The sequence below is a fragment of the Nicotiana tabacum genome, chromosome 6, assembly GCF_000715075.1.
Source record: "Nicotiana tabacum cultivar K326 chromosome 6, ASM71507v2, whole genome shotgun sequence".
NCBI lineage: Eukaryota > Viridiplantae > Streptophyta > Magnoliopsida > Solanales > Solanaceae > Nicotiana > Nicotiana tabacum.
Window position 1 is genome coordinate 179,934,237 of NC_134085.1, and position 72,089 is coordinate 180,006,325.

The window sequence follows — 72,089 nt, forward strand, 5'->3', positions numbered from 1 at the left end:
TTATACCAATCTCCGGAACACTCAAAACAATGCCAAAACACCAAATTACCCTTGGATTCAAGCCTAAGGTTTCCAAAACTTCCGAATTCTATAAACGATCAAAAGGTCTATCAAACCACCTCCGAATAAACTAAAATTTTGCACGCTCGTCACAAATGACACAACAAACCTACTACAACTTTCAGAAGTCCATTCCGACCCCGATATCAAAATTTCCACTACCAACCAGAAAGCGCCAAAATTCAAATTTTGCCAATTCAAGCCTAAATCTACTCCGGACCTCCAAAACACATTCCGATCACTCTCCTAAGTCCCAAATCACCTCCTGAAGCTATCCAGATCATAAAAACCAAATTCTGAGATCGTTTACTCACAAGTCAACTTTCGGTTGACTTTTCCAACTAAGAGACTAAGTCTCTCATTTCTCTACAAAACCACTCTGAACCCAAACTAACCAACACAACACGATGAAATATAGCTAGACAACATATAAAGAAGCAAAAATGGGAGAAACAAAGTGGTAACTCATGAAATGACCGGTCAGGTCGTTACATCCTCCCCCTCTTAAACAAATATTCGTCCTCGAACGAGTCAAGAAACATACCTAAAATCTCAAATAGGTGATGATATTTGCTCCGCATATCCCGCTCGGTCTCCCAGGTAGCCTCCTCCACGGGCCGACCTCTCCACTGCACTTTCACTGAAGCTATATCCTTTGACCTTAACTTTCGAACTTGACGCTCCAAAATAGCTACTGGCTCCATATTATAAGTCAAATAATCATCTAACTAAACCGTGGTGAAATCCAAAAACATGAGATGAATCGTCAATATACTTCTGGAGCATAGAAACATGAAATACCGGATGCACACTCAACAAGCTAGGTGGCAAAGCAAGCTCATAAGCCACCTCCCTAATCCTCCAAAGCAGGCCCAACGAACCGAGGACTCAATTTACCCTTCTTCCCAAATCTCATAACACCCTTCATGGGTGAAACCTTCAGTAGAACCTTCTCTCCAACCATGTAGGACACATCACGGACCTTCCTACTGGCATAACTCTTTTGTCTCGACGGCGCTGTATGAAGCCGCTCCTGAATCACCTTCACCTTGTCTAACTATTGTTATAAGCAAACTCCGCGAGCGATAGAAACTGATCCCATGACCCTCCAAAATTAATGACACAAGCGCGCAACATGTCCTCCAATGTCTGAATAGTGCGCTTGGACTGTCCATCCGTCTGAGGGTGAAAGGATGTGCTCAACTCAACCTGAGTACCCAACTCTCGCTGCACGGCCCTCCAAAACTGCAAAGTAAACTAAGTACCTCTATCTGAAATGATGGAAACTGGGACACCATGCAAGCGGACAATCTCTCGGATATAGATCTCTACCAATCGCTCTGAAGAATAGGTAGTACACACAGGAATGAAGTACGCGAACTTGGTTAGCCGATCCACAATCACCCAAATAGTATCGAACTTCTTCAAAGTCCATGGGAGTCCGACTACAAAGTCCATGGTGATCCACTCCCACTTCCATTCTGGAATATCTATCTGCTGAAGCAAGCCACCCGGTCTCTGATGCTCGTATTTCACCTGCTGACAATTGAGACACTGAGCTAAAAATCCCACAATATCCCTCTTCATTCTTCTACACCAGTAATGATGTCTCAAATCTTGGTACATCTTTGCGGCACCAGGATGGATGGAATACCGCGAGCTATGGGCCTCCTTTAGAATCAACTCTTGAAGCCCATCTACATTGGGCTCACATATTCGGCCCTGCATCCTCAAAACCCCATCATCACCAATAGTCACATCCCTGGCATCGTCGTGCTGAACCCTGTCCTTAAGGACAAGCAAATGAGGATCATCGTATTGATGTTCTCTGATGCGTTCAAATAAGGAAGACTGAGAAGCTAATGCCCGACTGGGCTTCGAAATATCCAAACTCGTGAACCGATTGGCCAAGGCCTGAACATCAACTGTGAGAGGTCTCTCCCCAACAGGAATATATGCAAAACTCCCCATATTCACTGCCTTCCTACTCACGGCATTGGCCACCACATTGGCCTTTCCCGGATAGTACAAGATAGTGATATCATAATCCTTTAGCAGTTCCAACCATCTCCGCTGCCTCAAATGAGATCCATCTGCTTGAATAAGTGTCGGAGGCTATGATGATCAGTAAACACCTCACAAGACACACCATACAGATAATGTCTCCAAACCTTCAACGCATAAACAATGGCAGCCAACTCCAAATCATGAATGGGATAGTTTTTCTCATGGGGCTTCAACTGACGAGAAGCATACGCAATCACTCTACCCTCCTACATCAAAACACACCCAATACCAACTCTCGAAGCATCACAATACACGGTATAAGAACCTGAAGCTGATGGCAAAACAAACACTGGAGTTGTGGTCAAGCCAGTCTTGAGCTTTTGAAGCTTGCCTCACACTCATTTGACCACATGAATGGAGCAGCCTTCTAAGTCAATTTGGTTAAGGATGATGCTATAGATGAAAATCCCTGAACAAACCGGCGGTAATAACCCGCCAAACCAAGGAAGATGCAAATCTCTGTGGATGAGGATGGTCTGGGCCAACTCTAAACCGCCTCTATCTTCTTCGGATCAACCTGAATACCCTCACTGGACACCACGTGCCCTAAGAAAGCCATTGACCTGAGCCAGAACTCACACTTGGAGAACTTTGCATAAAGCTTCTCCTCCCTCAATCTCTGTAAAACAACTCTCAAATGCTCCATGTGCTCCTCCTGACTACACGAGTACACCAGAATATCATCAATAAAAACAATCACTAACGAGTCAAGATAAGGTCGAAACACGTTGTTCATCAGATGCATGAACGATGTTGGGGCATTGGTCAGCCCAAAAGACATTACAAGGAACTCATAATGACCATATCGGGCCCTCAAAGCTATCTTAAGAATATCCGAGTCCCTGATCTTCAACTCGTGATAACCCTAATGGAGATCAATCTTGGAGAACACCCTCGCTCCCTGAAGCTGGTCAAATAAATCATCAATACGAGGCAAAGGATACTTGTTCTTGATTGTAACTTTGTTCAACTGCCTGTAATCAATGCATATCCTCATCGTTCCCTCCTTCTTCTTCACAAATAGAACAAGCACACCCCAAGGTGACACACTAGGCCAAATAAACCCCTTATCAAGGAGTTCCTGAAGCTACTCCTTCAACTCTTTCAACTCCGTTGGTGCCATACGATACGGTGGAATAGAAATGGGCTGATTGCCCAGCACCAGATCAATACCAAAATCAATATCCCTATCCGGCAACATGCCCAGCAGGTTTGCAGGAAACACATCTGGAAAGTCCCTCACCATGGGAACATAATTAATACTAGAAGTCTCTGCACTGACATCCCTCACAAAAGATAAGTATGAAAGACAACCCTTTCCAACCATCCGTTGGGCCTTCAGAAACGAAATCACCCTACTAGGAATATAATCAGTCGAACCTCGCCACTCAATCCGTGGCAACCCCAGCATAACCAAAGTCACTGTCTTAGCATGACAATCCAGAATAGCATGACACAGAGATAACCAATCCATGCCTAATATCACATCAAAATCGACCATACTAAGCAACAAGAGATCCACTCGGGTATCCAAACCCCCAATAGTCACTGCACACGACCGATATACACGGTCCACAATGATAGTATCGCCCACAAGAGTAGATACATGAACAGATAAAACAAGAGACTCACGGGGAATATCCAAATAATGGGCAAAATATGATGACACATATGAAAAGGTGGAACCAGGATCAAATAATACAAAGGCATCTCTGTGGCAGACTGAGATAATACCTGTAATCACAGCATTTGAAGCAATAGCATCTGGTTTGGCTGGGAGGGCATAGAAACGGGCCTGACTACCACCTGATCGACATCCCCCTCTAGGGCGTCCCCTAGCTGACTGACCTCCACCCCGAGCTGACTAAGCAGGTGGAGAAGCAACTAGTACTGAGGCCGTAGGCTGACTCCTCTACTGGGATGAACCTCCCGAAAGATAGGGACAGAACCTCTTGATATGATCGAAATCTCCATACTCTAAGCAACCCCTCGTAGCAAGTGGCGGTGGGGACTGAAGGGAGCCCCGAGCACTGGGATGCCCACTAGAAGGACCAGGCATAGATGAGCCCTGAACTGATGGTGCCTGAGTCTAACTCTGAGCTGGAAGGGCACTGAGAGATGAGTGACCCTGATGTGAACTGTGAGAACCATGGCCAGATGACCCACCATGGTGACCTAAATGGGTTGGCTGAGCATGTCTGAATGGACGCCCTCTACCGTGCTGAGACTGACCTCCTGAAGGAAACCACTGAAGCTACCAGATCCCCCAAACCTCTTGGCTTCCCTCTCATCCTGCTCCTAGTGGACAACTAACTATATCTCTATAGCAATGTCGACCACCTCCTCAAAAGGAGCACCAGATACTCTCTCTATGGTTAGAAAAATCTGTAGCTGATAGTTGATGCCATCAACAAGCCTCTTGATCCTCTCTCTATCCGTGGGAACTAGCCAGATAGCATGACGAGCCAACTCGAAGAACCTCATCTCATATTACGATACGGTGATATCCCTTTGACGTAGCTGCTCGAACTGCCTGTGCAGCTCCACTCTGCGGGAATGCGGCACATACTTCTCTAGGAAGAGAATGGAGAATTGATGCCAAGTAAGGGGCGGTGCACCAATAGGCCTACGTCTCTCATAAGCTTCCCACCAAGTGAAGGCAGCTCCAGAAAAGTAGTAAATAAGACTCCACTAGTCTCCACAATACCCGTTGTACGCAACATCCTCTGACACATATCCAAGAAACCCTAGGCATCCTCGGCCTCTACACCATTGAAAGTCAGAGGCTGAAGTCTACCAAACCTCTCCAATTGACGCTGCTCGTCATCAGGCACAACTGGAACCACAAAATCCTGAGCAAGTGCAACCGGCTGGGCTGGTGGTGCCTCCGGTGTTAGGAGTCCCTGAACAACCCGCTCGGGTGTATGGGCGACGGGAGTCTGAGCGCCTCCCCTGGCCTAAGAAGTAGCGGTTGTAGTAGAAATTGCGACTGCATGAGCAAGACTAGTGCACACAGTCAGAATCTAAGCCAAAGTCTCCTAGAGACCCACAATAACAATAGGCACAGTCGGTGCCTGAGCTGGTATTGCTGGAGTATCCCCCGCTGGAGCCTGATCATGAATTGGGGCGGTAGGCAGATCTGCAGGTGCTGCCCTAGATATTGTATGGGCTACACCCCTTCCCCTACCACAGCCTCGACCGCATCCTCAGCCTCTAGTGGTCCCAACTGGTGGTACGGGTGGTCATCCATCCTGACCGGTAGCACATGTCCTCACCATCTGTAAGAGAATAGAATAACAGAAGTTTAGTTACCATAGTCAACATATTCGCTCGACAAGAATTCAAAAATGGGAACTTTTTTCCTAAAGGTTCTGCAGCCTCCCGAGGATAAGTACAGACATCTCCATACCGATCCGCGAGACTTCACTAAACTCGCACATGACTCATGAGACCTATGTAACCTAGGCTTTGATACCAACATGTCATGACCCAAAAACTGACCAAGTCGTGATGGCGCCTATCGTGATACTAGGCCAGCCAACTATTACCCATTTACTCCGTTTTCCAATTAAAGACATAAGAAAAATCATATTTTAAACAGAAATCCAATAAGATAAAAGTAGAAATCAAATCCAGTAGAAAGAAATACATGCCGACCTCGGGTGTCACTAAGTCATGAGCAAAATACTACAACCGTTTGAAATAACCAAGACTACATAGTCTGAGACAATCCAATAAAAGTACTACAAGGAAGATAAGGAAGGAGAAGGTGGAACTTTGGTCGCCAGGTAGCTACCTCGCAATCTCCAGAGAAAACCTCCAACCGATAAGATCAGCAACTGCTATCGTGCCCCGAGATACCTGGATCTGCACAGAGGGGTGCAGGAGGTAACATGAGTACACCAACTTAGTAACAAGTCCAAACTATGGACTGACGATAGTGATGAACCAAACCTCAACAGATATCAATATTTAATTGTATAGAAAAGTAGACATGCTTACAGTTCAAGTAAATTCTCAGCAGTGATTAAACATAATATGAACAATACAGAGTATAAAGCTCAGGAACCTCTACGCACCAATGCACAGATAGCATGATCAATGTTACGTATAACACTTTCACTCACAGTGCTCAACCACTCGGTGTTGTATATGGCCTATTCGGCCTAGGGAAGATCCATCCCGGAACATATACATCACTGACTATAAGTCACCCAGTACCGAGGAAATAGGCCAATCCAGCCCCATAGAGAAGATCCATCTCCATACCAATACTTTGGACAAGATCCATGTCCAGGAAAGATCCATCCCTCAATATCATGAACTGCGCTCACTAGGGGTGTAAAGACTCTTGAGGGCTTCTCTGAGCCCAAGATCTATATCAATGCCAGTGAAGTCATGATCAATATCTCGCTGCGGCATGCAGCCTGATCCTGTACTATTAATAAATATCAGGCTCTTGGCCTCACTCAGTCAATACTCTCCAGTCACACACACGCGGGCTAAAAATGTCATGATACATGCACGAACGATGATATGATATGCCAAATAGCAATAATCGAAATTGAAGCATAATATAATATGCATGAACAGGACTGAGTATAGATAATAAATGAAGCTAATGACATGACAACAAGAAACGACCTCTCGGGTCTCAACAGTGTTGGCGTGGAGCCTTAACATGATAATTAGCATGATTTGCCACTCATTATCTTAATCACATAATTACAACACAGATATCAACATGAAAGAGTCACTAAGTGTTGCCATGGAATGATCCAGGCCGCATTTCTCACTGTGCATGCCCACACGCCCGTCACTTGGCATTGCGTCACCTCAATAGTAATTACAGAACACACATTTTGGGGTTTCGAACCCTCAGAACCAAGTTTGGAAGTGTTACTTACCTCAAGCCAAGCCAAACTCTAGCCCGTGATGCATTTTCCCCTCGATTCGGCCTCCAAATGCCCTGAAACTAACCAAAACTAGAACCATAACATCGATATATGCTAAGGGAACAAATCCCACGCAAAATAATCAAATTACATCACAAATCCCAAAATTGGTCAAAACCCAACCCCTGGGCCCACGTCTTGGATTCCGATTAAATTCACAAAACTAGAATTCTTACACTCTCAGGAGTTCATACAATCACAAATGACCCCTCAAATCCTTGAATCAAAGTATCCAATTCCACGCCATAATCTCTCCTTAATTTTCCACTAATACCATGATTAAACAATGGGAAATGGCCATAAGCACAAATAATAAGGCTTAAGAAGCTTACCCAACTGAAACCCTACGATTTCCTTGAAATATCACAGCCCTAGATCTCTTCCTGTCTTCAAATGGTGAAACTTAGCAAAAATTCGTGAAGGCATCTATTTATATGTTCTGCCGAGCGATACTGCACATGCGATCCATTTCCGCATCTGCGGTCACCGCTCCTGCGACTTTTCAACCGCATCTGCGATTTTCATTTAATTTCCCTTACCACACCTGCAATCCGATCTCTGCATCTGCGGGCTCGCAGGTGCGACATGCCTTCCGCATCTGCGGTGCTCTCCCAAATAGTTGACCTTTGCTTCTACGGTCAATACACCGCTTCTGTGGCTCGCACCTGCGGTCCCCAATGCGCAGGTGCAGTTATGACAGAAACTCAGCAGTTGAAGCTGCTCCAGCAAATTTCTAAACTTCCCGACCATAATCTGAAATCATCCCGAGGCCCCCTGGACCTTAACACAAAATATGAACAAGTCATATACCACTATTCAAACTTATAAAATCTCCAGAACACTCAAAACAATGTCGAAACACCAAATCACCCTCGGATTCAAGCCTAAGGATTCCAAAACTTCCGAATTGCGCAAATGATCAAAAAATCTATCAAAACCACCTCCGAATAACCTGAAATTTTGCACACACGTCATAAATGAAACAAAGGACCTATTCCAATTTTCAGAATTCCATTCCAACTCAGATATCAAAATTTCTACTACCAACCAAAAAGCGTTAAAATTCCAATTTTGCCAATTCAAGCCTAAATCAACTCTGCACCTCCAAAACACATTCCAATCACACTCATAAGTCCCAAATTACCTCCAGAAGCTATTCGAATCATAAAAACAAAATTCCAAGATAGTTTACTTACAAGTCAACTTCCAGTTGACATTTCCAATTAAGAGGCCAACTTAAGAGACTGAGTGTTTCTCTACAAAACCACTCCGAACCCAAACTAACCAACACAACGCAATGAAATATAGATAGAAAACATATAAAGAAGCAGAAGTGGGGGAAACGGAGCGGTAACTCATAAAACGACCGGCCTGGTCGTTACACCTGCTCAACATGGTCACTTACATGTTACAAAATCAGTATGCTTCTTGTTCTCAACATGCCTAATTTCATGTCATTGAATCAGTATGTTACCCTAATGTTAGCATGCTTGTTCTTAACTAAGACCTATGTGGTTTTTCCCTGCCTTCAATATGTCCACATTGTCTATTTCCAAGACTTGTGTGTTTTCCTGTTTCTAGCATGTCTACTTTCATGTTGTTTGTATCAGTATGTTTCCTTGGTATTAGTATGACTATTTCGAAGACTTATGTGCTATATGCTAATGCCTTAATCAGCATGCTTACTCACATATGTTTAAACCTAGAGGGTCCTATTTTCAGCAAGTCAACCTGCCTGTTTCTATTCACTAGGCTTATGTGCTATCCTGCTTGCAACATATCTATGCGTCTTCCCCTATGTCATTAGACCTATGATTGTTGTCCTATTATAGATGTTCATCCCTAATAAACCCCTGATTAAATCATGTTATCTATGCCCTCAACTTGCTTTTCTTTATTTGTGACTATTTGATCCAACATACTACCCTATGATTGGTACGAGGCTGTATGTTCACCTAGTATTAGTTAATGGACCAACACCATAAGAAACCTTTGTTTAACCAATGTATCTTATTGATTGTTGATTGAGTTCAAGTCTGAAACTCCTTCCGCTGACCCTAGGCAATGTGAATTTTTGCTTTGTGACTTTGTTACTGTTCTCAGAATGCTTTTGATTATTGTTTTCAGTCCTGAACTGTTTTACTCCTTAAATGTTTCCACTTCTGAGTTGTTTTCCCTTTGGAACCTCTGAACTATTTTACTCTTAAATTATTTTCCTTAAATTGTCACTACTCTTTTAAAGCACCTTCACTCCTATTCTTAGAATACCTAGGGTCCTGCCCCTCCAGTGTGAGCACTGCTTAGGAGTCCATGAGACTCCTCTGAACTCTGATACATTGCACAAATCTATTGCTCTTTAAGGAGGATTTTGGTGTGAGCATTGCTCGGGGTCCTTGAGGCCCTTGGGAACTTTGACGCATTAGGATTCCCTCTCTTGGACACTATGGGATATGGTATTTTGGACTGTTTGAAGGCCTGGTTTTTCCAGGTTTACTTTGGGCCTATCCAGGCTCCCTATAGTATAGTATCATTTATTTATGTAATTCATTTATGATTGGTTTGTAATAGTAATTTCCTTGTAAATAGATATTGGGATATTAGTAAAGCTGGGAGGGATTCTTATATATATTTTGTTGCGAACGGGTAGATACCATGCCTATAGAGTTTAATCAATTCCTACACTTAGAAACCATGCATATAAGTTATTGTGATGTTTGTCTGATTATGTGCATTTAGATACCATGCTTATAGGTGCTAAAATCAATCCTGCATTTTTAGATACCATGCCTATAAGTTTTACATTAATTTCTGCACTTAGAATTCATGCTAATAGGATTTCAGCATATTTCGGCACTTAGAAATCATGCCTACAGGGTTTAAGATAAAATCAGCCTTTAAAATTAGCAGTCACTTCACAGTTTAGACATCTAGTCTATAAAATCTCGTCTGTTCATCATTTAGGTAAATCCGGTAGGTTCAAAATGGTTATTTCTTGCTGCCTGAAACTGCCCAGATTCAAGAAGTAATAAAATCAGTAGGCAAACTGATTAGGTACTTGCTGCCCCGCTTTAATAAACATTGCATATGTTCTGCTTTGTGCTTACCTAGATATCCTGCTTTATGAACCTTTGAAATATCTTAAATCTTGCTATTTGAGACGTGCTATTGTCTGCTTGTGTGAGGAGGTAAAAGTGAGCCTTCAATTTCCCCTTTATGTGAATGTCCTATTTGTTTTCGCTTGTCATTTAGATTTTGTCACTTTAAATACCTTAGGAGAGTCTAGAACTGCCTTAATTAGAGGTCCTAAACACCTCCAGTTCCATAAGAAAGGGATAGGTAATGCACGCATAGAGTATGTTTAATTAGAATCGCTTATATAACTACAAAGGGGAGGGTAATTGGGTAGTAAAGGATATGATGACATGTGCGCTAATGTTGTGTAGCACCCCAACTTGGGGACGATTACCGAGCAATGTACATAAGTGATCCCGTAGGCTAAAAAAAACCTAGGACCCCTCTTTACTCCTTGTTTAAATATAATGTCCATTTGTCTAATTTTCTTATCTGTTTATAAGACTAATTCACATGATTTGAGTTCGGACGAGACCCACCGTTGTGGACCTCGAGGGGTGCCTAACACCTTCCCCTTAAGGTTATTTCAAGCCCGTGCCTAATCTCTCGTAATGCAAACCGATTTTTATGAGTTACTTGCTTTAGGTGCCCTAACGCACCTTAAATCCATTAGGTGAAGATTCTTCAAATCTCATACCCAGTTCCCAAAAGAAAATGAGTTGTTCCCAATGAATGTCGAAATCCAGACTCCACGAGGAAAAAGGGGGTGCGACAGCATGGCGACTCTGCTGGTGATGTATTCTAGGCTTTATCATAACAAACTTGTTTTTTGAATTAGTCATAAGCATGCTCCATTCTGTTAATACATGTGCACCCTTTCCCTTTCCCCTTTACTTGGATTTAATTGCTTATTTCTCAAGCATTTACGATTTCCTTTATTTTCTGAAACTGACTTGTCTCCTTATTTTCTTTTTTGTAACTGTCTTTCAATTATTTAAATACCACATTTATCATTTTTGAACGTGCAAATACTTGACAACATGCTATTTATTGTTGCATAAATCATGCTCAATATCATATTACACTCGTGCGTAATCAATCCTATAGCAACGCTTGATGAGTATTTGCGCTCTTCCTATATATATCACCCACTAAATGTGGAAAGGCGTATTTGCGGTAAAACAAGTCGATCAATGGTGCAGTCGACGGTTCCGTGTCTTTCCCCCTCAAGTTGTCCGCTTGAGGGTCCTAGTCTAGACCTCTATAGCAACCTTACTCTGATTAATTGTACATGCATCATGGTCAAACCTAGTCGGGTTAATATGTTGTCTGCATAATAACCCTTTAAGACAAGCCTCACCCAAAAGTCCATCGGGTTTTCCATAATCCCAACGGATGCAACCACAATTGTGTGCATTAATTTTGTAGAAATAAGTGTCAATGTGCTAATCATTGTTGTATAAACAGACAAACTTGGATGGGGAAAGGGCCTAACCATATTTTGTTTTGCAGAAAAAATGAGGCACGAAATCCTCAAGTTCGGCATGGTTGGTAACATACCCTCACTATTGCTAGATTGGTGGAGAGATCTTCCCTCAAGTGACCAAAATCATGTGAAACGGGTCTTAGGAAATTTGCCTTCTTTGTTAGATCTTCAGCCAGACAAAATGTTGATCAAGGTTGCCACCATGTTCGGGGACGAAGAAAGGGTTGTGTTCCACTTATGTTTTGGGACAAAGACGCTTTGGAGACATAGAAATGACCCCCCTCTTGGAAGAAATAGGGGGATTTGCTGGGCTACCTTGGGATATCCCTAGTTTATTAGCACCAGAAAATCGAACCACTAGGGGATTTCTAAAGATGATGGGGTTAAAGAAGAATGATGACTTGGAGTTGTAGACATGTGATTTTTGACCCTCCCCAAGATCTTTCATATTTTAGTACGTAAATATTTAATTTAGGCCTAATATGGCTATTTCAACTCATTTTTACTCTTCTACTTTATTTTATTACAAGAAAACAAAAATTGCAAAAAATAGTTTCATTAATGTTTTGTAGTCAGTTTTAATCTTGAAAAACACAAAAAAAAATGTAGTTTCGTTTTAACAGTCAGTCTTATTTTAACAGTTATTTTACTTAAGTAGGATTAATTAATAAATGAGATCGTATTTTAGTCTCGTTCGCGGGGAAAGAATGAAACTTGGGCTCGAGCAACCTATTTATAGGCCTAATTTTTGGACCTAGCCCATAATCCCAAGGCCCATTCCCCCTAACCTAAAAAAATTCTATAAAGCAAACAAGACTCTAGACCTAGATGGACACACTAGTCAGCCGTTTTCCATTAGATTTTCCATACAAGAAATCCAAAAATCCCTTACCCCATAGAAACGGCGCCTTGGACCTTCTCCCTCGTCCCTCACTTTTCAGCAGCGAGAACCAACGGACCTCTTCCCCCTTCCCCTCGATTTCTTTCATCAAAACAAAAGAACCTCACTCACTTTCAGTGATTAGAAAATTTGAAGCTAAGAAAAACCGGGACCTGAGGTTGAGATTTTGGGAACTCTTGACCAGATTTTAAAGCTGTGGAAGGCTGAGTTGTTTGTCGTGATTCATTGTGTGTTATTTCTGCCTCGTTGAGCTCCATCAGCCCTTATTTGGCATATTTTTTTCAGGTTGATTTAGTTGTTGAGCCTCAGTTGATTTTGCCTTTGCATTTTAGATACAAATCCTTTGAGTTGTGGGTGAGGTATCTTTTTTAACTATCACCTTGTACGTATTCTTGTTCTATTGGTATTGGATATGTATTCTCTATATAAGGTGCATTGACTTAACTGATTTAATACATTTAATGTAGTCTTTGGCGATTTGGCATGAGATATTTAACCAAAAAATGAAAACAACAAAAGAATTTCAGATTTAAAAGAATGTTTGTTTGTCCATATGCATTTAGAATTTGGATATTTGGGGAATTTATGTTTGGCTATGGTTACTACATAAAAGAGGAAGAGAAGATTAGTTATAAGTCTTAACTGTATACTTATCTTTTGATTCTTATTTTTTCTTTCATTTTGATAATATTTCTTGTTCATTTGAATAAATTTTCTGAACCTCATTTGGTTCAACGATTTCTCAAGTTAAGAACGAATTACTTCTAATTTGAAAATATTTAGCCTTTTTTTATCACTTGATTTGCAAATCTTTAACGTACTAAGTTTGTGCATACTTGAACATCATTTTTATTATGGAAATCTGGTTTTTAAATTTCACTACTATTTGCAGCCAAGTGTTCCTTTATTGCTTCCATTAAATTCTTTTTATTTACTTTGGTAATACTTAGCTCAAAATTGCTTCTTTCTAGATTTTCCTTACTGCCATTGCTTTAGTTTTGGATTATCACTTGGCACTCTGATACACATTAGATCATCTCAAACCATAGAAAAAATAATTATGAACATCCGTAGTTTGTTTTAGTTGAGTAAAGCCCATTTGGAATAATTTGAGGCGTACCATGCCAAATAAGATCCCAAAACTCATGGCTCTCATTTAATTAATTTTAATCCGTAGAAATCGAGGCGTGCCATTTAGTTGAATTTCCATGGCCCTCGCAAACTTGAAAGTGCATAGTTGCTTTAGGCGCGTTATTTTAAAAAGTTACCTTCCTAAACTCGGGTGTGCATTTATGTGACCCAAATCCAAATCTCAACAATGTTAGATAAAATATGTCGGGGACCGCGGGTGCATTTATGTGACGTGGTTCAAGACGTGTTTTAAATAACGTTGAAATCTTTCTAAAAAAATATTAAATTAAAGCGGTTATAAAGTTAAAATGCACACAGTTTTAAAAGTGTTTTAAAATCAGATAATTAGGCCAATAATAACAGTTGAGCGACCGTGCTAGAACCATGGAACTCAGGAATGCCTAACACCTTCTCTCGGGTTAACAGAATTCCTTACCCGGATATCTGTGCTCGCGGACTGTAAAACAGAGTCAATCTTTTCCTTGATTTGGGATTTGAACCGGTGACTTGGGACACAATAAATTATCCCAAGCGGCGACTCTGAATCTTTAAATAAATAAATCTCATTTCGATTGTCACTTTAATTGGAAAATATTCCCTTATACCCTTCCGGGGTGTAGGAAAAAGAAGGTGTGACAGCTCTAGCAACTCTGCTGGGGACCCAAACCCAGAACTTCGGTTCAGGGTTTAAGAATTCGAGCTTAGAATAGCTGTTATGATTGACTTTTTTTATTATCTGATTTTTATACATGTTTGAGTCTAATATGCTAAATGTTGTTTTTACCGCTTTGATATTATCTGAACTGTATATAAACTGCTACGAAACCCCTCTCTTCTCTCTTCTGGGGAGTGCACACTGGTTCGGACAAGTTGCAAAGCCGGATGATCTTTTGGTTACCGGTAAGCTCCTTACTGGTACGCAGCCCCCCCTCGGCTCGAGTTGTCCGCTCAGGTAAGCCAGGTCTAGAACAATACACCCAGGTTTTAAACCTAGAATAACTCAGCCTCATGCCGGATCCCTAGTAGGAACGCTTGTTTGCATCATGTGCATTTGACTTTGGGGACTCAACACAAGGTTGGGTCCATCTAGGACAAGTGTAAAAATCAAAAAACCATCTTGATGCATCTTACGTGCTACTTGCTTATCTGTCTGTGTCGGCTTGCATGTTGACTGGCTTCTAGAATAGGGAAAGAAAATGAAAAAAAAAAGAGAAAAAAGAAAATAAAAAAAAAGAGAAAGAAGAACAAAGAAACAAAAAGTGAGAGGTAGATATTTAGAAAATTCTAAAAAAAAAGTCATTTCAAAATGAGCCAATATTTTCAAGTGTCATGTTTTCCTGTTCCGTCAAAACTGGGCGAACTACGCGGGTCTGATTCTCACCGGATGTGAGATACATAGGCAAACCTCATCGGTTCTGGCCCACAATTCTCAAAAAATCCAAAAATATTTTCTTTTAATCTCTTCTAAAAAATAAAATAAAAATTAATATCTTCATCCTTCTTTAGATGTTTTTCTTTCGAAAATTGAAAAAAAATTCAAGATTCAAAAATATTTTTTTTAGAAGTCTTTCTTTCATAATTTTAACATAAAATTCCAAAAATATTTTCCTTCTTCTTTAGAAGTTTTCTTTCAAAATTCCAAAAAAAAACAACGAAATCAAAAAATATTTTCTTTCTTCTTTATAAGTCTTTCTTTCGAAAATTAAAGAAAAATGAGAAAAAAAGGAAAATTCAAAATGCAAAAAAAAGAGTTAGTTTATTTACTTTATTCCTGATCTTCCCGAACTACACAAGATCTGATTCATGTTCCTACATGATACGTAGGCAACCCACATCAGGTTCGATAAAATGACTTTGGAAAAAAAAGAAAGAAAAGAAGAAAAAAAGTGAGTGGAAGAATGATAATAATAAGGACCGACTGAGTCCGTTCTAACATGTTTCTATTTTGAATTGTGAAGAAAATTGAGGTGGTCGGTTTGTGGTAAGCTGACAACACAAGATCCAAGGAAAAATGATAACTGACATCGAAGCTGTTACAAGTGCTCAAGAGACTCAGGGTCAGAGGGTTCAACAAGAGTCTACTGTGTTTGAGAAAAATAGAATACTGAAACAGCAAATGACCGAAATGTGTCAAGCATGGTCCAGTGGTCAAGGACAGCCTCGTCATGAGTCACAATTTGCTACACAACAAGAGTAGTACCACTCGTACTCGTTCGATCTTCCTGCAAACATTGAGAAGCCTGCCCGAAAGATGGTACAGGAAGAAATGACCCAAAGAGTGAAAATCTTAGAACAACGGTTGAAAAACATGCAAGGGTTGGCAGGTCAAAAGAGTGTTGCCTTCAAAGATCTATGTATGTTACCCGATGTCCACTTGCCGCCTGGTTTCAAGACTCCCAAATTTGAAAAGTATGATGGGCATGGAGATCCTATAGCCCACCTGAAAAGGTACTGCAATCAACTGAGAGGTGCGGGAAGAAATGAAGAATTGTTGATGGCTTATTTTGGGGAAAGCCTTACGGGAGTAGCCTCCGAATGGTTTATGGATCAAGACACGTCTCGCTTGTATGTCTGGGATGACATGGCACAGGCCTTTGTCAAACAGTTCTAATACAACATTGACATTGCCCCAGACCGCAATTCCCTTTCAAACTTGAAGAAGATACCAACTGAAAGTTTCAGGGAATATGCCATTAAATGGAGAGAGCAAGCGACCAGAGTTAAGCCACCCATGGATGAGCACGAGTTAATCACTGTCTTCCTTCAGGATCAAGAGCCAGATTATTTTCAAAACATGATGTCCGAAGTGGGTAAATCCTTCTCGGAAGCAATCAAAATGGGGGAAATGATTGAGAATGGTCTTAAGACAGGCAAAATTATAAGTCAAGCAATTCTCAAAGCTGCAACTCAGGCTATCCCGATTGAATCCGATAATTTTAGTGACACGAATGAGAAGCACGAAGAAATCATGATGACATCAGGGTCGAGAAGAGGTCCTAGGAGAGCATCTCGAAGGTATGAGCAACCTCATCAGGTTTCCCATGATTCCCCTGAATACTATTATCCACTTCATAACCCTCAATACTCTGTTGTTGCACCTCAATATGTTGCCCGGCTACCAAGACACCCCAGAAGGCAAGCACCAGCACCGCAAAATCTCCACCAGCCTCCACAAAATTTTCAAATGCCCTATAACCCACATCCAAGCCAGGGGTATAGAAAGGAACAAAGGCTGAAAGATAATTTTACACCAATAGGAGAGTCCTATGCAAGCTTGTTTGAGAAATTAAAGTAGTATGACATGATTGCACTTATTCCTCCAAATCATGTGGACCCCCGTGCAAGAAGCTTTAACCCTTCTAAAAGGTATGAATACCATTCCAATGCCCAGGGGCACAATGTTGAAAGCTGTCGGGATTTGAAAAGAGAAATAGAAAGGATGATCCAGGAAAACCTGATTGTGATCCAAGACAGTGACACCCAGAATATCGCGCAGAATTCTTTACCTGCATATCATGATGCATACTTTGTGGGGATGATCTCTGGTGACATGGAATATGAGAATCCTCTTGGGAACTTGCTAACTGAAGTTAATGATGTTGAAATTGGAGAAGGCTCTGATGATTCTGATGAGCAAATTTGTGTCTAAATGTCAAGCCTAGCGATTGAAAAGTCATTCCCTCCTCATTAGGAAGGAATCTTGGTAGCTTGTTTTGATGTTTTTTTCTATTATCTGGGTTATTTCAGGGTTGTGATCCAGATTTTATTTGTTTTATTGATTCAAACCCTTCTATCCCTCTATTTTGTTTGTGTGAGTCTTGTCTGTCTATTCTGTTGCTATTTTCATTATTCGGGTTATTTTAGGGTTGTAACTCATATTTTGGGTTGCTTGTTTAGTTGTAAAACCTTTTCATCCTTTACTCAATAAAATACAGTTTGTCCTTTTGTGTCATTTTGTTCCTAGTTCTTTTGTCGCTAGTTCTAATGACACGACATGCATGCGAAAATTTTGGCCAGATCTTAGGAACCGATTTAATCTAGAATTGGATAACTGAAAAAAAAGCACTTTTTAGGATGAATAAAGAGTTGAAATACTTTGTCATTAAGGTCGAGTAAAATTCACCTTCAAATCATTGTGAAGATTAGGCTTGAGGATGTTTAATCAATTGAAGTTTGTTGGAAAGTTTGACATTAACAGACGGAAAGTGTCTTGTGACCACGAAACACCAAGAAGATGGGCACGTTCATCAATGATGTGATCGCGACAGGATACTATAATTGGCGTTCTCGAGTTTGGGAGGCCTTTCTTCTGCTACACAAAATACTTTATACCCTTTGTCACCCCTTTGAGCCTGTGTTATTTTCTTTGACCACCCTCTTTTGGAAAGTTTAGAGTCAAGAGTCAAAAATGAAAAAAAAGAGGAAAAATAAAAAGGAAAAAAAGTCCACGTCCCAAGAGTACAAACCGGGGCAATTCTTAGAAAGTTCAAGTGAAAAAAATGAAGAAGAAATGAATTGTCAAAGGTCCATGCCCTCAAAAAATAGAAGCCGGGGCAACTTGTTTTTGAAAACAAAAAGAAAAAAAAGATAGAAAAGAAGGAAAAAGACAGAGGAAAGAAAGTTGAAAAATAGTTATGTCAAATGTTTGAACTACTTTAGACCTGATTCCTTTAAAATAAGGATACGTAAGCAGCCTCACGGTTCGGTCCAACCAAATAAGAATTTAGAAGAAAAAGAAAAAAATAGAAAAAATAGAAAAATCCAAAAATCCTTAGCATCTGAAACTGGGGCAAAGATTTTATTTCATTTTTGAAAGAGTCAATTCCAAGAGTTATAAGTCTACAACCCCTCATTTTGAGTTTATTTTGAGCCTTCATGCCAACCTTTCTTTCCAACCCTATCCAAAAACCTTCCAAATAAAGACCTCTCAATATGCCTTCAAGAATGCCAAGAGACGCATGCAATGAGCAACAGTTGTCACACGATGTAGAACATCGTCGAGTTGCTCATAAAAAGAGGGAAAGAAAAAGAAAAAGAAAATGAGAGAGTCTTATTAGTGAAAACCCTCACGAGCACAGTAAGGCGACGGTAAGTAGAGATGAATAAATGAGAGAGGCTTGTTGGTGAAAATTCCTCGGGGCACCACTAGTTGAAAGTGAGTCGTGAAGTTAATGCAAAGAATTGGCACAAACAAGCCCGACTTTAAAGGTCAAGAATGGTAAAAAGGAAGATTAGATCAGTTTGATAGATCAGGCCGTTGAGCCCAATATGCATGTCATGATCATTAAGGCTAGTTAGCGCAAAATAAAAAAAATGAAAAAAACTCTTCCCTTATCCTTCCCGACCGGGGCATTTCTTGTTAATATTTGTTTCTTTGCATCATTGTGTCCTTCACCCTGAGTCAGTCCTTCTCAAAACAAGCAAGAAAAGATTTCAAAATCTGCTACCAGTTTTCAGTTGTACAAAGTAAATTTGGCCAGCAAACTCATTTGTTAATGTCAACATTCCTTGAGGATTCATACAAAGGCTCTCCCAAAAGACTCTTGTCAGCCTGTTTGGCGCAAACAAAGATAACTTGTGATTCTCTCTGACAGACAAATTGCTCAAAGCAGGAAGTCATTCAAGATATCAGAAAAGGTCATCTAAGAAAAGACCTCCAGTTGGGATAATGCTGATTGAGCCAGAAATATAAATGGTACCAGGTGGAAAATAGTCAGAGTTGGTGTAGAAAAAAAGTTTCTTGAGGCCGACTCAAGATGATCGAGCAAAAGCCAAGTTGCTCAAGACTCAAGGCCACAAACCGACCACCATTTTCAAAATTGACAAATTTTTCTTTGTATGAAACAGGAACAAAGTAGTGCAAGGAATGTGGTTCAAAAAAAAGAAGAAAAAAAGAAGGGAAAAGAAAAGAGAAAAAGAAAGAAAAATAGAATAAAAAGAGAAGAAAAAAAAATGAAAATGAAAAGAAGAGAAGAGCCGACAAAGGGAAGTTTCTCAAATTTTTGCCTTTTTCTATCTTGCTCATGTGCATAAAATTTTGTCATTTGGTCGTCACATTTTGCCTCCTAGGATAAAAAGTCCTAGTTTGATGGATTTTCCTCCCAATAGAATCTTAGTCTGATGAATTTTTCTCCTAAGATAGAAGCCCTAGTCTGATGAACTTTCTCCTAGGATAAAAATCTTAGTCTGATGAACTTTTCTCCCAAGATAAGAAAACCTAGTCTGATGAATCTTTCTCCTAGGATCAAATCTTAGTCGGATGAATCTTTCTCCTAAGATAATAAATAGAAATCTTAGTCTGATGAATCTTTCTCCTAAGATAACAAAAAGGGACCTAGTTTGATGAATTTTCTCCTTGGATCAAAATCTTAGTCTGATGAATCTTTCTCCTAAGATAGGAAACCTAGTCTGATGAATTTTTTCCTAGGATCAAAATCTTAGTCTGATGAATCTTTCTCCTAAGATAGAAGACCTAGTCTGATGAACTTTCTCCTATGATAGAAATCTTAGTTTGATGAATCTTTATCCTAAGATAGAAAACCTAGTCTGATGAACTTTCTCCTAGGATAAACATCTTAGTCTGATGAATCTTTCTCCTAAGATACAAAAAAAAATCTTAGTATGATGAATCTTTCTCCTAAGATATCAAAAAAAGAGAAAAAAGACCCAGTCTGATGAATTTTATCCTAGGATAAACATCTTAGTATGATGAATCTTTCTCCTAAGATAGAAATCTTAGTCTAATGAACATTTCTCCTAAGATACCAAAAAAGAAGTAGAAAAGAGACCTAGTCTGATGAACTTTCTCCTAGGATCAAAATCTTAGTTTGATGAATCTTTCTCCTAAGATAGAAAACCTAGTCCAATGAATTTTTTCCTAGGATAATAATTTAAAAAAAAAAAGAAGTCTGAATTTGAAAAAAAGGGGGGTCATTTTTTAGTTTTCTTAAGATTATCAATGTTTAGTTTTCCTGAAATCAGGGGGGGCTGCCTGGAGAATAGGGTCAGTTTTTACTTTAGTCAAGCTTAGTTTATAGTTTTCCGCAAGCTCAATCATGTTTAGGAGACGCACATCCTAGTCGATTCATTAATTTTACTCTCATCATTGCATCCTTCATCAGCAGTGCAGGTGATTTATAGTTTTGTTAACACTCACAGATGTTCCCAATATCAAACTGGGGAAGGAAAATTTCTTTTGTTTGTCTGTTTTGTTGTAATCCGGCGCCCACCTGGAGAACAAGGGAAGACAGTTCAAGTTTCAAGGAAAAGCAGTTTCGAAGGAAGACAGTTCAAGATTCAAGGGAAAACAGTTCGAATTTCAAGGGAAAATAGCTCAAGTTTCAAGGGAAAGCAGTTTCGAAGGAAGACACTTCAAGTTTCAAGGGAAAATGGTTCAAGGTGCAAAGGAAAACAATTTCAAGTAACAAGAGAAGACGATTCAAGTTCAGCAATTAGGCGTCCACCTGGAAAGCAAGGGAATTCACTTCAGAATGCAGTTCAAGTCAGCAACAAAAGAAGCTTGCGTCAAGAATGCGAGTCAGTAGTCTGATATGATCAACAGAAGTTAGTCACAATCTAGAATAAAAAAACAAAAAGAAAGGCAAGAAGTGAATCCAAATGCAGAAGTTGATGAAAGATGTGATCGGCTCAAGACATGGTTGAGGTCACAAGCTCTGCATGTCCCGCTTTGATCCGAAAAGCTGAGGAAAAATGAACCAGCAGTTGCAGCTAACGAGCTTCAAGATTCAGATCAGGGTCCGCATGAAGAACCAACCAAGACTCAAGATCAAGCTTCAGAAGACTCATAGATTGGAATCTTGTAACTCGTAGCTTATAGGCTGAGTTAGTTTTTTTTTTATTTTTGATTTTGATGTAATAACGCAACCGCGGACCGGAACCTCAGCAGAACGACACCTCGACCTGCTCTCCACCTCGGCATACTCCATCATCTCACTCACTTCTGAACTACACGTGACTTGATTCCTTTATAGCCAAGGATATGTAGGCAGCTCATATACCAGGGCTCGGTACATTCCCCTTTTCTCTTAGTTTATGTCTTCTTAAATATGGGTCGGGTCAAAAAACCTGTCTAGTCGTTCTTTGTCCGAAAACTCTTCGCGTTTCCAGTCAAAGAGGGGTCTAATATAGTGATTTTTTACCTTCCCTAAGATCTTTCATATTTTAGCACGTAAATATTTAATTTAGGCCTAATATAGCTATTTCAACTCATTTTTACTCTTCTACTTTATTTTATTACAAGAAAACGAAAAGTACAAAAAATAGTTTCATTAATGTTTTGTAGTCAGTTTTAATCTTGAAAAACACAAAAAAATGTAGTTTCGTTTTAACAGTCAGTCTTATTTTAATAGTTATTTTACTTAAATAGGATTAATTAATAAATGAGATCGTATTTTAGTCTCGTTCGCGAGGAAAGAATGAAACTTGGGCTCGGGCAACCCATTTTTAGGCCTAATTTTTGGACCTAGCCCATAATTCTCAAGCCCATAATCCCAAGGCCCATACCCCCTAACCTTAAAAAAATCCTATAAAGCAAGCAAGACTCTAGACTTAGATGGACACACTAGTCAGCCGTTTTCCATCATATTTTCCATAAAAGAAATCCAAAAATCCCTTACCCCATAGAAACGGCGCCTTGGACCTTCTCCCTTGTCCCTCACTTTTCAGCAGCGAGAACCAATGGACCTTCTCCCCCTTCCTCTCGATTTCTTTCATCAAAACAAAAGAACCTCACTCACACACTTTCAGCGATTAGAAAATTTGAAGCTAAGAAAAATCGGGACCTGAGGTTGAGATTTTGGGAACTCTTGACCAGATTTTAAAGTTGTGGAAGGCTGAGTTATTTGTCGTGATTCGCTGTGTGTTATTTCTACCTCGTTGAGCTCCATCAGCCCTTATTTGGCATATTTTTTTCGGGTTGATTTAGTTGCTGAGCCTCAGTTGATTTTGCCTTTGCATTTTAGATACAAATCCTTTGAGTTATGGGTGAGGTATCTTCTTTAACTATCACCTTGTACGTATTCTTGTTCTATTGGTATTGGATATGTATTCTCTATATAAGGTGCATTGACTTAACTGATTTAAAACATTTAATGTAGTCTTTGCCGATTTGGCATGAGATATTTAACCAAAAGATAAAAACGGCAAAAAGAATTTCAGTTTACAAAGAATGTTTGTTTGTCCATATGCATTTAGAATTTGGACATTTGGGAAATTTATGTTTGGCTATGGTTACTACATAAAAGAGGAAGAGAAGATTAGTTGTTTGGCTATGGGAAATTTATTTAATCAGAATGTTTTTTGATTCTTATTTTTTCTTTTCATTTTGATAATATTTCTTGTTCATTTGAATAAATTTTCTGAATCTCATTTGGTTCAACGATTTCTCAAGTTAAGAACGAATTACTTATAATTTGCAAATATTTAGCCTTTTTTATCACTTGATTTGTAAATCTTTAACGTACTAAGTTTGTGCATACTTGAACATCATTTTTATTATGGAAATCTGGTTTTTAAATTTCACTACTATTTGCAGCCAAGTGTTCCTTTATTGCTTCCATTAAATTCTTATTATTTACTTTGGTAATACTTAGCTCAAAATTGCTTCTTTCTAAATTTTCCTTACTGCCATTGCTTTAGTTTTGGATTATCACTTGGCACTCTGGTACACATTAGATCAACTCAAACCATAGAAAAAATAATCATGAACATCCGTAGTTTGTTTTAGTTGAGTAAAGCCCATTTGGAATAATTTGAGGCGTACCATGCCAAATAAGATCCCAAAACCCATGGCCCTCATTTAATTAATTTTAATCCTTAGAAATCGAGGCGTGCCATTTAGTTGAATTTCCATGGCCCTCGCAAACTTGAAAGTGCATAGTTGCTTTAGGTGCGTTATTTTAAAAAGTTACCTTCCTAAACTCGGGTGTGCATTTATGTGACCCAAATCCAAATCTCAACAATGTTAGATAAAACATGTCGGGGACCGCGGGTGCATTTATGTGACGTGGTTCAAGACGTGTTTTAAATAACGTTGAAATCTTTCTAAAAAAATATTAAATTAAAGCGGTTATAAAGTTAAATGCACACAGGTTTAAAAGTGTTTTAAAATCAAATAATTAGGCCAATAATAACAGTTGAGCGACCGTGCTATAACCACGGAACTCGGGAATGCCTAACACCTTCTCCCAGGTTAACAGAATTCCTTACCAGGATTTCTCTGTTCGCGGACTGTAAAACGGAGTCAATTTTTTCCTCGATTCGGGATTTGAACCGGTTACTTGGGACACCATAAATTATCCCAAGTGGCGACTCTGAATCTTTAAATAAATAAATCTCATTTCGATTGTCACTTTAATTGGAAAAAACTCCCTTATACCCTTCCGGGGTGTAGGAAAAAGGAGGTGTGACAGGAGTGTCTGAAAAGCTCTTACATACCTTTTGACTTCGTCTATGAACGATACGGACACATCAGGTCTTACCTTATTTTCAATGATGAATTCTCCATCACCTCCTTGGGTTGGATTCACCGCAGGGTTTTTGTGTTTATCGTGTGTTTCTTGGGCATGCTAGTGTTTCCGATCAAAGGGGACAGAATTCACACCAGGCTGGCCATGGTGGCCAAAACTTTGATGGACGAGATCGAGGGGCAAACATATACCATTGTCTATATGATCATCGTAGACATGTACCGGGCATTGATGTGTTGTCAGAAAGGGAACAGATACTTCGAGGGTTGCAAGTTGTTGCTGCAGGTTTGGTTGTTAGAGCATCTCCAAAAAGGTCAATACCGTCAGGAGTTTCCATGAAGGCCGTGGAATGATCACATAGCCTTCCATCATCCCAAGAAAATAACCTATATCCTAGACATGTTTGCTCAACCAAAGGATGTTGTAAGATAGGTGCAGTTTTTCAACAATTTAACCGAGGACCAGGTTCAATGGATGTTCGAGTGGTTCCCTACCGATGAGTTCATCATCAGATCCAAGGATGTTCCCCACTTGGTACTAATTGGGTTAAGGGGCATATACCCTTATGCTCCTCTCAGGGTTATGAGACAGGCAAGTAGGAGATAGGTCATACCGCGAGTTGCTAAAATGAGTCACTTCATAGCTAATTTCCAAGGTGACGCCATTCCAAACAAAAATGAAGCACAATACATGTGGCACTTAAAGATTATTGTGGAAAAGGATACCATCAAGCCGGATCGATATCATGCTGGTCTTGCGTACTTCTACCCCTTATGGTTGGATGATAACATATCAGGAATACTCGAGCTAAGGATTGGTCAAGGAAATAGGGTCATAGATGAAGTTGCCGAAGCACATATGAAGTATAACAAATTGCGCAAAAGAGTTCGCGAGTCTGAAGCCGAGCATGTGGAGAAACATAAAGCCGACATGGAAATGATCAATGAATGGAAACAGAGGGCTGTTAAATCCAATGAAAGGCTAGAATATCTGGAGTATAGTCTGATGGAATTGGAAGGAAGAATGAGGAAGAGAGTCACTGATTGCCAGAACGTTGAGGGAAACGAAGGAGGACATTTGGCAAGGGAATTCTTACTACTGAACCTGCGCGAACTGGGGGATCTAATTGACAAGAGCATCCAACCTGAAGAAGGTCCTTCTGGGACCAAGTAGATTAGGTTTACTTGCTTTTCAAATGTAATAAGGTCAAGTTCCATTAGTGACTTATCTTATTTAGTTTCGTTTTGGGTCATCTATTTCTACATTAATGAAATAAGGCAATTATTGGCACTAAATTTCTCCAAATATATTTTTCGTTGGGCCTACCTCGGGCACAACGGGGCTCCTAAATTAGGACACGAATTTACATTCCCGCAATATGTGTTTAAATACTACAAATTTTTTCGAACACTTACTGACTTGTTTACCTTTTGTTTTTCTTTGTTCTTTATTATTCTCATTCCATAAGGTTCATTCGCACATACTGGCATCATCAGCATACCACACCAGATCTAGAGGCCCTCCACCTCCTCCTCCTCTAAGTAATACGAGAAGCAAAGGGAAAGCTACGATGGATGACTTAAGTGGTATTCGAAAGGAAAATGCTGAGAATGCTGAAACTACAGACGGTCGGAGTACTCTAGCACCAAATGACTTGATTTTGCGGTTGGAACAAAAGATACTGGAGTTACAGGGAGAACTTGAGTAGGTCCTCAAATTAGCAAACCTCTCCCTCACCCCGAACGTCACCGACATCAACCAACAAAATACCAAAAACCCAGCACTTCTCTAAAATACACCAAACTAACATCCACAAAATCCTCCTATACCATATTGATATGAAACTCCACCTCGAAATCCTAATCCTTTACCAATCCCAACCCCACCACAACACCATTATCAACCAATCCAGTACCCACAAGCCACTACCTATCACACTCCTCAAAACACACCACAACCCATTCCCGGCCCTCAAAACTCAACCAACGACCACCACTACACCCAAGTCCCTAGCACTCACCAAAACAACCCTATATATGTGGAAACCATACCTCACTCTACTCAACTAATCTCCTATACACCAGAATCCACTGAGAAGGTCCTGCTCATCAAGAACATGGCCGGGGAACTCAAGAATGACAAGTCGAGTTCAGGGTGTCGAAGAAGGCAAAGGGTTAGAAGGTCTGAATTATGAGGATCTGTGCATACAACCAGACGTAGAACTACCAGAGGGTTACAAACCTCCCAAGTTCAAAATGTTTGACGGAACAGGTGATCCCAAGGTTCATTTGAGAACTTACTGTGACAAGCTCGTGGGGGACAAAAAAGATGAAAGGATCCGAACTAAGCTTTTCATGAGAAGTCTTACCGAAGATGCCCTGTCCTGGTACATAAGCCAGAACCCAGAAAAGTGGGACAATTGGGTGAGAATGGCATCTGAATTCATGGACCGGTTCAGGTTAAATACGGAGAATGCACCGGATGTCTTCTATATCCCGAATTTAAAGAAGAAGCCAATTGAGACCTTCCGTGAGTATGCTACTCGGTGGAGGTCAGAAGCAGCCAAGGTCAGACCATCACTATAAGAAGAACAAATGAACAATTTCTTTGTCAGGGCATAGGACCCACAGTATTATGAAAGGCTAATGGTCATTGAAAATCACAAGTTCTTTGATATTATCAAATTCGGAGAAATAATTGAAGAGTGTATCAAAAGCGGGATGGTGACAAACTTTGAGTTACTATAGGCCACGAACAAAGCATTACAATTAGGCGGCATATCAAAGAAAAGAGATGTGGGGGCAGTAATGGTGGCTCAATGCCCAAAATCTTCGCTCACATACCAAACACCTCCACCCACATACCAACCCTCATCTCCCAGATTTTCTTAACTCTACACCGTTTATCATACTTATAACACCCAGCCAACCTATTATCATTCACCTCCAACTCATCCAAATTATCAGAAACCCTAACCTAACTTTGATCGTAAACCATCCAGACAATACACCGCTATTGCAGAAGCCATCGACCAGTTGTACGAAAGGCTGCTGCTTAGGTCACTTATATTCCTGTTGTGGCAGTGGAGAACTCATCTCAATGGTCAACCCAAAAAAAACATGTGCATATCATTCCGGTATGAAGGGGCACACCATTGATGAGTGCCGAAAATTGAAAGATAAGATCTATTCATTGATTGATAGCAAGATCATACAGGCAAACGAAGTTGCGCCCAACATCCGCAACAACCCTCTCCCAGATCATCGGGGTGAAGGGGTCCATGTTATAGAGACGGATGAAGAATGGGATCCAAGGGGTCAATCGGGCTTATTCGGGAAAGCGATGACTTTAAACCTGCAGTCACACTCACTCCTATTGTGGTGCAGATGCAGCCATTAGTCGAGGTTGAGGTAAACGACTCGGTTCTATTTGAGGTAGAGGTAGCTCCGCCTACATCCACACCTATTCCATGTAAGGTAGAAGTGGCCACACCTTTCACAGTGATAGTATCAACCATACCTCCTTTCAATTATAAGACCATACCTTGGGATTACGTTGTCGAAGCTAGGCGAAAGGGAAAAGTAAAAATAGAAGAATCTGATGTTGCACAAGGAATGACCAGAACGGGAAGGATCTATACACTCGAACACTTGGGAGGATCAGGAAAGGAGGCTGCTACTAAGCAAACTGTCATTGAAACTGGACCGAATGATCTTTGGAGGAAAGTACAGGCGAGGGAATACTCTGTTGTCGATCATTTGAACAAAACCCCCGCCCAGATATCCATCTTATCACTATTGCAAAATTCAGAGGCACACAAGAATGCTTTGATGAAGGAGTTAAATGAAGCTTATGTGCCCAACAATATCACATGCGGTGAAATGGCCAATATGGTAGGGCAAGTGTTGAAGAGTCATAAGATCACTTTCCACTAGGATGAATTACCACCCGAAGGGTTAAGTCACAACCAGGCACTGCATATCACGGTACAATTTGAAGACAAATTCATTGACAGGGTCCTGATAGATGGAGGTTCAAGGCTCAATATTTGCCCATTAACTACTCTGAAAAGATTGGGCAAAGGTTTTCATGAGATACGGGCAGGAAGTATGAACGTGAAAGCCCTTGATAAGTCTCAAAGGGCCACAAGTGGGGAGATTAAACTTTGCCTGCAGATGGGGCCAACTTGGTTCGATGTTGAATTCCAAGTGCTTGACATATTAGCTACATACAATCTTCTATTGGGTCGACCTTGGATACATGTTGTTGGGGCTTCCACACTACACCTGGCCATGAAGTTTGAATGGAACCATCAGGAGGTGATCATTCACGGAGATGGAAGTAATCCTATTTACACTAGTCAAACCATCCCGGTTATCGAGAATAGAAGAAGGTTAGGAGGGAAAACTTATCACCACATTGAACGTGTCAATGTAGTTGAGAAGGATAAATGGTAGAGTAACAAGATAGAAAGCATACTAGCATGGTCTAGGTACGAACCCGGCAAAGGACTTGGAAAGGATCTCCAGGGCATTACTAAATCGATCCAGCTGAAACATCATGGCACAACTTTTCGGGCTCGAATATCAATATACATGGCAAGAATATGATGATTAATTGTCTCCATAGCGTGGTCCTTATTACCCTCTTGAGCGACTAGTGCCACATCTGGGTTAGACTTTTCACCAGGCTGATACAATATGGGGAACTGCAGAGGAAGAAGCTTTAGCTGGGCTGAGAATTTATTCTTAGAGGATGAGGATATGGATTGCAGTGCGATAATTGAAGAGGAGGAGGAAAAAGGCCTCACCATTCAGATTGTGGAGAAAGGAGTTGTTCTCAAGAATCGGACTGCTACACCATCCCAGGCCCGCCGAGTCCCTCGATAGCTGGGCATTTAGCCTAATCTATTTCTATAGCCATGCTAGGCATTTCAGATATTTTCAGTAATTTTGTTTTAAAGATGCATTTTGTTTCAAAATAATTGCTCGATTCATCGAGCCGTATTTATTTTGGATACTTTCAAAATCTAATCAATGCACTGCTATTTATTATTCATTATTATCTTTTACATTTTCTTTCTATAACATTATTATTACCTTTCCTGATGAAACGATGAATGTGATATGTAATGAGACAATGCAGTATAAGGATAGTGACCTAAAAGAAGAGGATGAAATACCTGAGGAAATTGTCAGGGAGGTTGAAAGCTTTGAGAACAAACCTATGTCCAACCTGGATGAGACCGAAGTAATAAATTTGGGAGACGCCAAAACCGTCAGGGAGACTCACATAAGCATTCACTTATCACCGCCAGAGAAGGAAGAGTACATTCGTTTCCTGGAGGAATATGAGGATATCTTTGCATAGTCATATGATGACATGATCGGTCTGAGTACATCCATAGTGGCTCATAAATTGCCTACTAATCAAATATGTCTGCCAGTGAAGCGAAAACTTAGAAAATTCAAACCAGACATGAGCTTGAAAATCAAGGAGGAGGTCACTAAGCATATCAAAGCCAAAGTCAACGGGGTAGTTGAGTACCCAACCTGGTTAGCCAACATTGTACTAGTTTCGAAGAAAGATAGGGGAGTAAGGGTGTGTGTTGACTATCGAGATTTAAACAGAGCAAGTCCCAAGGATGATTTTCCACTGCTAAATATACATATCCTGATCAACAATTGTGCCAAGAATGAACTCCAATCATGTGTAGATTGCTTCACGAGTTATCACCAGATCTAGATGGATGAAGAAGACGCAGAGAAAACAGCTTTCATTACACCATGGGGAGTATACTGCTACAAGATGATGCCATTCGGTCTGAAGAATGCCGACGCTACTTATATGAGGGCCATGATGACAATTTTCCATGATATGATACACAATGAAATAGGGGTGTATGTCGACAACGTCATCATCAAGTCCAAGAGGGCCACATATCATATATCGGATTTGAGAAATTTCTTTGACATGCTAAGGAGTTACAATCTAAAATTGAACCCTGCAAAATGTGCATTCGAGGTTTCTGCAGGAAAGCTGTTGGGATTCATTGTTAGCTGCCAAGGAATCTAGTTGGACCCGTCCAAAGTTAAGGCTATCCAGGAGTTACCACCACCAAAGAGCCAAAAGGACGTGATGAGCTTCCTAGGACGTCTCAACTATATCAGTTGCTTCATATCACAGTCCACAGTTATATGTGGACCCATCTTCAAAATGTTGAGGAAAGATGCTGGAACAAGTTGGACCGAAGATTGTCAGAAGGCTTTCGACAAAATCAAGGAATACCTGTCTACATCGCTAGTCCTAGTCCCTCCAGAACCTGGGAGACCTTTGCTACTCTATCTATTTGTATTAGATGGGGCTTTTGGATATGTTTTGGGATAACATGACAAGACAGGAAGAAAAGAGCAAGCTATATACTACTTGAGTAAGAAGTTCACACCTTACGAAGCACGATACTCTCTGCTGGAACGCACTTGCTGTGATTTGACCTGAATAGCTCAAAAATTGAGGCACTACTTCTGTGCCTAAACCTCATATCACGGATGGACCCTCTGAAATACATCGTTTAGAAGCCCATGCCAACAGAAAATTTAGCCAAGTGGTAGATATTGTTAAGTGAGTTCGATATCGTCTATGTAAATCAGAATGCAGTCAAAGGACAAGCATTGGCAGACCACCTTGCAGAAAATCCCGTGGGAGGAGAATAAGAACCCTTAAAAATGTATTTTCCTGATGAAGAAGTATCGTTCGTAGGAGAAGACATTACTGAAGCCTACGACGGTTGGAGAATGCTCTTTGATAGAGCTGCAAACTTCAAAGGAGGGGGCATTGGAGCAGTTTTGGTATCAGAAACAGGCCAACATTAACCAGTATCCACAAAGCTTAGGTTTCCATACACCAACAACATGGCAGAATACAAGGCTTGCATCATGGGCTTAATTTGGCCATCGATATGAATATATAAAAGCTGCTCGTAATTGGCGATTCAGATCTTTTGGTACATTAGGTTCAAGGTGAATGGGCTATGAAGAACACCAAAATACTACCATACTTGCATCATGTGCAAGAATTGATAAAAAGATTCACAAAGGTAGAATTCAAACATGTACCTAGAATTTAAAATGAGTTTACAGACGCACTGGCCACTTTGTCATTAATGATACAACATCCAGACAAGAATTTTGATTGATCCCATCTCAGTGAAGATCCACAATCAACCGGCTTACTATGCTCATGTTGAAGAGGAAACAGATGGAAAACCTTGGTTCCACGATATCAAAGAATATTTGGCAAGAGGAGAATATCCAGAGCAGGAAAACCACACTCAGAAACGCACGCTGCAGAGGCTATCCAAACACTTTTTCCAGAGTGTAGGGATCCTGTATAGAAGAACTCCTGATCTAGGGTTGTTATGGTGTGTTAACGCAAAGGAGGCTTCCAGATTGCTCAAAGAAATACATGTCGGAACTTGTGGACCATATATGAATAGTTTTGTTCTAGCCAGGAAAATACTCAGAGCTGGATATTTTTGGATGACCATGGAGACGGATTGCATCTGGTACATACAAAAATTCCACCAATGTCAGGTATATGCAGACATGATAAGGGTACCACCCAATGAGCTCAACACAACAAGTACACCTTAGCCTTTTGTTGCCTTGGGAATGGAAGTTTCGATCGACCCTACTGCTTCAAACGTGCATAGGTTCATTTTAGTGGCTATTGACTACCTCACAAAATGGGTAGAGGCTGCATCCTACAAAGTTGTAACAAAGAAAGTCATCGCAGACTTTGTCAAGGATTTTATTGTTTGCCGATTCGGAGTTCATGAGTCCATTATCACTGATAATGCCGCCAATCTCAATAGTAACCTGAAGAAAGCCATGTGTGAAACCTTCATAATCAAGCATAAGAATTATACAACATACATGCCTCAGATGAATGGAGTTGTGGAAGCTGCTAACAAGAGCATCAAGAAGATACTAAGGAAAATGGTAGAAAATCACAAACAATGGCACGAGAAGCTACCATTTGCCCTATTGGGATACCGCACTATGGTCTGCACATCAACTGGGGCAACTCCCTATGTGTTGGTTTATGGTACCGAAGTTTTCATCCCATCCGAGGTAGAAATCCTTTCTTTAAAAATCATACAGGAAGCCAAACACACCGATGCAGAATGGATAAGGAGCCATTATGAGCAACTGGCCCTTATAGATGGAAAAAGAATAAACGTAGTATGTCATGGTCAGCTTTATCAGAACAGAATGTCCAAAGCTTTCAACAAAAGTGTCAAACCAAGGCAGTTTGCACAAAGACAGTTGGTGCTGAAGAAGATCTTCACGCATCAAGATGAAGCCAAAGGGAAATTCTCTCCCAACTGGCCAGGTCCTTACATGGTTCACCGGGTGCTAACAAGAGGAGCACTCATACTTGCAAAAATGGACGGAGAAGTTTGGCCGAAACTAATCAATTCAGACGCAGTCAAGAGATACTATGTTTTGATTTTTTTCTTTCCTTCATACAATGTAATTGAACTATGCTTGACCTGATTCCTGTTTAAGAGGGGATACGTAGGCAGCCCTGTGGATTCGATCATATCTTAATAAACTTTCATGTCCCCCAACACCAGAAACTGGGGCAGAATTTTGAGAAGGACCCTCAAAATTCTGGAGCAAGTCCAGCCTACGCCAGATAGTCAAAAATTGGTTAAGAAACTAAGACAGAAATTTGAGAAGGATTCTCAAAATTTCGGAGAAGGTTTAGCAAGTTTCATCACGCGCAAAACGGCTGAATGATCATTTACCAAACTGGGGCAGAATTTTGAAGAGGACCCTCAAAATTCTAATACAAGAAAGTTGCAATGTCCCTAAAATATGTTACAGTCATTAGTTCATCTAAAATTACTTAATAGTTCACTATGTTTTCTTAAATAACTTTATTTTCACCAATAACTACGTATTTTCGAAAACCCTATTTCCATGACAGCCAGGTGTTACCCAGGACAACTCAAATAAGGCCTCCAGCAAAGCCAGCAAACGAAGGCACGAACCAACCTACCCTTACAAAACTTATAATTTTTCTTTGGATGCAGGCATGGTGAACATAACAAAAGTATTCGCAAACATACACATATCAAAGTCCTAACAATCAGGCTACCAAACGCAAATATATCTCCAGCTAAGAAATATTCTACTCTTATTTGTTACTTGTTCACTGCATAAGGCTAAGCATTGCCTTATTCTTGCATGAGTCTAAGCCCTGCCACCATATTTGCATAAGGTTAAGCACTGCCTTTTTCTTACATGAGACGAAGCTCTGTCTCAAGTCTTGCATGAGGCTAAGCCCTTCATCTATATTTGCATAAGGCTAAGCATTACCTTCTCTTTGCATGAGTCTAAGCCCTGTCTCAAATCTTGCATGAGGCTAAGCCCTGCCTCTATATCTGCATAAGTCTAAGCATTGCCTTTTCTTTGCAAGAGACTAAGCTCTGTCTCAAATTTTGCATGAGGCTAAACCCTGCCTCGATATTTGCATAAGGCTAAGCATTTCCTTCTCTTTGCATGATACTAAGATCTATCTCAAATCTTGCATGAGGCTAAGCCCTGCCTCCACATTTGCATAAGGCTAAGCATTGCCTTCTCTTTGCATGAGACTAAGCTCTGTCTCAAATCTTGCATGAGGCTAAGCCCTGCCTCCATATTTGCATAAGGCTAAGCATTGTCTTCTCCTTGCATGAGGTTAAGCCCTGCCTCCATATTTACATAAGATTGAGCCCTGCCTCCATATTTGCATAAGGCTAAGCATTACCTTTCCTAATGAATCGATGACTACGACATGTAATGATACAACACAACATAAGGATAGTGACTCAGAAGAAGAGGATGAAATACCTGAGGAAATTGTCAGGGAGGTTGAAAGCTTTGAGAACAAACCTAAGTCCAACCTAGACGAGACAGAAGCAATAAATTTAGGAGACGCCGAAATCGTCAGGGAGACTCGCATAAGCATTCACTTATCACTGCCAGAGAAGGAAGAGTACATTTATTTCATAGAAGAATATGAGTATATCTTTACATAGTCATATGATGACATGACCGGTCTGAGCACATCCATAGTGGCTCACAAATTGCCTATCAATCCAATGTGTCCGCCAGTGAAGCAAAAACTTAGAAAATTCAAACCAGACATGAGCTTGAAAATCAAGGAGGAGGTCACTAAGCAGATCAAAGACAAAGTCCTCAGGGTAGTTGAGTACCCAACCTGGTTAGCCAATATTGTACCAGTTTCGAAGAAAGATGGGAAAGCCAGGGTGTGTGTTGACTATCGAGATTTAAATAGAGCAAGTCCCAAGGATGATTTTCCACTACCAAATATGCACATCCTAATCAACAATTGCGCTAAGCATGAACTCCAATCCTTTGTAGATTGCTTCATGGGTTACCACCAGATCTGGATGGACGAAGAAGACGTAGAGAAAACAGCTTTCATTATACCGTGGGGAGTATACTGCTACAAGATGATGCCATTTGGTCTGAAGAATGCTGCGGCTACTTATATGAGGGCCATGAAAGTAATTTTCCATGATATGATACACAAAGAAATAGAGGTGTATGTCGACAATGTCATCATCAAGTCCAAGAGGGTCGTAGATCACATATTAGATTTGAGAAAGTTCTTTGACAGGCTAAAGAGGTACAATCTAAAATTGAACCCCGCAAAATGTGCATTCGGGGTTCCCACAGGAAAGCTGCTGGGATTCATTATCAGCCGCCAAAGAATCGAGTTGGTTCCGTCCAAAGTTAAGGTTATCCAAGAGTTACCACTACCAAAGAGCCAAAAGGATGTGATGAGCTTCTTAGGACGTCTCAACTATATCAGTTGCTTCATAGCACAATCCACAATTATATATGGACCCATCTTCAAAATGTTGAGGAAAGATGTTGGAACAAATTGGACCGAAGATTGTCAGAAGGATTTCGACAAAATCAAGGAATACCTATCTACGCCGCTAGTCCTAGTCCCTCTAGAACTTGAGAGACCTATACTACTCTATCTATCTGTATTAGATAGGACTTTCAGATGTGTTTTGGGACAACATGATGAGACAGGAAGAAAGGAGCAAGCCATATACTACTTGAGTAAGAAGTTCATACCTTACGAAGCACGATACTCTTTTCTGGAACGCACTTGCTGTGCTTTGACCTGGACGACCCAAAAGTTGAGGCATTACTTCTGTGCCCATACCACATAACTCGTATCCAGGATAGATCCTTTGAAGTACATATTTCAGAAGCCCATGCCAACTAGAAAGTTAGACAAGTGGAAGATATTGTTAAGTTAGTTCGATATCATCTATGTAACTCAGAAGGCGATCAAAGGACAAGCATTGGCAGACCACCTTGCTGAAAATCCCGTGGGAGGAGAATATAAACCCTTAAAAATGTATTTTCCTAATGAGAAGTATCGTTCGTAGGAGAAGACATTGCTGAAGCCTACGACGGTTGGAGAATGCTCTTCGATGGAGCTGCAAACTTCAAAGGAGTGGGCATTGGAGCAGTTTTGGTATCAGAAACAGGCCAACATTACCTGGTATCCGCAAAGCTTAGGTTTCCATGGACCAAGAACATGGCAGAATACGAGGCGTGCATCATGGGGCTTAATTTGGTCATCGATATGAATATAAAAAAGCTACTCATAATTGGCGATTCGGATCTTTTGGTACATCAGGTTCAAGGAGAATGGGCTACGAAGAACACCAAAATATTACCATACTTGCATCATGTGCAGGAATTGATGAAAAGATTCACAAAGGTAGAATTCAAACATGTACCCCGAATTTAAAATGAGTTTGTAGATGCACTGGCCACTTTGTCATCAATGATACAACATCCAGATAAGAATTTCATTGATCTCGTCCTGGTGAGGATCCACAATCAACCGTCTTACTGTGCTCATGTTGAAGAGGAAACAGATGGAAAACTTTGGTTCCATGACATCAAAGAATATTTGGCAAGAAAAGAATATCCAGAGCAGGCAAACCACACTCAAAAATGCCTGTTGTGGAGGCTATCCAATCACTTTTTCCAGAGCGGAGGGACCCTGTATAGAAGAACTCCTGATCTAGGGTTGTTGTGACAACCCGACCAGTCGTCTCATGAGTTACTGCTCTGTTTTTCCCATTTCTACTTCTTATTGCTTTGTCTATCGGTTCTATATGTGATCGGGTTAGATGGCTCGGGTTCATAAAGGATTTGGTAAGGTTTGAGACACTTAGTCTCTTTTAAGGAAGCTTAAGTTGGAAAAGTCGACCAGATATTGACTTATGTGTTAGAGGGCTTGGATGTGAGTTATGATGGTTCGGATAGCTTCGAGAGGTGATTTGGGACTTAGGAGCATGATCAGAATGTGTTTTGGAGGTTCGGAGTAGATTTAGGCTTGAATTGGCGAAATTGGATTTTTTGTGTTTTCCGGTTGATAGGTGAGATTTTGATATAGGGGTCGGAATGATTTCTGGGAGTTGTATTAGTTCTGTTGTGTCATTTGGGATATGTGTGCAAAATTTTAGGTTATTCGGACGTAGTTTGGTTTGGTTTCTGATCAAAAGCGTAATTCAGAAGATTTTGGAAACTTAGGCTTGAATCCAATGTGTTTTAGTTGATTCGATATTGTTTGAGGTGTTTTGAAGATTGGTATGAGTTTAAATAAGGTTATGGGATATGTTTGTACTTTTTGTTGGGGTCCCGGGGGCCTCGGGGTGATTTCGGGTGGTTGACGGAGAGCTTGGGAGTTTGGAGAAGCTGCAGATTTTTCTGTTATGTTGTTTCCACACCTGCGGATTAGGGGCCGTAGGTGCAATGCCGCAGATGCGGAATGCTAGTCACAGAAGCAGAAATAGGCTAGGAAGGCTGTGACCGTATAAGTAGTTGAGGAGTCGCACCTGCAATAGCACAAGTGCGGCCAATGCATCGCAAATGCGATTTTGGCCACTTAAGTGAAAACCGCAGAAGCGGTTCAAGGACCGCAAAAGCAGTACCGTAGGAGCGGGATTTTAGCCGCAAATGCGAAATCCCTGGGCCAGAAGGTATAAATTATTTCCTTCCCGATTTTTGAGCTATTCCACCATTTCTAAGTCGATTTTTAGAGCTTTTTGGGCGATTTGAAGAAGGATTTCAAGGGGATTTCATTGAGATAAGGATTTTGGACCTAAACCTCGTTCCTATGGTATTATTTCATGGATTAGAGCTGTAATTAATGGAATTTAAGGGTTAAAATTGCAGAAACTAGGGCTTGGTATTGGAGACCTAGACTTGAGGATTTGTGGGACCATTTGCGGTCAGATTTTGGTACTTTTGATATGTATAAACTCGTGGGGAGATAAGGAACCTATTGATGTGAATTTTATCAAATTCCGAGACGTGGGCCTGGGGGTTGGGTTTTGGTAATTTCAGGATTTATGTTGTAAATTGATTATTTTTGCTTGGACTTCATTCCCTTAGCATATTTTGACGTCGTGATTCTGATTTTGGATAGATTCGACGCGAGTTGAGGCTGATTCGAGGGGCAAAGGCGTCGTGGTCTAGATCTTGGACCGGATTGAGGTGAGTAATGATTTTAAATGTTGTCCTGAGGGTATGAAACCCCAGATTGCACATCGTGGTGCTATATTGAGGTGACGCACACAGTAGATGACGAGCGTGGGGTCGTGCACTATTGGGGATTATGACTTAGTCCATCCCGAATGATTGTTTTACCGCATATTTTGACTGAAAACTATTTGCTATCATCATGTTTTGGGTTGAATATCATACTTGGGCTTCGTGCCAACTATTTGAACCCTTAGGGGATTTTTACTGATATTTTCTCACTGTTTTCACTTATTACTTGAACTCAGTCATGTTATATTCTACTGTTTTCATAACTCAACCATGTTTACTCTGCTTTAACACTTAAAATGATATTTTGGGTTGAACATCATATTTTACTGTTGCCCTAGTGGCTTTTGAGATTCTGACTGAGTAAGGCCGAGGGCCTATGTTGTGAGGAAACACCTGATTATGATTATGAGGCCGAGGGCCTGAGATTTGTACGTCATGATATGGCTTGTTGATATGAGGCCGAGAGCCTAGTGATGATGCCACGAGATGGCTTGATATTACGCTTGGGTCGTAAGGGGCCCCTCCAAGAGTCTGCACACCCCCAGTGAGCGCGGGCACCCATTGTGATGTGAGATATAGCCTGAGGGGCTGAGGGGCTGGTTATTGTTCCATGTGTTGCCTGAGGGGCTTATTTTGTTGGTATTGTGCCCGAGGGACATTTCTTTATGTGTTTACCTTTTGTAGTTACCTGTATTTTACTTGCTTAACTATTTGAAAATAAAATTTTAAGAAGCATAAATTGAACTAAAGTGACTTTGCATATTTTCACTATTTCAATACTTTTACTGCTTTTACTGCTTCCTTATAGCCTGTAATGTGCCTTACGTGATTTCCTATTTCTCAGCCTTTATTTATGACTATTACTCACTGAGTTGGAGTACTCACTTTACTCCTTGCACCCTGTTTGCAGATTCAGGCGCATCAGGTCCCGCTAGCGAGTGTTGATCCTCCCAGCTCAGGTGGATTCGAAGATTCTCTAGGTAGCTGCCGACGTTCGCAGCCCAGAGCTTCTTCCCTTATCTTATTATTCTCTACTTTAGATCTGTATTAGACTATGTAGACTTTTCTTGTCTTTATTCGGATTGTAGATGCTCATGACTGGTGACACCTCGATGTTGGGTTATGTCTATTCCGCAACTGTCTTGTTTACCTTATTTTGGGATTTTCATTATTATGTTATGACTTAGTTCTATTACTTAGTTTCTTAAAAATGAATTGGAAATATGTCGGTTGGCCTTGTCTTCACGAGAGGCGCCATCACGATCAGGTCCGGGTTTAGGGTCATGACAGTTGTTAAGGTGTGTTAACGCAAAGGAGGCTTCCGGATTGCTCGAAGAAATACATGACGGAACTTGTGGACCACATATGAATGGTTTTGTTCTAGCCAAGAAAATACTTAGAGCTGGATATTTTTGAATGACCATGGAGACAGATTGCATCCGGTACGTACAGAAATTACACCAAAATCAGGTACATGCAGACATGATAAGGGTACCACCCAATGATCTCAACACAACAAGTGCACCTTGGCCTTTTGCTGCCTGGGGAATGGATGTCATCGGTCTGATCGACCCCACTGCTTCAAACGGGCACAGGTTCATTTTAGTGGCCATTGACTAATTCACAAAATGGGTAGAGGTTGCATCCTACAAAGCTGTAACCAAGAAAGTCATCGCAGACTTTGTCAAGGATCGTATTATTTTCCGATTCAGAGTTCCTGCGTCCATTATCACTGATAATGCCACCAATCTCAACAGTGACCTGATGAAAGACATGTGTGAATCCTTCAAAATCAAGCATAAGAATTCTACAGCATACATGCCTCAGATGAATGGAGTTGTGGAAGCTGCTAATAAGAACATCAAGAAGATACTAAGGAATATGGTAGAAAATCACAAACAATGGCACGAGAAGCTACCCTTTTCCCTATTGGGATACCGCACTACGGTCCGCACATCAACTGGGGCAACTCCCTATTTGCTGGTTTATGGTACCGAAGTTGTCATCCTAGCTGAGGTAGAAATCCCTTCTTTAAGAATCATACAAGAAGCTGAACTCAGCAATGAAGAATAGATAAGGAGTCGTTATGAGCAATTGGCCCTTATAGACGGAAAGAGAATGAACGCAGTATGTCACAGTCAGCTTTACCAGAACAGAATGTCCAGAGGTTTCAACAAAAGGGTCAAACCAAGGCAATTCGCACCAGGACAATTGGTGTTGAAGATGATCTTCCCACATCAAGATGAAGCCAAAAGGAAATTTTGTCCCAACTGGCAAGGTCCTTACATGGTTCACCGGGTGCTAACAGAAGGAGCACTCATACTTGCAGTAACGAACGGAGAAGTTTGGCCGAAACTAATCAATTCAGACGTAGTCAAGAGATACTATATTTGGATTGTTTGCATTCCTTCATACAATGTAATTGAACTACGCTTGACCTGATTCCCATTTAAGAGGAGATACGTAGGCAGCCTTGTGGGTTCGGTCATATCTTAATAAAATTTTGATGTCCCCCAGCACCAGAAACTGGGGCAGATTGAGGAGGACCTTCAAAATTCCAAAGCTAGTCCAGCCCATGCCAGACGGTCATAAATTGGTTAAGAAACTAGGGCAGAATTTTTAAATGGATTCTCAAAATTCCGGAGAAGGTTCAGCAAGTTTCATCGCGCGCAAAATGGCCGAATGATCATTTACCAAACTGGGGCAGAATTTTGAGGAGGACCCTCAAAGTTCTAATACAAGAAAGCTGCAATGTCCCTAAAATGTGTTACAGTCATTTGCTCATCTAAAATTACTTAATAGTTCACTATATTTTCTTAATTAACTCTATTTTCACCAATAAGTACGGATTTTCAAAAACCATATTTCCGTGACAACCAGGTGTTACCCATGGCAACTCAAACAAGGCCTCCAGCAAAGCCAGCAAACGAAAGCCCAAACCAACCTCCCCTTACAAAACTTACAATTTTTCTTTGGATGCAGGCATGGTGAACATAACAGAAGTATTCGCAAACATACACATATCAAAGTCCTAACATTCAGGCCACCAGATGCAAATATATCTCCAGCAAAGAAATATTCTACTCTTATTTGTTACTTGTTCACTTCATAAGGCTAAGCATTGTCTTCTTCTTGTATGAGGCTAAGCCCTGCCTCCATATTTGCATAAGTCTAAGCACTGCCTTCTCCTTGCATGAGACGAAGCCCTGTCTCAAATCTTGCATGAGGCTAAGCCCTGCCTCCACATTTGCATAAGGCTAAGCATTGCCTTCTCTTTGCATGAGACTAAGCTCTGTCTCAAATCTTGCATGAGGCTAAGCCCTGCCTCCATATCTACATAAGGCTAAGCATTGCCTTCTCTTTGCATGAGACTAAGCTCTGTCTCAAATCTTGCATGAGGCTAAACCTTGCCTCCATATCTGCATGAGGCTAAGCATTGCCTTCTTCTTGCATGAGACTAAGCCATGTCTCAAATCTTGCTTGAGGCTAAGCCATGCCTCCATATTTGTATAAGGCTAAGCCTCAAATCTTGCTTGAGGCTAAGCCCTGCCTCCATAATTGTATAAGGCTAAGCATTGCCTTCTCTTTGCATGAGACTAATCCCTGTCTCAAATCTTGCATGAGGCTAAGCTCTGCCTCCATATTTGCATAAGGCTAAGGATTGCCTTTTCTTTATATGAGACTAAGCCATGTCTCAAATCTTGATTCCTCGAGTACAATTCTGCTGGGTCAGTATGACTCGAGTCATGTGTTTGATACTATTAGACATCTGACTCAAATCTTGCATGAGGTTATGCCCTGCCTCCATTTTCACATAAGGATAAGCATTGCCTTCTCATGGGATTAAGCATTGTCCCTCCCTACATAAATATGGTTCTATTCTTGGCACTATCTTCTTCCCTAGGGCTAAGCTCTGCCCTTAAACTCCGCACAAGACTAAGCTTTGTCTTGCTATCACTTTCAGTATCATATCTCTGCACTTCATGGGCTTACATATAGCCAAACTGTCCAAAGGCGTCATAGTCCGAAGGCATCATCCTCATAGCCAGAAGACATCATGTCATGGCCTGAGGATCTCTCAATACTTGCACATCATTATTCAAAGGCATCATGGTTCAGAGGCACCACCCTTATAGCCCGAGAACATCATTCCATGGCCTGCGAATCTCTTATCTCATAATTCATGGCTCGGGACATCATAATCTAAGGACGTCATACGCACTGTCCGAAGACAATCTTTTATGGTCCAAAGGGAATTTGCATCACGTTTAAATTCTCGCAGTCACCTATACACTTGCAAACATCGTATTTTAAGTTTTGCAGGTAATCCAGGAGGTAATCGTTCTACAAACATGAGCAACATTCGCTCTGGTTTCTATTCATACCATTTTCACTTTGCCATTATAACTGATTCCCATCAGTTACCCACCTTACTTTGTGACCATTCAGATATCTGCCTTATAATGCATCCGCTACACTCCAAACTCACAATCATAACCCCATCCGACATTACACTTCACAAAAGAACCTTTTGCATCGGCTTCATTCACTGTTGGGTCCGGAACTACACATGGCCTGATTCCTGTGAAACTAGGGATATGTAGGCAACTCAAACACCAGGGTTCGGTCTCTATTTTTTTTTTAAAAACACCCATTCGGTCAAAATCGGCCATCATTTCTTTAGCCGAAAACTCTTTCATCATTTCCGGGTAAAGAGGGGCAGCTGTTGATACACAATTTTTCACTCATATATTTTAAAATGTGCATACACGCTTTTAAAATATTGTACATGCATTTACAAACATGCACAAGTATTTTTACAATTTTCCTACAATTTTTAAAGACCCTAAATCCATCTATTTCTGCATTTTTTAAGTACATAAATGTTCAAAACTATCCCTCGTATTATTTTATGATGATTTGATCATCTAAATTCATCGTTTATGTTCATATGAGTGTTCAAATATTTTAATTGCATTTTTAAAGACTATAATTGTATATTTTGCAAACAAAAAGCCCCTATATATGCATAACTACCTTATCTATATAGAAAATGAATTTTTATATTTTATAATATTAAGTAATTATTTTAAATCACCTTCATGCATGAAAATAATTTTTTAACATTTAATTATCTATTTTTAAATTATTTTATTTAGTAAATTGGGTATTTAACAAATAGCCCCTAATTATACCCAAAATCGGACCCCCCCTACCCCCTCCAATCCAATTCAATTAAAAACTAGGCCCAAATTTACCCAGCCCAAACCCTAAAGACTTCTACCCGCCCTAAACCCCTCTAATCTTAGCCGTTGATCACAGAGATCAACGGCCACCATTCATTCTTTCCTTTTTTTATTCCAAATGACCTCTTAACCCTAATCATTATTCACACACCAGCCGCCCTTGAATTCTCTCTTCTCCGTTCTGTCTGAGAGCAACCCTAACCCTAATCGCCTCCACCTAAACATATCCCTAATCCCTTAGATTCTTACATGTTCCATGGGATTCCATGGTTGTTTCAGACCTCTACTGGTCTCCTACTTCTTCTGGTTGTTCGATTTTGCTATCTCATGAAAGAGATCTCAAAGAGATCTAGCCCAGATCTTGTTCGAGACTCTTTAAGAGTCTGCCTATGGTCACCTCTGTTTGTGAGTGCTATTATCTTGAGTTTTATAGTTCGAATCTTTGGTTCAAAACCAGATTCTCTTTACTCCACCCATTTTCCTCAAAACCCTAATCTTTTAGATTTGAATCTGTCCAAATTTTTGTAGATCTAGAGTGATTCTGAGTTTGTTAGTGATTTTTCTTTAAAGATCTCTTGTTTCTTTACTGTTAATCGACTCAAAATGTTTTTCAAAATTAGGGTTCCACTTCGTCTGTTTTTGCAAAGGGCTTTTCTGAAATTCCTTATGTGTTTGATTAATAACGACTGTGTTCCAGTCTTAGTTGTTTGATTGTTCGTTGTTCACTTCAACATTTTACCTGTTATTTTTTTAATAGTTGATTGACAGACTCAACCGTCTAAGGTTTCATGTTTTGCTGAGATGAATTATTGTATTTTGCCTACTTTCCTTAATTCTGAGATTCTTAATTGACATTCCCTGCCTATTAAGCTTAAATTAGGGGGTGTTTGACCCCAGATTGGTCTCTAATTACTTATGTTACCTTATTTGTGTGGTTAATTGCTTGATTTATTATGTTCTAACCCTAATTGGCTGTCAGACTCACTTCTTGCCTTATTTGAAACTCAATCTAATTATTTTTGGGTATAACTCCTTGATTTTCTGCCTTGTCAAGCTTGATTGATTGTTTGATTGTTTTCCTTGCCTTATTTGCAATGTTGAACTACCTTGCCTTATTTACTTTACACTACTCGGCTCCTATAAATACATGACTCTATTCAATCGCACACACACACACAGAGACCTAAGGAAAAACACCTCTAAAAACTGTTGCTCTCTACTACTATTTGTTTATTGCACTGTCTAGCCGGTTGAAAGCCAAGGCTAGATCTTGGATCCTATTTACTTCACTCTCCTACTGCAAATTCCTAACTGGTATGCCTCACTTTATTATTATTCAGACATTTGTATGATTTAGTTTATGTACTTCCTGCTCAACATGATCACTTGCATGTTACTAAATCAGTATGTTTCTTGTTCTACACATGCCTACTTTCATGTCATTGAATCAGTATGTTACCATGATGTTAGCATGCCTGCTCTTAACTAAGACCTATGTGGTTTTTCCATGCCTTCAATATGTGTACATTGTCTGTTTCCAAGACTTGTGTGTTTTCCTATTCTTAGCATGTCTACTTTCATGTTGTTTGAATCAGTATGTTTCCTTGGTATTAGTATGCCTATTTCTAAGACTTATGTGCTAAATGCTAATGCCTTACTCACATATGTTTAAACCTAGAGGGTCGTGTTTTCAGCATGTCAGCCTGCCTGTTTCTATTCACTAAACTTATGTGTTATCCTGCTTACAACATATCTATGTGTCTGCCCCTATGTCATTAGACCGATGATTGTTGTCCTATTATAGATGTTCGTCCCTAATAAACCCCTTATTTAATCATGGTATCTATGCCCACAACTTGCTTTTCTTTATGTGTGACTATTTGATCCAACATAATACCCTATGATTGGTACGAGGCTGTATGTTTACCTAGTATTAGTTAATGGACCAAGACCATAATAAACCTTTGTTGAACCAATGGATCTTGTTTGTTGTTGATTGAGTTCAAGGCTGAAATTCCTTCTGCTGACCCTGGGCAATGTGAATTATTGATTTGTGACTATGTTGATGTTCTCAGAATGCTTTTGATTGTTGTTTTCAGTCCTGAACTGTTTTACTCCTTAAATGTTTCCACTTCTGAGTTGCTTTCCCTCCGGAACCTCTAAACTATTTTACTCCTTAATTATTTTCCTTAAACTGTTACTACTCTTTTAAAGCACTCTCACTTTTATTCATAGAATACCTAATGTTCTACCCCTCCAGTGTGAGCACTGCTTAGGAGTCCATGAGACTCCTCTGAACTCTGACACAATGGGGCTGTCCATTCTACACTACACAAATCTTTTGCTCTTTAAGGAGAATCTTGGTGTGAGCATTGCCCGGAATCCTTGAGGCCCTGGGAACTTTGACACATTAGGATACCCTCTCTCAGACACTATGGGATATGGTACTTTGGATTGTTTGAAAGCCTGGTTTTTCCCAGGTTTACTTTGGGCCTATCTAGGCTCCCTATAGTATAGTATCATTTATTTCTGTAATTCATTTATGATTTGTGTGTAATAGTAATTTCCTTGTAAACAGATATTGGGATAGTAGTAAAACTAGGAGGGATTTTTATATATATTGTTGGGAATGGGTAGATACCATGCCTATAGGGTTTAATCAGTTCCTACACTTAGAAACCACGCCATTAAGTTATTGTGACGTTTGTCTGATTATGTGCATTTAGATACCATGCCTATTGGTGCTAAAATCAATCCTGTATTTTTAGATACCATATCTATAAGTTTTACATTAATTTATGCACTTAGAATTCATGTTAATAGGATTTCAGCATATTTTTGCACTTAGAAATCATGCATACAGGGTTTAAGATAAAATCAGCCTCTAAAATCAGTAGTCAGTTCACAGTTTAGACATCTAGTTTATAAAATCTTGCCCGTTCATCATTTAGGCAAATCTGGTAGGTTCAAAATGGTTATTTCTTGCTGCTTAAAACTGCCCAGATTCAAGAAGTAATAAAATTAATAGGCAAACTGATTAGGTACTTGCTGCCCCGCTTTAATAAACATTGCATATGTTCTGCTTTGTGCTCACCTAGATATCCTGCTTTAGGATCCTTTGAAATATCTGAAATCTTGCTGTTTGAGACGTGCTATTGTCTGTTTGTGTGAGGAGGTAAAAGTGAACCTTTAATTGCCCTTTTATGTGAATGTCCTATTTGTTTTTGCTTGTCACTTAGATTTTCTTCTTTTAAACACCTTAGAAGAGTCTAGAACTACCTTAATTAGAGGTCCTAAACACCTCCAGGGCCATAAGAAAGGGATGGGTAATGCACGCATAGAGTACGTTTAATAAGAATTGCTTATATAACCACAAAGGGGAGGGTAATTAGGTAGTAAAGTATATGATGACATGTGTGCTAATGCTATGTGTAGCACCACAACTTGGGGACGATTACCATGCATTGTACATATGTGATCATGTAGGCTAAAAAACCTAGGACCCCTCTTTACTCCTTGTTTTAATATAATGTCCATTTGTCTAATTTGCTTTATCTGTTTATAAGACTAATTCACATGATTTGAGTTCGAATGGGACCCACCATTGTGGACCTCGAGGGGTGCCTAACACCTTTCCCTCAAGATTATGTCGAGCCCTTACCCAATCTCTGGTAATGCAAACCGGTTTTTATGAGTTACTTGCTTTAGGTACCCTAACGCACCTTAAATCCATTAGGTGGAGACTCTTCAAATCTCATACCTAATTCCCAAAAGGAAATGAGTTGTTCCCAATGAATGTCGAAACCCGGACTCCGCGAGGAAAAAGGAGGCGCGACAAGGTTATTATTGCAAAAATATGCAACTAGCCTAAAAATGCAAATGTAACTATGAAAAATGAAGTAAAATGTTTAAAAGAGTACATGTTAGTGTAAATAATAAGTTTTGATGATTAAATCATTATAAAAAATAATTTGAAGGATAATTACTGGATATTTATATAATAAAATGCAGAAAGAAATTAATTTAGAGCTTCTAAAAATTATGGAAAATTATGAAAAATGCTCTTATATGTTTGTAAACTAAATGATGATGCAAATATGTTATTTTAAAAGTATGTATATATATATATTAAAAATATGAGGAAAAAATTGGGTATCAACAGCTGCCTCTCTTTACCCCGGAATGATCAAAGAATTGTTGGGTAAAGAAATGAGGACCGATTTTGATCGAATGGGATGATTTTAAAAATAGAGGCCGAACTCCGGTTTCTAAGTTGCTTACATATCCCTGGTATTATAGGAATCAGGCCGTATGTAGTTCTGGATCCAGCGGTGAACTGAGCCGGTGGAGTTGTTGTAGGGATGGTTGTATGCTTCGGAAAGTGTTCTTTTGGGTAGGACAATATCGGATGAATTTATGCGGAGTCATCAATGTGAATCTAAAGCATTACGGATGTGTTATAGAGCAAATATTTGAACTGTCATAGAGTAAAAAGCGGGTAATTGATGGTGGTCGGTTATGTTTGAAATAATTGCAGGATGTGAACATTATGAACGAAAACCGGAGGGAAGATTTCTCCCGTTTGAAGAACGGTTACTTTCTAGATTACCTGCAAAACTTTAAAACATGATGCATGCAAATATATATATATATATATATATATATATATATATATATATATATATATATATATATATATATATATATATAGATTATTGCAAAAATTTAAACATGATGCAAATTCTCTTCGGACCATGAAGGTTGTCTTTGGACGGCGAGGATGATATCCTTAGACCATGACGTCCTGGGCCATGAATCATGAGATAAGGGATTCGCAGGCCATGAAATGATGTCCTCAAGCCATGAGGATGGTGCCTATGGACTATGATGCCTTTGAATAATGATGTGCAATATTGAGAGATCCTCAGGTCATGGCATGGTGTCTTTCGGCTATGAGGATGATGCCTAGACTATGATGCTTTTGGACAAAATGGCGATGTTTCATCCAATGAGATGCAAAGACAAGATGCTAGGGTCATATGCGAAGTGAAACAAGACAAAGCTTAGTCTTGTATAAGATTGGGGACAGAGCTTAGCCCCGAGAAAGTAGAAAATAGTGCTAGATTTCAAGTAACATAGCATTTGGTATCATGCAAGGAAATTCAGAGCTTAGCCTTATGCAAATTAGGGAGGCAACGCTTAGCCTCATGCAAGAAAAGGAGATAGGGCTTAGTCTCATGCAAGGAAAGGCAGAGCTTAGCCTTATGCAATTAGGGAGGCAATGCTTAATCTCATGCAATTAGGAGAAAGTGCTTAGTCTCATGAAAGGTAATGCTTAGCCTTATGTAGTTGAGGAGGCAGGGCTTATCCTCATGCAAAGAAAGGGAGACAGTGCTTAGTCTCATGAAAGGCAATGCTTAGCCTTATGCAGTAGAGGAGGCAATGCTTAGCCTCATGTAAAGAAAGGGAGATAGTGCTTAGTCTCATGAAAGGCAATGCTTAACCTTATGTAGTTGAGGAGGCAATGCTTAGCCTCATGCAAGATAAGATAATGAGTGATAGCAGAGTATTTCTTAGCTGGAGACGTTTTTGCATGTGTCAACTTGATGTTATGATTTTTGATGTGTGTGTGTATTTGCGGGTATTCCTTGTTCCTGCATCCAAAGAAAAATCGTGAGTTTTGCGGGGAAAGTCAGTTTGTGCCTTCGCTTGCTTGCTTTGCTTTGATTTTTCCCTATATCGAGATCCTATTCAAGTTACCATGGGTAGCATCTGGCTGTTTATAAAAAGCAAAGTTTTCAAAAAAATGTGTGTGCATTTAATGAATGTAGGTATTTAAAAACGTAGTAGTATGCAATATCAAGTGAATTAGATGAACCAATAACTGACACTTTAGAGACATTGTGACTTCTTTGAATTAGAATTTTGAGGTCCCTCCTCAAAATTTTGCCCCAGTTTAATAAGCGATTCTTTGACCATTCTGCATATGACGAAGTTGGCTGGACTTGATCCGGAATTTTAAGGGTCCTCCTTAAAATTCTGCCCCAGTTTCTGACCATGGTGAAAATGAAGATTTTATTGAGTTGTGACCGAACCCACATGGCTGCCTACGTATGCCCTCTTAAATGGGAATCATGTCAAGCGTAGTTCAGTTACATCAGCTGAAGAAATGCAAACAATCTAAACTTTGTATCTCTTGACTGCGTCTGAATTGATAGGTTTTGGCCAAATTTCTCCATCTATTTCTGCAAGTATGAGTGCTCCTCCTGTTAATACTCTGTGAACCATGTAAGGCCCTTGCCAATTGGGTGAAAATTTCCCTTTGACTTCATCTTGATGCGGGAAGATCCGCTTCAGCACCAACTTCCCCGGTGTGAACTGTCTAGGTCTGACCCTTTTATTGAAAGCTCTGGACATTCTGTTCTGATAAAGTTGACCATGGCATACCTCATTCATTCTTTTCTCGTTAATAAGAGCTAATTGTTCATAGCGACTTCGTATCTATTCTGCGTCACTGAGTTCAGCCTCTTGTATAATTTGTAAAGAAGGAATTTCGACCTCGGCGGGAATGGCGACTTCAGTATCGTAGACCAGCAAGTAGGGAGTTGCTCCAATTGATGTGTGGACTGTGGTACGATACCTAACAAGTCAAATGGTAATTTCTCATTCCATTTCTTCTGGTTGTCTACCATCTTCCTCAATATTTTCTTGATATTCTTGTTTGCGGCCTGCACGGCTCTATTCATTTGAGGTATGTGCTGTGGAATTCGTATGCTTGATATTGAAGGTTTCACACATAGACTTCATTAAGTCACTATTGAGGTTGGCAGTGTTGTCGGTGATGTTAAATCTGGGACCCCGAATCGGCAAATAATACGATCCCTGACAAAATCTGCGACAACTTTCTTAGTTACAGCCTTGTAAGATGCAACCTCAACCCATTTTGTGAAGTATTCTATGGCCACTAAAATGAAATTATGCCCATTTGAAGCAGCGGGTTTGATTGGACCGATGACATCCATTCCCCAAGCGGCAAAAGGCCAAGGTGCACTTGTTGCATTGAGTTCATTTGGTGGCACCCGTATCATAACTGCATGTATTTGGCACTGATGACACTTTTGGACATACCTGATGCAGTCTGTTTCCATAGTCATCCAAAAGTATCCCACTCATCTTTTTGGCTAGAACAAAACCGTTCATGTGTGGTCCTCAGGTTCCGGCATGTATCTCTTCGAGCAGTTTAGAAGCTTCCTTGGCGTCAATGCACCGTAATAATCCTAGGTCTAGAGTCTTTCTGTACAGAATTCCTCCACTTTGAAAGAAATGGTTGGATAACCTTCGGAGTGTGCATTTCTAAGTATGATTTGCATGCTCCAGGTACTCTCCTTTTGTCAGGTATTCCTTGATATCATGGAACCACGGATTCCCATCCGTTTCTTCTTCAACATGAGCGCAATAAGCTGGCCGGTTATGGATCCTTATTAGAATAGGGTCGATGAAATTCTTGTTCAGGTGTTGTATCATGGAAGAAAGAGTGGCCAATGCGTCTGCAAACTCACTCTGGATTTTCGGAACAAGCCTGAACTCTATCTTTGTGAATCTCTTTGTAAATTCTTGCACATGATATAGATATGGTAATATTTTGGTATTCTTTGTAGCCCACTTTCCTAGAACCTGATGTACCAAAAGGTCTGAATCACTAATTACCAGCAATTCCTGGATATTCATGCTAATAGCCAAATTAAGCCCCAAGATGCAAGCCTCATACTTTGCCATTTGTTGGTGCACGGAAATCTAAGCTTCGCGGATACCGAATAATGTTGACCTGTCTCTGATACCAAAATAGTTCCAATACCCACTTTTTTGAAATTTGCATCCCCATCGAAGAACATTCTCCAACTGTCATAGGTTTCGTTGATATCTTCCCCTACAAATGATACTTCTTCATCGGGAAAATACGTTTTCAACGGTTCGTATTCTCCTCTTACGGGATTTTCTGCCAAATGATCTGCTAATGCCTGTCCCTTGACCAACTTTTGAGTTACATAGATGATGTCAAATTCACTCAACAGTATCTACCATTTTGCCATCTTTCCTATAGGCATTGGTTTCTAGAAAGTGTATTTCAGAGGATTCATCCTTGATATGAGATATGTAGTATAGGCACAGAAGTAGTGCCTCAATTTTTGAGCTATCCACGTCAGGGAACAGTAGGTGCATTCCAGCAAAGAATATCGTGATTCATAGGGTGTGATTTTCTTACTCAGATAGTATATGTCCTGCTCTTTTCTCCCCGTCTCATCGTGTTGTCCCAGGACACAACCGAAAGGCCCATCTAGTACGGAAAGATAAAGTAGCAGAGCTCTACCAGGTTTTGGCGGACCAAGACTGGTGGTGTGGACAATTATTCCTTGATTTTGTCAAATGCTTTCTGGCATTCTTCAGTCTAGCTTGTTGTGGTATCCTTCTTTAACATTTTGAAAATTGGCTCGCAAATCACAATCGATTCTGCTATGAAGCAGCTGATGTAATTGAGACGCTCCAAGAAACTCATCACATATTTCTTGTTCCTTGGAGGTGGAAAATCCTAGATAACCTTGACCTTTGATGGATCCAACTCAATTCCTCTGCGGTTGACGATGAATCCTAATAATTTTCCAGTAGGGATCCCAAAAGCATATTTTGCAGGGTTCAGTTTCAAATTATACCTTCAAAGATGATCAAAGAACTTTCTCAAGTCCGTTATGTGACCTGTACCCTTTTTGGATTTGATGATGACGTCGTCCACATATACTTCTATCTCCTTGTGTATCATGTCATGGAAAATGGGTATCATAGCTCTCATATAAGTGGCTCCAGCATTCATCAGACCAAATGGCATCATTTTATAGCAATATACTCCCCATAGCGTAATAAAGGCTGTCTTCTCGGCATCTTCTTCATCCATCCAGATCTGATGATATTCCGCGAAGCAATCCACAAAGGATTGGAGTTCATGCTTGGCACAGTTGTCGATCAGTATGTGTATATTGGGCAACGGTAAATCATCTTTGGTACTTTCTCTATTTAAATCCCGATAGTCGACACATACTCTGACCATCCCATCCTTCTTCGAAACTGGCACGATGTTAGCCAACCAGGTTGGATATTCGACCACTCTGAGAACCTTAACTTTGATCTTCTTGGTGACCTCTTCTTTTATTTTCAGACTCATATCTGGCTTAAATTTTCTGAGCTTCTGCTTTACAGGTAGACACCTCGGGTTGGTAGGTAGTTTATGAGACACTATAGATATGCTCAATCCAGTCATATCATCATAAGACCATGCGAAAATATCCTCGTACTCTTTCAGGAAATGGATGTACTCTTCTTTCTCTGATGGCAACAGGTGAATGCTTATGCGAATTTCTTTGACTGTTTCGAAATTTCCCAAATTGACTATCTCAGTTTCGTCCTGATTGGACTTAGGCTTGTTCTAAAAAATTTCCACTTCTCTGACAATTTCCTCAGGTATTATATCTTCTTCTTCTATTTCCTCTGAATCACTATCCTTATGTTGCGTTGTCTCATTACATGTCACAGTCGTCGATTCATCAGGATAAGTAATAATAATACTGTAGAGAAAAAATGTAAAGGATAATAATAAATACTAAAATAGCAATGCATTAAATAAATCTTGAAAATATCAAAACAAGTACGACGCGATGACTCGAGCAATTATTTCAAAACAAAATACGTTCAAAACAAAATACTGAGAATGTCTTAAATGCTTAAAATTGCTTATAAAATAAATTGTGCTAATTGCCAGGCTACCCAGGAACTCGACGGTCCCGGGACGGTGCAACAATCCAGTTCTTGAGAATAGCTCATTTTCCCATAGTCTGAATAGAAAGGTCTTCCTCCTCATGCTCCTCAACTATGGCACTGCAATCTATGTCTTCATCATCCAGAAATACTAAAGTTTCATCTTCTTCAAATCCCCATATCACGTCATCCTGATGGAAGGATTGGCTCAAATGTGGTACTGGCTGCTCAAGAGAGTATAAGGACCACGCCATGGCAACGACCAATCATTATACTCCTACCAGGTGTACTGATATCCAAGTCCAAAGGTTGTATCGTGACGCTTTAGCTGTATTGGTTTAGTGATACCCTAGATATTCTTACCGAGACCCTTGCCAGGTTCATACCTTGTCCATGCCAATATGCTTTCTATCTTGATGCTCCACCATTTATCTTTCTCAATTGCGTTGACACGCTCGATGCGATGATATGTTTCTCCACCTAACTTCATTCTATTCTCATCAATCAGAACAGTTTGATTGGTGTAAATGGGATTGCTTTCGTCCCTATGGATGATTACTTCCTGATGATTCCATTCAAACTTTACGGCCTACCATAGAGTAGAGGCTACGACCCCAATAGCATGTATCCAAGGTTGTACTAACAACATATTGTATATGGCGGATATGTCTAGCACTTGAAATTCAACATCAAACCAAGTCGGGCCCACCTGTAAGCAGAGGTTGGTCTCCCCAATTGTGGCCCTTTGGGAACCATCAAATGCTTTCACGTTCATACTCCCTGCTCGTATCTCATGTAAACCATTATCCAACCTCTTCAACCTGGTCAATGGACATATGTTGAGGCTTGAACCCACATCTATCAAGACCATGGCAATGAATTTGTCTTTATACTACACTGTGATATGCAGTGCCATGTTGTGACTCAACCCTCCCGGCGGCAATTCATCTTCGTGGAAAGTGATCTTATGGATTCCAATACTTGCCCTAACATATTGGCCATTTCTCCACTGGTAATGTTGTTGGGTACATAATCTTCATTCAACACTTTCATTAACGCATTCTTATGCGCCTCAGAATTTTGTAGTAGCGATAAAATGGATATCTGAGTAGGAGTTTTGTTTAGATGATCAACCATAGAATATTCTCTTGCTTGCACCTTTCTCCAAAGATCATCCGGGCCAGTTTCAATGATAGGCAGCTTGGAAGCGACTTATTTACTTGTTCCTCCCAAATGCTTGGGCGTGTAAACCCTACCAGTTCTGGTCATGCCTTGTGTTGCACCTGTTTCGTCCATTTTCCACTTTCCTTTCCTTTTCGCCTATGTAGCATAGTCCCATGGTATAGCATTGGACTTAAAGGACGGCGTAGGTGCTACCGTCACGGTGAATAGTGTGGTAACTTCCACCTCGAACGTAGTTGGCGCGGCTGAGGGCATTGTTACTTCAACCTCAAACGGAGTCAATGTGGCTACCTCAACCTCAATCGATGACTGAATCTATACCACGGTAGGTGTGAGAGTGATTGGAGATATTTTAGGACCATCCCCTTCACGAATGAGCCCAATTGACCCTTCCGGATCCCATTCTTTGTCGGTTTCTATCACATTTACCCCCTCACCCCTGTGATCCGGGAGAGGATTGTTGTGAACATTAGGTGCAGCCTCTTTTGATTGTATAACCTTGGTGTCAATCAACATCTGGATCTTACCCTTCAAAGTGCGACATTCATCAATAATATGACCCTGCATGCCCGAGTGGTAGGCACATGTCTTGTTTGGATTGACCCACTAAGAGGAGTTTTCCATGGTAACAATGGGAATGGGAGTGACATAACTGGTAGCCTTCAGTCTCTCATACAACTGATCGATAGTTTTAGTAATCGGGGTGTATTGTCTGGGCGATTTGCGGTTAAAATTTGGTCTACGTTTTTGGTAGTTTTGGTGGGCTGGTGGTGAGTGGTAGTATGATGGCTGGGTGTTATAAGTGTGGTAAGTGGCGACAGGTTATTGGTATCTGGGAGGTGAAGGCTGATATGTGGGTGGGGGTGTTTGGTATGTGAGAGGAGACTTTGGACCTTGGGCTACCATTACTGCTCCTACTTCCTTCTTTTTAGAAATACCGCCCGACTACAAGGATTTGTTTGTAGCCTGGAGTGCCTCAAAAATTTTCACCATTCCGCTCTTAATCCCCTCTTCTATTCTTTCTCCTAACTTGATGATGTCAGAAAATTTATGGTTCTCAATAACCATCAGTCTCTCATAATACTATGGATCCTGAGCTCTGACAAAGAACTTATTCATCTGTTCTTCTTCTAGTGTTGGCCTTACTTTCACAGCTTCAGACCTCCGTTGAGTAGCATACTCACGGAAAGTTTCTATTGGCTTCTTCTTAAGATTCTAATTGTAGAAGACATCTGGCGCATTTTCTGTATTAAAACCTGAACCGATCTATGAAATCTGATGCCATGCTTACCCAATTAACCCATTTCTTTGGGTTTTGACTGATGTACCAAGACAGGGCGTCTCCAGTGAGACTCCTCATGAACAACTTCATGCAGATTCTTTCATCTTTACCAACCCCTACGAGCTTATCACAATATGTCCTCAAATATACCTTCGAATCACCTGTCTCGTCGAACATTTTGAACTTAGGAGGTTTGTAACCCTGTGGCAGTTCTACGTCTGGCTGAATACACAAATCCTCATAATTCAAACCCTCGACACCTTTACCACCTTCGACACCTTGGATTCAACTAGTAAGTTTCTTAAGTTCCTCTGCTATGTTCTTGATGAGCAGGTCTTTCTCGGCAGACTCCGTTGTGTACAAGTTCTGTTGTGGAGTATGGGGTAAGGTTTCCATGTATATGGGGCTGCTCTGATGGACTCCAGGAATTTGGGCATAGTGGTGGTCGTTGGTTGAGTTTTGGGTATCAAGTGTAGGTTGAGGTGCATTTTAAGGAGTGTGGTAGGTGGTGGTTTGCGGATACTGGGTTGGGTGGTGATGGTGTCGTAGAGGAGTTGGCACTGGTAAAGGATTAGGATTTTGAGGAGGCGTGGCATATTGATGAGGCGCGGGAGGATTTTGCGGGTGCTGGTTTTGTGTAATCTAAGGAGGTGCCGGGTTTTGGGCATTTTGTTTATTGATGTCGGGAACATTCAAGGTAAAGGAAAGGTTTTCCAAGTTCTGGACCAGCTCAAGTTCCCCTTGTAACTCAAGTATCTTCTGTTCTAACTGCAAGGCCAAGTCATTCTGTGCTGGAGTACTCCGACCATCCAAAGTCTCAACATTCTCTACATGCATAGCGTTGTCTTTCCTGATACAACTCATATCGTCCATTTTAGTTTTTCCCTTGCTTTTAGGATCACTTGGAGGAGGAGGTGGTGGAGGACCTCTAGATCTGGTATGATATGCTAATAATGCTAGTATGCACGAACCAACCTTAGGGGATGGGAATAAACAAAGAAAAGAAGAAAACAAAAAGGTAAACAAGTCAGTAAGGAGTATTAAAGGGATATTTGTGGTATTTAAACACATATTGCAGAATTACAAATTCGCGTCCTAATTTGGGGACCTCATTGTGCCCGAGGTAGGCCTAAGCGACATATAGATTTGAAGAAAATCGATGCCAATAATTGTGTCATTTCATTAATATGATAAATGGACCACATCTTTACTAAACCGACAATAATTATAAAAAGTTACTAATGGCATTTGCCTTATTACAACTAGAGTCTAAAACGAGTCTAGAAAGCAAGTAAAATATCATTCCTAATCTTTTTGGTCCCAGAGAGACCTTCTTAATGCTTGGCCTTCTTTTCTCCATTGATCAGATTCCCCAGGTTGCACGTGTCCAACAATAGATATGCCCTTGCTAGATACCCTCCTTCGTTGCCATCTACATTCTGACAGTCCTAGATCTTTTTCCTCATATTTCCTTCAAGATCCATTAACCCTTGCTCCAAATATTCCAACCTCTCTGTTGATTTAGTAGCGATACTTTTCCACTCGTTGATTGCTTCCATATCCACTTTATGTTGCTCCAAATGCCTGGCCTTAGACTAGAAAACCCTTTTACGCAACATCCTGTATTTGACTTGTGCTTCAGCAGCATCGTCTATGACCCTATTCCTCAAATTAATCCCCGACTGGACATCCCCCGCTATATTATCTACCAACCATGATGGGTAGAAGTACACATAGTCGGCGTGATACCGATCTGGCTTGATGGTATCTTTCTCTACAATGATCTTTTAATGCCACAAATGTTGTGCCTCGAACATGAATGGAATGGTGTTCCCTTTGAAGTCTGCTTTGTACTAAATATGTTGGAAACTCGATGTATAACCTGCTTCCTCCCAGCTTGCCTCATAACTCTTATAGGAGCATAAGGATAGATCCTCAATCCTATTAGCACTAAATGAGAAGCCTCTCTCGCCCTGATGATGAACTTGCTACTAGGGAACTGTTCGACCATCCAATGCACTTTTTCATCAGTCAGATTACTGAAGAAATGTACCCAGCTCACACCATTTTTTAGTAGCTCAAATCTGTTTGGGATGAAAGTCATTCTCTTGGGATGGTGATAGGCTATATGGTCATTCCATGGTCGTCGTGGAAGTTCTTGACGGTATTCGCCTCTCTGAAAGTGTTCTAACAACCATATTTGCAGCAACAGATTGCAACCTTCGAATTGCCCATACCTCTTTTTGCAACGGTCTAAGGCCTGGTGCATCTTAGCCAAAATCATAGGGATAATAGTGTAGGTTTTCCCCTAAATTCCCTCCATTAAAGTCTTATCTAGGCGGGTGTGGATCCTTTCTCCATTTATTGGAAATATCAGCATCCCTAGAAAACAGACAATGAAAACAAAAATCCGGTGGTGTCCAACCCAGAGAAGTGATGGCAAGCTCATCATGGTAAAGGCTAACGCTCATAAAGGAACTCAAATGGTATGTATGATTTCTTCAGACAGACTAACCCATCATTTTTCTTGAAATGCATCATTTTCAGGAAACCTCGAGAAGTGCGATTTTCCGGTACCAACAAACCAGGGCTATCCTATGGGAATCCAGTGAAGCCTCTTATTTCTTCTAAAAGGAGAGTCATTTCTATGTCACCAAAATGGAAGACGGCTCTCTCCTCATCCCAGAACATGGTAGCGGCCTCAATTAATGCATTGTTTGGCTGAATGTCTAATAAAGAGGGGAAATTCCTGAGGACTCTTTTCACGTGGTTTTTGTCACTTGGTGAGAGATTTTTCCACCAATCCAGTAGTAAAGGTGGGATATTTTGAATCATGCCGAACCTGGGGACTTCGTACCTCATTTCTGCAAAACAAATAAAGTTAGCTCTTTCCCCTCCGGATTTGGATATTTACACACTAATGATCAACATATTGGCGTGTTTTCTCCAAATAATGCACAGATCGTGATTGTGTCCATTGGGATTATGGAAATCCCGGAGGACTTTGGACAAGGCACGGAACCATCGAATGTACCACCGATCGACTAGTTTACCGCAAATAAGCCTTTCCAAATTTAAAGGGTGATTTAGGAAGAGCGCGGACACTCATTAAGTGTCGATGTGGTATTAATTAGGCATGAGTGAAATATGATGTGGAGCATGTTTTATGCAAAGATAAAACAACACGTTGTCAAATATTTTGCATGATGAAATAGTAAATGCAGTATTAAATGAAACGTAAAGACATAAAAAGAAAGAAAAAAAAGAAAAAGTTAGTCCGTGCCATGTGGAAGTTGTAATAAAGTAAGCGAGGGAGTTAGGGTGGGGAGAGACATGATGTAGCAATTCTTAAAAAAAGTGACTTGGAGCAAGCAAGCATGACTAGAAATAAAAGGAAAACGTATGTTATAACCAAGTTGAGCAGGGATTTGCATATTAATGCGAATTCAAATAAAGGGAAAATAGGGGAAAGGGTGTGCATGCAGCAATAAAAGGGAAACGGGAGTGGGATATTCATGTAATAGCAAAAAAATAAAAGACACGTTTGTCAGATAAGACTAATTCATACAAATTAAATTTGCTATGGTAAGAGCCTAAAAATATTCCCAGCAGAGTAGTCATGCTGTCGCGCCCTTTTTTCTCGTGAAATCGGGTTTCGACATGTGACAACTCTTTTAAGGAGGTGTTAAAGAGAAGAGTCACCACCTAACGGGTTTAAGGTGCGTTAGGACACCTATTTGCATATGACTCGGGTTTAACTAGTTTGCGTCACCAAAGATCGGGTGATGGCTCTAATTACCTCGAAGAGAAGGTGTTAGGCACTCTTCGAGGTCCACAATGGTGGGTCCGGACCGAACTTGAATTATATGAATTAGTCAGATAAACATAGATAAAAATAAAAAGTTTAGGCAGTTTATTATACAAACACTTGATTCAATGATAAAATGGGGGTCCTAAGTTTTTTAGCCTAAAGGATCACCCGTGTAACATAAATAATACTTCGTAACTCCCTCGAGATGGGGTATTACTCATATTATTCAGCGGGCACAGACTATCATCTCTTGCTACCTGATTACTATCTTTAAGTTTTTTACCTAAAGCGCACTAGTTGATTCTAAATCGTGCCTTATGCATGCACTACCCGTCCCATGCCTATGGTCCAGGAGGCTTTGGACCTACTATTTGGATGGTTCTAGACTTTACTCAGGATGCTCAAAATGATAAATCTAAGCGACATTCAAAACATGTAGGACTACACATAAAGACAATAAATGGCTCAAGTTGGCCTACACATGTAAGCAACAAATACACGCAAACAGGTGAGGCTGTAGACAAATTTCAGAATTAAGACGAACTGGAGTCCCTAAATCCTATAGCCATGGCTTCTATGTGATTCTGAGTTTTAAGTGTACATGCAGTGTTGCTTTCTTAGGACAACGAATTCGCAGATCGTAGGTATTACAATCCTATAGGCATGCTTTCTAAATTGTTTGTGCAATAAGACAGTGAAATAGTTGATAGTTCAAAATTGCTAGCATTAACTTTATCAGCATACTTTCTGGGCGAGCAACAGGATCCTATAGGCAGGATTTCTAGGAATTGGCCATTGAGACTGATTCTCTATTCTTTTATCCTTATAGGCACACTTTCTAGGGGAGCAATATGATGGGAATAACAGTAATAGTAGCTAATTTGGTTATATTTCTATAGGCATGATATCTACGTGAATATTGTAAAGAGCATGTATTTATTACTTAACATAGTCCTATATGCATGACATCTAATATAGAGCAAATTAAACATACAATCACTGTGTTGCAGTATAGTAGGAAGATAATAACGTGTGAACAGGTGAGATTATTCATGTCCTATAGGTATGTTATCTAACAAACACATAGAAACAGAGCATGTTGAACAAAATTAAACACACAGGTCCTATAAGCAGGATTTCTATCCTTTCATGCAAATATTAGAATAGACCCATTTTTCCAATTTTCACTAATACCCCAATTGTTATTACAAAATTATTACAAGCCCAATAATGGAGAAAAATACAAAGTGGTACAAATAACTATAGTAGGCCTAAGACAGGTCCAAAATGTACCCAGCTCAGATAGGCCTTCAACTTTGTCTCCACACAGACTTCAACATAGCCAAGGAACCATAAGAGAACTTGGACCAAACCCAATAGCCATAGTTTGATCATAGGATCCAAGAAAAAAAATCAATTTGCACATTCAGTAGGTAGAAAGAGGGGCAGAATTGAGTAATCAAGAAAAATGGCCAAAGAGCCTCAGACCCTAGTGTGTCAGAGTTTACGAGGGTCTCAAAGTGGATCCCGAGCAGTGCTCATATTAGGGAGGTTAATAGAGAAATTTTTAGGGGCCTTGGCTTTCAGTCGGCCAGGAATTATAGGCTCAGAATTAGGGAAGCAACCAATGAAAATAGTAGTAAAGTAACAGGGTTTGGAAGAGTGCATTTGCATTTTTTAGAAACAAACATTACAAAGTGATCACATGATGAACATATCAACACAAAGGCTGCATGAACTCAAGAAACAAGTTAATGCTATAAGTTTTCACTTAACACATTGGGGCAGGGTATATTTGTAAGAAGCAAGGAGTCTTAAACCTCTGGGATTACAAAGTTAATAGGCAAAGGAGCATTAGGCTAGTAAGACAAACAGTTATCACTAAATCAACAAGTTCAAATCTAAAGGATCAAATTATGCTAAACACAGAGATTAAACAGTACAACTTGTATCAGCAAGGCAAATAAAATTACATATTATAGGGGAAACAAGTCAGGAAAGACTAGTCTAAGATGATTGGCTTTTAGGGGTGCAGAATTGGTAGGGTAAGAACATACTATGCGACAAACATAGTCATAGGAGCAAATTACATCTAGAGTGAAGGTTTTAACAGATTAGGGCATACTAATGATATAAATTAATCACTATAGAAATTCAGAATGAGGTAGGAAACAGGATGACGCCATATAGCCAATGCAAACACTCAAATTACCAATACATTAAGCTAAACATGCTTCAAACTGTCCAAATTGCCTAAGTCAAATACAAATACATTTGTAGGACTAATGGTTTAGGCATGAGTCAATGCTAGAGAGGTCTATATCATAACAGAATCACACATAAAGTGAGCCTAGAAATTACATCAAGTCATGCAATTTCATAAATATGGATATGCTAATTAGAACATAAGGGAATGAATATTGCGAAGGTTGAGAACTAACTAGTTATTGCTCAATAGGTAGACGAACAAGAAAAGAGCAGCAATATGACCCAGAATCTTAGATGCGTCAAGTTCCCAAGGGCTTCAAAGAACCCAGTGCAGTGCTCACACCCAAGGAAGGTTAGAAAATAAGAAATTTGGTGGTCTTGGCTTTCAGCTGGCCAAGAGGCAAAATAGAATAAGAGAATAAACGAACACAGAGGGAAAAGCCTTAGTTTTTTCAGTGGAAAATTTAGCGATTCGACTGTCTAAAAGGGAATTGGGGAGGGGTTCATATAATAGTAAAAATCGAGCAATAATCAAGGAAAACAGAGTAATTTAAGCAACAAATAAGGTAACTAAACATGCAAAATGATGTGAAAATTAATTTAAGAGAGATATTTGTAAACCCTAGCTTTTAAGGAAAGTGTAAATCAACAGAATCTAAACAAAAATTGAACTCACACAGTAATCTGAACTTATATAGACATAATAGCATTCAAAATCACAGATTTGAACCATTTTGGTTCGATTTCGGAAGAGATTCAATTGTCATATTTAGGCAAGCACCTAAGTAACAACATAAGAGAACAACCAGTACCAAAAGGGGGTCGGATATGGCAAAAAAGGGCAATCGAATCCCATATTCAGTGGAATTAGGAGAAGGTCTTAAGGGGGAGGGGCGATTAGAGTTTAGTTGAAGAAGAAGAAGAAGAAGAAGAAGAAGAAGAAGAAGAAGAAGAAGAAGAAGAAGAAGAAGAAGAAGAAAGGGGAGTGGAGAGTTTTTAGGGGTGGCGGGTTAGAGGGAATGGTTAGGGTTTGGGGGTGATGGGTTAATTAAAGAGGCGAATCAGATGTGGGTCGTTGATCTTAGAGATCAACAGCCAGGATTTAAAAGTGGTTGGGTCGGGTCGTTTAAATGGGTTACTTGTGGGGTTTAGTGGGTTGGGCTAATCTGGTTTGGACTGTGGTATTTGGGCTAGGTTTTTGAGGGTTTTGGGCCATTTATTTGGTATGAAATTGGTTTAAAAGTGGGGATGCTATTTAAATACCCAATATTTAACAAAAATAATTTATAAAAGTAATTAATAAATAACAAAAATATTATTTATGCATTAAAATGATTAAAAAAATAACTTAACATTACAAAAATATAAAAGGTTATTTGGCACAAATAATGTAATTAAACATGATATAGGCTATCATTGCAAAAATATGCAAAATGCAAATGTAACTATGAAAAATAAAGTAAAATATTTAAAAGCATACATGTTGGTGTAAATAATAAGTTTAGATGATTAAATCATCATAAAAATAATTTGAAGGATAATTATTGGATATTTATATAATAAAATGCAGAAAGAAATTAATTAGGGCTTCTAAAAATTATGAAAAATGCTTGTATAGGTTTGTAACCTAAATGATGATGCAAATATGCTATTTTGAAAGTATATATATATACTTTTAAAATATGAGGGAAAATTGGGTATCAACACTAAGACATGTATTCATGAACTGATTTTGAGAACTGAAGCTTCAACTGTTTATGACATGTTGAGTAATCTAGACTGAAACTCATGGGCATCAAATACAAGTCTATATTGATTACACAATGAGATCACAACGTTCGGAATGAAAGTGGTGAATGAATTACGAAGCTAGAGAATAGAAGTTCTGCAATTATTCAAGGAACTAAGCTTAACTATATTTCTTAAGCAATTAGTAACGTTGTAAAAGAAACGTAGTGTAGGGAGAATCATTAACATTCCCAAACATAGAGATTTAGTCTCACATACCTTGACTTTGGCCTTTTTAAACTTATCACAATGTTCGTCGCCTCTTTCAATGATAATCTATGGCAATACATATCAAGAGGAACTAATATTAGCACTACTGCTCATGTTTTGGTCATATAGGGCATTTTATCAAAATGCTCATGTTTTGGTTACTTAGGATATTTTATCAAACACTTGATGGCATAAAGCTTCATAGCCCTTAGTAATGGTATTTCTACACCAAACAACCCATTATCTTGCTCCTAGATAATTCTAAAATCTCAAATTGTTATAATCACTATCATTCTTTATCACCCATAAGATAAACAATACCTTTAATTAATAATCAACAATCAACAACCCAAACCTATAACCGTTCATACTTTTCTATCAAACCCATCAACTCATATCTCATGAACCTAGAGTCTATAGTCATTAATCCAATGCTATAATCAATTAGAGGGTGCAAATATTACCCTTTTGGCGTTCAATCCTCTTGAATTCGAGTTCTAGGGTTTCTTTTCTCAACAATGATGTCTCAATCGAATATCTAATGATTTAAAGGGTTTACTCATATTAATAAAGTATTGAAGAATTGAAATTAACTTAGAATCATCATTAGAACTTACCTTGGATGATGGAGGGACCTTGGAGGAAGTTGGGCTCTTAAGAGCTTCCCTTTCTAGAGCAATTTTTCGTATTTTGGGGTGTAGGGAATGAGGTAGGGCTTTTAAAACGACCCTATAGGTGTGCATCCATGCAGCTGAAGGCCCAACCGTGCACCTGAATGCGCAGCAGGGCAATGGCATTGCCACAACTGTGCTTCCGCGCACGTTATATCTGGGCGCACAGACTGCACATTATTCAGTAAAATATGCATCACCTTTTGCAAAGAGATCTATTTGAGCTGCATAATATATCATTAAAAAGGTATTTCAAAGGGATACAACTTTTATGTTTTAAGTTTTCTCAAATTCCTAACATATTTTCATGAAATTAGGTTTAACGACAGACCTTCCATAAACTTAGTCGATTTTATCGAATCTTATGCACCTCACTCTTCATCTTGATTTCAAAACAATTATTTTCACCCATAGTCATCCTGATAGGACTTCACATGTCTAAGATATTACATTAATACTCATTTAACACATTTATACCTAATCCGAATTTACGAAGTGTTGCAAATTCAATTGCATTTAATCACAGCCACGCTCACATCATTAGCGGTTTTCTTTTACTTTTCATATGTACACTCGATTCTCGATCCCGAACTTGATCTCGACTTTAATTCTCAAACTTTTAATCAGACTTCAAAGTTCTCTTTTAAACTTTTTAGCTCCAAAAATATGTTTTAGCTTGAAATCACAACCTACACAACATAACATATATAATGATTATAAACTACTCACAATTTAGCAAATAATAGGCGCAATGTAGCCAAAAATTGGTACTTCTAGACTACCATCAGAACAATAATAGCATTCTCTCGAAGTACTACTCGCCTATTCAAGCTAATATAATGCCTATATCCCCATGGAATTAGAACTGACAAGAACATATTAATAATTTCTGTATAGAAACCACACGCGATTAGGTATATTCATATCCTAGCAGCGAATCTGTTCCCCGATGTCCATGTTCAAGAACTTGTTCTACTTAATTATATGTGCAATCTAGAATTCTCACTTGCAAGTTCAATCCTAGATTCGTAGATACTATTCAATTGGGGATCAAACAATCAAATAATTAAGCGCATGATTGAATAAAAAAACTAATATGATAAAATTATAAGAAAAATTCAAGCTGGTCTATTCATCCCGAATAACGTATAGCCAGAAATTACTAGAACAATATTTAAATGCAATTCATGTGGAGACTATACATAAACTATGTTATATTTGGCTAGCGAGCTTTAGATTTTATACGCCGATTTTGCCCTCCTCAAAACTGAATTCGTATGGGATAATTATCATCTAATTGTTGACTAACACGAGCTCTTGTTTTATACACTGTTAAAATACTCGTCAATTATTGGTGTCGGTGCTGCAATGAGGCAAAACCTATATGCTATTTGTAGTTTTTTTCTTCTTTTTTTTCTCGTGGTTATTACTAACTTGATCTATCTTCTCCTTTTTCTTTTGTTGTGTGCTAAAACTTTTGGTTAGTGATGGCCCAAATTTATTTTTATCGAAGAACATTACACTAGTTATGGAGAGAAGTGGAGAAACGAGTTAGAAGGTAAATGCTCAACCATCAACACTTTGGGCCAATTATGATGCTATGTCATTAGTTAGAAGTTCCAATATTATTTTGTAAAGTCGGTTAGTTTAGGAACAATCTCAAGAAAAAATAGGAAAGATGCTCATTTGACTAAAAAGTTGACTTAGAGGGCTGTCTGAAGAAACTCCTTACTTTAGTTGGCATATTTTTACGAAAAAGATGATAAAAAGAGAATGGTATTAATTTACAAAATCATAAAATAAATTCAAATGGGTTAAAGGTTGATTTGGCTCTTTTTTGTTAAACAATTGAAAACTACTTATAAGTTCTTAAGGGAAAAGGTCCAAACTTACATCTGAACTATGCAAAATGGTTGAACTTTACCCACCGTTAATAGTTGAGATAATATATCCATGCCATTACAAACCAATGTTTTAAAAGGCGGGGTGTAAAACGAGGCGTTTTGCCTCTAACAGGCGAGGCGTAAGAACTGAGATATGAGGCGTAAGTCCCACAGATTCTTAAATTTTATTAATTTCAAGAATTTTAAGATAGTATAAATAAAAAATAATTATAAAAATTACATTAAAATCACAAAATTATAACAAATAATCTATTTAAAATATTTTTAAATTATAATTCAACTATGAATAATACGAAAAGTATGATTAGCTGCAACGTCGTTACAACTCAAACATCAAAAGTAATGTATTCGATACGAAATCTAATACGTATCTCTTAAGGAGTAATGAATCTTGAAAAAAAATTGATATTACAATTTGATATTATTCTTAAAATACTCTTTTTATTTAATATGCTTTCTATTTGAAAGAGAATTTATATAAAAATATAATTTACAATTTGTCACACCTCCTTTTTGCGCGCCCGCCCCGAAGGATAAATGCGCGAGGGGAGTTTGTCCAATTTAAGTGACAATATTCGAAATGGGATTATTTATTTAATTCAGAGTCGCCACTTGGGAAAGGTTTGGCTTTTGGTGTCCCAAGTCACCGGTTTATCTTGAATCCCAAATCGAGGAAATTTTCGACTTTTCCAAATGAAGTCTGCGAACCAGAAATTCTAAGTAAGGAATTCTGTTGACCCTAGGGAAGGTGTTAGGCACCCTCGAATCCCGTGGTTCTAGCACGGTCGCTTAAATTGTTATAATGGCTGAATATCAGATTTAAATACATGTTGTGACTTATGTGCTTTTATTAAGTTTAAAACCGCTTTTATTATTATCATTTATTTTTATAGAATTGCAACGTCATGAAAATGCATCTCGAACCACGTCACAATCAATGCACCCGTAGTTGTTAACACATTTCGACTCCGTTGAGATTTGGATTCGGGTCACATCAATGTGCACCCGAGTTTAAGAAGGTTAAATTATTAAAGGTACGCCTAAAGCAACTAGCGTATTGTTATTTTAGGAAGAGGCCGTGAAGGTTCATTAAACGACCAAATCCAAAGTCTAGTCAATGGTTATGTATTTTATTGAGGGCCCCGGCGGTTTGTGATTTATTTGGCGAGGCTCGTCTCATTTTTATTTTAAAGGATAAACCTATAGTGACTATATTTTCTATTAAGTTTGTCTCTAAAAATAAAAGAAAATCTCTTAATTATTTACATGCTGAAAACGTAACCTATTAGTTATTAGTTTACGGCTAATGCGATTGGAAAATTGCGATCGAGTTTGTACAAAGAAAAACTGCTTTCATTTTTATACTCTATTATTTACTAATGCTGGAACATGAGAGGGATACACAATAATATCAAAGCCGATTAACTATTCTTCAAGTAATTTAAACTAGCATTATTAGATGAAGAAATCATACATATGCAGCCTCATTACTCATTAATTAATCGACTACATTTTTATACAAAGAGAGGAAAATTAATATTCAAACACAGATCCAAACAAAAGAATTCAACAGGAACAGGAGCCTGATTAATATTTCATTTTTCTCTTCAAGCCAAGAGTGTACAAATGTGTACCTGGAAACAGCAGTACAAGAACAAAAGAAGTAGGAGTCAGCAACAGTAATAATGCGGCAACAGCAGGTTCAGCAACACCGCAAAACCAGTAACAACCAGTAGAATAACCCAGTAACAGATTGAAAACTCAGCAGTGCAAAAGTACAATCGCAGTCAAAGCAGAAGAGAGAAAAGATACGAGATGCAGTAGTTTCTGACTTTTGAATAACACTCGAAGAAAAGCAAACAGAATTGTTCGAGTGAAAGTTCAAATTGTCTTTCTCTTTTACTATCACAAACTCTCTCAAGTATAAAAGTATGTCAACTCTCAAGTGTAAAAGAATCTGTCGACTCTCTCTAAAAATCCTCTCAATAATATTCAACTCTTTTTCTCTCCCCCAAAAATCCTTCTTAAAACTCTCTAGTCTTCTCCTCAATGTCAAGAAATGACTCTATATTTATAGCAAGACTTTGCCTTGAATTCCTAAACCCAAATTATTCCCCCAAAGGCATGCTTTGTCCCACTATCAAATGTCTTCTTTATTTTAAAACTTTGTCCCCCATGCCTACATTAAATAAATGTCACATTACCAACCCATTATAATATGTCCCCCATGCCTACATTAAACAAGTGCAAGATTCCTCTCCATTATGTTTTGTCTTGTCCCCCATTATATTAAACAAGTACATCAAATACCCCACCCCATTATATTTGTCCCCCATGCTTAACATAAAGAATCAAAATAATGTTCAATTACCAAACTACCCCTCCGACCTTATTGCAATTACAAATCTACCCCCGAATGCACTGCAATTTACCAAATTACCCCTCTGCTCTAAACAATCAATTAAATCATAACTTGACCAAAATATAGTCAAGATGACCAATTTCTCAACAAATCATATGAACATGATGAACAACACAAACTCCAAATTAATGGAAATAAATCAACCATATCGGGAACCAATCCTGGTTAATTTAGATCATTAATGGATGAACAAAGATACAACAATACCAACAACAATATGCATGATTCAAATTAAATCAACAAATCACAAACAAACATAAACTCACATTAAATCACTGGATTTAAACATGAACTTCAAACAAAGATGAACATGAATTAAATCTGTTTTTAAGCAACAAACATGACGGATTCTAACGATTCAAACAACATTAACATTTTCTGGAAAATTCATAACAACATGAAACAAATTGAAGAAATAATTAATTAAATTTCAATTTGAATCTAACAAACATTAAACTAACAAATATTCACTTAAACAACAACAAATATTCACTTGAACAATAGTACGAACATGAAATAAACATGAAAAACAATTAATTAATCTTTCATTTGGAATCTGAAAAATTAATTTAACAAACAACACATGAACATGAACTAAAAATTAATTCAAACGATAAACAAAACAAACATTTGCCGATTTTAGATTCGAAAATATCAAAACAAAGTACGGACAAAATAAAACTCAAAAATCTACTAACCGAATCGAACAATCATACATACAGACTGTTTCGGTGACCCTCGACCAAAGCTCAACCAAACGACGACGAACAAATCTAAGAAGTCGACTGAAGCCGCGCCGGAGCAGCAGCAGCAGCTGTCGCGGCAGAAGTGAAGGAACGAGGCAGCTGGGGTTCCATTTGGTTACGTGACTGAGTTTGGACGACTGGCTCGAGCTTGGAACGTGAAGAAACAGCAGCGGGGGGACTGGACGACGAAAGCTAAAAGCAGAAGGAGCAGCTACGGCAGCCATGGATGACGCGAAACAGGAGCAGCTGGGTGCGTTCGCTCGTGAAGAAACCATGGACGACGAGCTGGAACAGATGCAACTCGCGTCCAAGTAAACACATGCAACTCAGCCATGAACGATGAAGCTGGAACGAGGTCGGGGGCAAAGACTGCCATGGACGTCGAGCTTCACACCCGAGCTTGACGTCGACGCAGCAGTCGCGGGGTTTGCTTGGACTCGAGGGAGGTGGAGCTTGTGTGGTGCGGGTGTTGTTGATAGGGAGGCAGCCATGGGAGCTGCTCGTGCGGAAGGGGAGGTAGCCATGGATGGCTTGGGGTGTTTGGTGTTTTGGAGAAGAAGAAACCCAAAAATGGGAGCGGATGGTTTAGGTCCCTTTTTTAGGGTTTTTTGTTCTTTCTTTTTTTCTTTTGTTTTGTGTCTTTGAAATGTAAGATAGGAGTATTGGGTTATGGATTCGGTTAATGGGGCGGACCGGATCGACCCATGTTGAGATGGACTGGGTCATGGAGAAGGTTGGACAAATGTTTGGGCCTGGGGTTGAATTTTGAAGAAGTGGCTCAATCCGATTTTTCTTTGTATTTTTGTTCTCTTTTCTTCTTTTATTTTCTAAAACTAAATTATAATAATACTTAAATTATTATTAAGAACTAAATTAAGTTATAAAAGCGCAAATTAACTCCCAATAACAATTAACGCACAATTAAGTAATAATTAAGCATAAAATTGTTCATTTGGACATTAAATGCTAAAAATGTAAAAGATGACTATTTTTGTAATTTTTAATTTTTGTAAAACTAATTTAATTACTAACAATTGTAGAATGAAATCCTACATGCAAAATGCGACATATTTTTATATTTTTTAATAATTTAACAAATAAGCAAACACAGACAAATACAAATAATTATCCAAAAATATCACAAAAATACTCAAAATTGCACACCAAGGAAAATTATTTTATTTTGCATTTTCTAGGAGTATTTCTCATATAGGGCAAAAATCACGTGCTTACAGCTGCCCCTATTTGCCCGAAGACACGAAGGGTTTTCGTGCAAAGATAAAGTGAGCGATTTTTGCCTATCCGAGTACTCCGTGTGAAGCATTTTTTTTGAAAAAGATTTAACCGAACCTCTGCTTCAAAGGTTTCCTACATATCCCTGGCTAAAGGGGAATCAGGTTAATGTAGTTCGGGAAGTTTTGGTAGCTGGGACTACCATGGGATTGCAATGCTTGCTGTTACTGCTGTTACTGTTGTCACCGCTGCTTTACTGACCGCCTTATTACAACCAAAGAAAAATTGAAACTGAACTAAACACTTATATGCATGTCAACTGCTAGTTACAAGATTCCTATCTATGATTCTTTTGCGACTTGATCTTGGGTCTTAGCTGATTCTGCTTGTAGACTCCGATCTGAATCTTGATGCTTGCAAGTTGTAGGCGCCTATTTATTTCTGCGATACTGAATAGGACGGGGTTGGTAGAACTCGGGACCTTGATCAAATCTTGGAGCGATCCGCCTTCCATTTTCTCCGGTGTCTCGGGACATCTTTTTTCTTTTTCTTCTTAGATTCTGAGTTGAGACTCATCTTGTGGGTCGTTTCGATCCGTGTGGCTCGAGGTTAGACCTGCGGGAAAAACAAATGAACGAAATTTTCTGCCCCAGTTTCACTAGGAAAATTTCGTGAATTATTCGCCAGGAAGTTCATAAAATTGATGAAAGAGAATATGCATGCTCAGTTCAGGGTTGGAGCCCTAATATCGACTAGCTGGGGAAAGGTTCAGTTTAGGGTTTAAAACCCTAATGCTGACCAAAGGAAAAATTCAGTTTAGGGTTTAAAACTCTAATGCTGACTAAAGGAAAAATTCAGTTTAGGGTTTAAAACCCTAATTATTAAAGGAAAAAGTTCAGTCTAGAGTTTAAAACCCTAATGCTGATTAAAGGAAAAAGTTCAGTTTAGGGTTTAAAACCCTAATGCTGACTGAAAGGGAAAGGTTCAGTTTAGGGTTTAAAACCCTAATGCTGACTGAAAGGGAAAAGTTCAGTTTAGGGTTTAAGACCCTAATGCTGACTGAAAGGAAAAGTTCAGTTTAGAGTTTAAAACCCTAATGCTGACTGGAAGGAAAAGCTCAGTTTAGGGTTTAAAACCCTAATGCTAGCTGAATAGAAAAAGTTCAGTTTAGGGTTTAAAACCATAAGGCTGATTAAAGGAAAAAGTTCAGTTCAGGGTTTAAAACGCTAATACTGACTAAAGGAAAGAGTTCAGTTTAGGGTTTAAAACCCTAATGCTGACATGCATGGAAAAAGCTCAGTTTAGGGTTTAAAACCCTAATGCTGGCTAAATGGAAAGAGTTCAGTTTAGGGTTTAAAACCCTAATGCTGACTAAATGGAAAAGTTCAGTCCAGGGTTTAAAACCCTGATGCTGATCAAAGGAAAAAGTTCAGTTCAGGGTTTAAAACCCTAATGCTGACTGAAAGGAAAAATTTAGTTTAGGGTTTAAAACTCTAATGCTGACTGGAAGGAAAAGCTCAGTTTAGGGTTTAAAACCCTAATGCTGGCTGAATGGAAAAAGTTCAGTTTAGGGTTTAAAACCCTAAGGCTGATTAAAGGAAAAAGTTCAGTTCAGGGTTTAAAACCCTAATGCTGACTAAAGGAAAGAGTTCAGTTTAGGGTTTAAAACCCTAATGCTGACATGCATGGAAAAAGTTCAGTTTAGGGTTTAAAACCCTAAGGCTGATTAAAGGAAAAAGTTCAGTTCAGGGTTTAAAAC

At 39.4% G+C, this 72,089-nt stretch overlaps 1 long non-coding RNA gene across 1 annotated transcript; it reads left to right on the forward strand.

Annotated features, from left to right (window-relative positions):
* The first annotated feature begins 22,112 nt into the window (after positions 1-22,112).
* On the forward strand, positions 22,113-38,974 carry LOC142182107 (uncharacterized). The gene is made up of 2 exons (XR_012710996.1): positions 22,113-22,680; positions 38,734-38,974. It is a non-coding gene; the product is annotated as an uncharacterized LOC142182107 (long non-coding RNA).
* The last annotated feature ends 33,115 nt before the right edge of the window (positions 38,975-72,089 follow it).